Source organism: Pyrus communis, chromosome 12 (assembly GCF_963583255.1).
Source record: "Pyrus communis chromosome 12, drPyrComm1.1, whole genome shotgun sequence".
Classification (NCBI taxonomy): Eukaryota; Viridiplantae; Streptophyta; class Magnoliopsida; order Rosales; family Rosaceae; genus Pyrus; species Pyrus communis.
The window spans coordinates 15769423-15838446 of NC_084814.1; the positions used below are offsets into that span (position 1 = coordinate 15769423).

A 69024-nucleotide genomic window follows, 5' to 3' on the forward strand; every position below is an offset into this window, starting at 1 on the left:
CGTGTTGTTACACCTCCTACAAGGACACCAAATTCTAGTTGCACCCGGGTTGTGTGTCCTGTTCATAATTCCTGGAACCACAATAACAGTACAACAATCACAACAATATCATACAAATGATAGTGTCACCTTATGCCTCCGGTAAGGGCCCTATCTCATTCGAGAATGCATAGTTATGTCACGTAATTTACGACTACATCAGATTAGATTTCGACTTGGAAGAATTTCAGCAGCATATCGGTACAATCTTCAGATGTACGACGTAGACATCAAATACCTATGTGCCACCCAAAGAACATAAATAGATGACACCGAAATCTCCACAACTGAAACCTAATCCTAATCCTTCAACCATAAACTACGCGCCATAACTGTGCATTCCCAAAGTATCCAAATAATGGGACAATTCAAGAATTAATTGGACCGCAATCATGCTTTCGCATCCATGCATGAAATCCAACTAATCCTCGAATGAGAAACTAAGTTTTACTAAAAATAAAAAACAAGTACAAAGTTAATTACAATTAACTCCGTACATCATAACACATATTTGTACATCACATACAAATTTTACAACATAATATAAATATAATTTCACGACACAATATAAACATAACAACATAAGTTCAACATAATTTAATTAATTTGATATTTTAAAAAAATAAAACGAAGAAAATACCTTCTTAATTGTTCTCCACCAATCACTAATCACACACAATACACCTATAGATAACGAAATTCATAGCGTTAGTATGAATTTACATTAATACTTTTACCCTAACAAAAAAAAAAAAAAAAAAAAAAAAAAAAAAAAACGCCTACCAGACACACCGAGATAGCTCGATCAACCTAGAGAAGAAGATGGAGAGAGTATTAGATGATGCAATTGAGAGAAAATGGAAATGACGGATGCCGGATTGAGCAAAACCGAAGGAGATGAGTGCAGAGGCTAAATTTGCAATTTTACTAAAGTTTGCCATCGCACAAGATGAGACCAGATTATAAAGTTCACTTTTGGACGAATGCTTTTGCGCGATGAACACGGTATTCGTCGCACAAATGTACTTTGCACGACTAACAGCGAACATTCATCGCGCCAATTTACAATTTTTTTATATTATTTCCTTTATTTTATAATTTATTCTTTTCAACAAATTGCGCGACGAAAACATATTTCGTCGAGCAATGCATATTTTTTTACTTTTTTTCAAGTTTTTCCGTTTTCTTTTTATGTAATGTAAATTTTTATTTTGATCTAAATAAAAAATTCAAACCTAATTAAACATTAAATTAATTACCAAAACTAATTGACTATCCCAAATACAAATTATAATTAATGTAAATATTAATACTCATCTACGTAACATAAATTTATTAATAAAAATAAATATAAAGTCCACAAAATTATTACAATTCAACTTTAAGCCTCCTCCACCTTCGCATGCCACAACACATCAAACTTCCACTGGTGGAAACGCTTCCTGAAAAGCTTATCCAGATGCTTCCGCTGCTTCTCATTTGTTTCGTCAACATCCCAATGAACCTATAATAATGCCAATAACAATAAATTAGTAATTTTAAAAAAAACTACATTTTAACAAAAATAATTCAACATTATTTAATACAAACTTATCGATAACTCCCCCAATATGGACTTCTTCAACTCCTCAGGCACCTTTTTCCAAGACTCAAACTCTGTAGAACATTCCCTCCGCACCAAATCACCAATATCATAAATAAGTTTGGCGTACGCCTCAAACATACTTTTGTCTCCAAAGTATGGCACTTGCTTCCATCGATACCTCTCTGATCACACTACAAGTTTCTTTTTGCCAGAACTTTCGCCAGAATCGGCCACTGCTTTTGAAACAATTTTTTTTGAAATTTAGGGTTCTAAAACTATGTTTCTATAGCAATATGAACCCTTTGCGCAACGAACCCATTAGTTGCACAAAGGCCTCCATTTGTTGTGCAAGCGCTTCATAACTGCGCAATAAATGGGAGCGTTTGACCTCAATCTGATAGTTTCTTGCACGACGAAAGAAGGACTTTGTCATGCGAAGTAGTCTTGCGTGACGACATTTCATCGCGCAACCTCTTTAGCGATGAACGTGATTGATTATAATTATAAAGTTTACGTAAACATAGACATCTATGTTTACTTAAACTTTATAATTACAAACAAAATTTCAGTTAAATATTTATTGTAACAATAATTAATACCTTAAATATTTATTCTAAACATAATTGATACCTTAATCCATTCAATTATTTTAAAAACCAAACAAGAATTAATGCCTAATTAAGTCTAAATACATAACTTATACAAAATCTTCAATTTAAATATTGTCCCAAAAAACATAAATTAAAAACTACTATTTCAATGGTCCTCCATTCAGCTCGACATCATAACGCCACTTATTGTAACCTCCCTCCAGCGCATCCTCCATCAACTTCATCAACTGTTCGTTCGTATCATCATCAAGAGTATACTTACACTGTTACACATATATGCAAATAATTAATTTCAATATATACCAAAAATTTTCACAAAATTAATTATTGATCTATCAACAGTATCAACAGTATACTTACCAATAATTCATCCATCACCGCCTTCTTCGCATTCTCGACCACAAATTTCCAAGAACGCCACTCAGCAGTAGGACAATTATTCCGCATGGCTACAGAAATCGCATGTGCGAACTCAAAATGTTGCCTCAAATTATTCGGGTTAGCGGCTAGCACGCTTTGATCCTTGTTTTTATCCTCCATCCCAACACGAACATAACTGTGAAGAATAAGGAGAACATAATTATGAAGAATAAAGACAGCAGAAACGCATATTTATAGGAACGTTAGGGGCTTTGTGTGACGAAGGCTTTGTCGCGCAAACATCTATACTAAATGCCGTATTGATTCCTCTGATTCACCTACAGTACATGGTCGGAGTGAAATCAGACAAGAACTTGCACGACGAAACCTTTGTCGTGCAATGGTCCCCTTTTCGTCGCGCAAGGTTTTCACGCTAATAAAAACTACCCCCAGTTTTTCTTGTTGACTATGCGCAACGACAACTAATATTCGTAGCGCAATTTTTTTTTTTTTTTCCCTTTCCTATCTTTTTTGCACGACGACACTGTTTTTTTCGTCGCGCAAGGACCTCTTGTGCGACGAAATTTTATTTGTCGTGCAAAATCTCGTTTACAAGCTTTTTTTTTCTACTAGTGATTTGCCCTTCCGTAAACACTTCTTGTAAATCCATAGAAGAATTCGAACAAATCACTATTATAAAGGTTCTATCTAAGCTTTTCAAAAAATAATCTTACCTACAACCTATGATATATTGCGTCTAAAACCACCTCAAGAGTCAAAAGCTTTGATGACTAGTATTTCTGAAATACGTATGTGTCCCGTACATTTATCAATAACACATAAACATACACTTAATTTCACACATTTAATTTTTTATAATACATTCAAAATTCAGGTATTATTCAAATATTTTTAACATATTATTTTCTCCGAAATATAAAAGTATTAAAATTATATAGTGGTTAGATTTTCATTGTATTAAAAAATCTGAATTTCATGTAAGTAAAAGGCCGAACCTAGCTAATCGGTGTGCAACATCGTTACATATTTGAGCGGAAATATTTGTCTAATGCAACTGGGGGTTATGCATGCGAACATCATCCACGATCAATTATGAAGGATTTGGAATGCGCCTCTTCTAGCATACGGGTTATGAAAATGGTGATGTTTTACCCTGTAGTTCGAAGAAAGTGATATTGCATAAGATATTGTACATATTAATTTGTGGGGTTCTCCCAAAGGGGTAAAAAAATAAAAAACAAAAGAAAGCAAAAGGCAAAAGGGCCTTTCAAAAAATAAATTAAAAAAATTATTTATCTAGAAGCATTAGGTGTTCTCATTAGAAAGGAAAACGTATCATAAATTTTATAAACCCTAGAGTGGGCTTTGCACGTTTGAATACTACGCACATACGGTGACTTTTTCTTCCTGCCTTCTTCTGGCTTATGGGTCAATAAAAGTCATTGCCTCTTCAATTAACTTCATAACCACTACCATAAAATCAACTCCTTGTTCTCCCAAACAAAAAAAATATAAAAATATAAAAAGCAACTCTTTTTCCATCATTTCACCAATACGCCAAATCAAATTTGTGTCGTTTTCTGCCAAAGAACAATCAAGGCAATTGAATAATTTATAAAATGATAACATATATTTTTAAACAAATGATAGAAAAAAGAAAAGAGAGAGAACGATTCATGACTTCTCATCTGTTGAACGCACGTAAGGAATTAAAATCCGTAATGAATACTTAAAGCTTGTAACAGAAAATCCCAAATTCAGGAATTGAATTAACTAAAGAAGGATTAGTTGATCCAAATCCTATTGTTTTTCTCCCATCTTGTCTTCTAGAATTATCCTTACTGGTGTACAATAATCCAAAACTACACTAGTCACCCTAGAAAAAACAAAACATCTCCCCAAATGTTGGTTCAATTATTATTTCTTGTTCTTATACTCTGTTTCTCTATTTATCGCGTGTTATGAATATTCATATTTACCTCTTTAATTAGTAGACTTGCCTTAAGAATCATTTTAAAAGATGGTTGATTCGACCGTAGTCAATTTTAATGTGATTTCGCTCTTCCTGCAATCATCAACAATTACAAAATAAAAAAAAGAGACAACATATTTGCAATTGTCTTTGCGCAAGAATACTACCAGATGATCGTAGGTTGTTTAATCATCTTGTTAATGTGATGAAAATATTTAACTTATTTATGCAAGGGTATATTGGTAATCGAGTTGTTTTAGTTTTGATTTATTAGCATTAGTAAACAATAACAAAGGATGTCAATTTCATTCTTGTTATGATAATGTGTGGTTAATAAACAACAATATGAAAATACATATGTTATTCCCATGCCTATAATTTATGTGATTCCTTACTTTATGTTGATAGTTTTTTTTTAATTCTTTGTTTTTTGTCATTCCTAAATTATTTGATTCCTTACTTTTCTATTAGTGATAAGTGAACATAATGAGATAGAGATTTCAAACTTGGATACCAAAGGTGAAACATATTACTCTATATAACTTTTGATGTCACGTCCCGGAATTTATTTTACAGTTCTGAGAAAAAAAATTTAAGAGCATTTTGGTTATTTTAAATTTTACTTTCGTGTTTGGAGGTGGGTTTAGAATATATGAATAGAGTTCAATCCCACGAGCACATAGGCACAAAACAACACCTAATGCAGAGTTAGAGCGAAGAAATTACGAGCCTTGAAAGTGAATGGCATTTTGCTCATATTGCACTTACTACAAATAGAAGGTTTCTTTTTTGGGAAACCTAGAGATTTCCAAAATATAAAGTTTTCATTTCTAGAAACCCAACCCAGATAGCACCGACCTAGAAAACTACGCTCACTAACCCACTCGAGCACCACTTACCTAGAATTGAAGCCTCACTTCCCTCATGAAACCCACCCAACAATTACCTCAATAAATCACGACACATGGTGGTGCAAGGCGGCAAAGTTCTAGGGTTCCACCGACCCTATTCCTTTTTTCGGTGGATTGGCTAAGTGGAGACCGACGCGGCCACCCGAGTTTTGTATCTCATTATCCCATGAGTAAAATACGACCAAACTTGACCTTGTTGGACCATTATAAGTGATGAATCATTGTTGTCATGTTTATAGCACCCGTGGTCTTTACAAGCAAAGTCAGCCATCTTCTATCCACTTTTAGACTTCTTGGTAGTTATAAAAGTTGTTCCTCGTGTTGAAATCTATTAGCATATAAATTTTGGTGAAATTTGGAGTTAGTCAAAAAATTAAGTTTCCGTTCTCTAGAAACCATCGCGTGTTGTGGTGCGTGTGGCAACGTGTGGGAAAATCTAGTGGCATGGATTTCGGGCAAAAAGATATTCTTGATGTCATGAGCCCATATTAGAGGCCCGTTCGTTGAAACTCGATACGATTGTTTGACTATTCAAGTTTTGAGATAATTGTACCACCATCTAATCTTCGGATCTTCTAGATTAGAAAATCTTGGATTGTTGACCTTAATGAAGCCACATTAACCAAAGATTACCTTTTTAGTCAACGTGCTCCAAATTATTTTGGTGTCTCTTGACAGTAAACATTTGAATATGCTAATTCATGGCAGAAACATGCTTATATGCACTTAAAAACAAAACTTAACCAAGAAACTCAAAGCCTAATAGTTATGAACCAAAGACCCAGCTTAAATTCACAAAGAGAGTTTATATTTGTTATACCTTTGAAGATCTTCTTTGCCTTGCAAAGGATCATTACCCAAAGTGAGGGTCTTCATTCCTTCCCTTGAGTTAGACTCTATAGCTTTATCTTCATCACTTTGATCCTTGGGTTCTTGGATTGGGATGCTTGAGTGGATTCTCCAAAAACCCCCAAAGTAGAAGACCTTTAACTTTTGACACCAATGATGATTGAGGAAGAAGATGAGTGACATGAGAAAAGAATATTACTAGTTGTCTTCTCCAATGTAGTTGTCTTCTCATATTTCCTCATAAAAAAATCCTTCCTTATCTTTCTATAGCCGTCATCCCAAAACCCTTTTTAGGCTTGTAGTTGTCTTCTCCAATGTAGTTGTCTTCTCATATTTCCTCATAAAAAAATCCTTCCTTATCTTTCTATAGTCTTCATCCCAAAACCCTTTTTAGGCATCTTGAGTTTTAGTTGTTAAGTTTGTCATACAACTTAAGTTAATAGGCTTGACTCTTCGAAGCCTATTGGGCCTTGAATCTTAGTGTGTTTTAAGTTGTCACACAACATAAGTTAATGGGCTTGACTATTCAAATCCCATTGCGCTTAACACTAACGTAAGGTCTAAACGAACTTATTTGTTTGATGAATTAATATAGGGGCGTGATATCCACACACCATTTTTTACTTCTCACACACCCTTTGTTAATTTCTGCCCTCTAATCTTCTTCAATTCACTCGATCCAACGGTCGAAAATTAGAAGCGTGTGGTAAAAAATGGTGTGTGGATATCACACCCCTTAACATATTAATTAATGCTAGTCACAAAACAATTAAACTATGCAATTGTTCTTACTCAACTTCGTTGTATTCAACCATTACCTTACATGGTGTACGATCCATTAGGTTCTAGTTAGCGAGGCAATAGGCGGTTAGAACTTCTACTAATTGATTGGTGAATAGAATACTTCTAATTGTCTCTTAGTGATTGTTAATTATTAGGGCTTCCATAAGTCATTAGTGACACCTAGCAGTATGTCATGACTACTCAAGTTAAGTAGAAAAGGTTGGAGAACCTAATCAGTTAGGGATTACAATGCATTACGGTCTTTCTCTAGATCAATACTCTTGATCACATTGCTTAGGTGATAGTTTATTCATGTATACTATCCAATGTGATTCTCTTGTCTATATAGTTACCTTGGATGTGATTTGGAACGTACCTCCTAAATCTCATTCATACTTTTGGCCAGAGATTCTTAATCATATAATAGAGTATTCTCCATCAATGGTTTGAAGGTTAGAAATCCATTGTTGTGCATTCACATGCCCACATGGTTAAGTAGCTTAACAACAACTATTACGTGGACACTCTTTAATAGAATGCCTTTCACATAGTTAAAGATTAAGGCCGTAACCATAAGACAACTATGATGCCTCAGGTCAAATGACTACTTTGCATTATCTAACTAGTGAGTTCGTGTCTGACATGAGCATGAGAACACCTGGTTGGTCGCATTCAATGGACTCACTCTGATTGAGCACTTACATACTTATCTTGGTGTCCTTCACACCAATAACTCAAGACCAATCACTCTCCAGGGAGAAAGTCATAGTATGTACTGATCTACTAATTGTCAATACCTAATTGGCAATCTTACAGTCAGGAACATTTAAAATATGCGCATGAAAGAGAATAGTCTTATGAATCTAACTTCTTTAGATTACATTTTCTTAATTACATATTCCTTAGACTTATTGTTTAAGCATCTAACATTTAATGAGATAGCTTTAAATAATAATTTTTCCCCTTACATTAAACTAGATTAGTTTAATATGTCAAATGTTCTTAAAGTATCATCCCATGACTAGCTTTATGACACATTTCCAACATCTCATTTATCTATAGAATTCTGAGTTAAGACTTGTGTTTTTCCTTAGGTGTTGGTCATGTCTGAGTGCTTTGATATTCGTGCTAGAGTTGGTAATAGCTTTGACTTCAGGTGAGTGATTTTAATATTATATAATAAACTATTATCTTTGTATGCTTTCTTTCTAGTTCCATTAGTGTGTTTGGAACCATAGATTTTATGTTCTTTCTGGTTTCATAAGTTGATCTGAAACCCCTGCGAATATCTTCATTCTTGGTATGCCATGAGAAAGTCTAGGCCTAGAATTCTTTATGTAGCCATGAGAAAGTCTGCCATGAGAAAATGTGAAATCTAATATCTACTTATTTCTTTCTAGATCCATGATTAAGGATGGCACCCTGTGCTTGTTCCCGTTATTTGATTCAATGAGCAGTTCTGGAATGCAGAACTTATGGACTCTGTCACTATAGCCATGTTATTTCATTCTATATGTGAAAGAGGTGATTGAGTTCCTGTAGGGATCAATCATGAAAAGCCGGTTGAATTTATATGTGGTATTCAGTCGAGATTTGTGAGTGAGGTTATCTTATATATGAAAAGGATTGTGAAATATTTTATAACTGAGATCAACTAACTTTTAAATCACATATGTTGTATGGGTAATGCTAAGGAGACTAAATGTGTAGAATAAATTTTGTAAACTAAATGACATGCAAGTTAATGATTGAATTATTACTTAAGTGTTGATTAATGTGTTTATTTCTTATTGGTGACACATCATTTAGTTTGCAAATTTACTCTACAAATTTAGTCTACCTACCATTGCCCATATCATATTATTATCACACATAGGAGCTTTGTAGCATATCCAGGTTTTTGCTTTGCCCGGTGTAGGGCTGTTTCTTACAGAGTACAAGTAGCGGTTAGAGAAGAAGGATTCCAATGGGTGTAGCTGGTGTATGCAGTGCACTCGAAAGTAGGATTTGTGCCCTTTATTGTAGTTTCATGTTCACAAAATATTTGATATATATTACGTATGAATATAGTCCCAGTTGACTCTATGTAATTATTGTACCGTTACTTTTAGTTGATACAAGTCGAATTTTGGTGTATCACGAAATCAGAGCATGACATAATTTGACTAAATTCAAAAATGTTACATTTACCACCTACTTATACTATCATTCGTACCATATCTCTAGCAGAGATAGGACCCAATTGCGTTGGCGGGTCTTACCTCTGTTGGAAATATGATACAAATGATGGTACAAATAAGCGGAAAGTGTAGCATTACTCGATTAAATTTAAACCACATTTGTTGGTGCCGGCAAAAGTTTGTTGCAAAGTGCCATAAGCTATTTCATTTTATAACCGTGGATGTGATTGGTATTAGGGCATAAACTATTTCATTGCATGTATATATTTTGAACGAAGCATGCATTTCATAAATTAATTTGAGGCTGGCCATTGATGCTTCATGCTTGATGTTATTGGAAAGAAAAGCGGAGAAAAGAGAAGATTCCTGGGAAACAAAAAGAAAAAAAGATTCCCGGAAACCTGGATATTTCTTTTTAGTAGAGAAGCCCTTGAAGTCCAAAACTGATGATGTTATCATCTTTTAAAATTCTTCATTTTTCTCGTGTATACTGACAAGTGTAGTTCACATCCACCCATGCATAATAAAAAGAGAAAAAAACAAAGAGAAAAAGCGACAACCCTGTAATATAAAGGAGACCTGTTACTTAGGTGAATATAATTTCGTAAGTGAGAACTGTTGTACCGGAATTTTTTAAATACAAAACTACATTATCTTAACCTTTTTTTTTTCCTGCTCTTTTTCTTTTTCAAGTTAATAGATCCAATCGAGTGTGCGATATATGTAAAGAACCTCTTATTTACGTGTATGATATTCCGTATTTTTTTTTAGTTATCTTACCGAAATTTCTCTCCATGTAAAACTGCACCCTCTCCACTTTGTTTTTTTCTTTATTGCACTCTTTTCTTTTTTCAAGCTGATAGATCCCATTTGATTTAATCCCATTTGAAATGCTTGGAGGACTGAAAAGACATTCATGTCTTCCATGACCAGAAATTTGTCCAATGTGAACCCACCAACTGACAATGTCACGCTCCATTTCATAATCAAATAATGACCCGTTGATCACCAACCTTTCAAGTTACACTACATGCCAAAAGCCAAACCAACGCTACACCAATTTTATCACATTTAACTTACCTAATAAGCCTAATATTCTTACATGTAGATTAAATCAATTAATTTTGATTTAGCAAACGATAATATTTGCATAATAGTCGTAGATGTTGATTAAGCCAGTTAGTTAATTTAGCTACTATTCATAATTGTAGGTTTACATCCGTTAATTAGAACAGTGTGTTGGCAGTTAGGCATAACTCTGTCCATTATTTAGATTTAAATACAGAAGTCTTGTAAAACAAAACTACAGGTAATAATACTTCACAACAGTTACCATCACTCAAAAAATTGGGTACCAAAACCGAAATGTTAACATTTCATAAAGATCTGAATCTCTTCCAACATTAGGTAGATGAATATCATGAGATCAAGAACTAATTGGTTTTTTTTTTTTTTTTTTTTTTTTTTTTTGGGAATCTAAGTTACGACATAGAACACGAATTTGCCATCCCCAAATTCTCATTTTCCACAACCAAAGAAAACAAAAACTATACAAAATCATCTCATTTGCACTCAATTCTCTTGTTTTTTTTTTTTTTTTTTTTTTTTTTTCTTTTTCATCCAACAATTTCCTATATTCACATATCAACATCAACTTCGGAGTTTCCTATAGCTCCGGTAACTAACCCCGTGGTAGAATGTACATTCACAACAAGAGTTTGACTCTTCTGTTTCACCGACCATGAGTTGGATTCTCGTAATCCTCTCGTAAATTTCTCTGTCTTCAAAGTAAAAAGAAAAGTAAAAGACTTTGAATTTGGCAGTGCTACAATTCAAAACCAAGATTAGTGTGAGAATAATCGTCGTAAAAATCGGGGATCCCAGAAGCGGCCCAAAGTCTCTCATTGAAATCGCCCTGCATATCTTCCGATATGAACGGCGTACGACACAGCGGGCACGTCTTCTGGTCGTACCCGACCCACCGGTCCACGCACCCTTTGTGGAAGACGTGACAACAGTTCGTGAGCCGTCGTATCTCGTCCTCTCTCTCGAACTCGTACAGGCACACAGCGCACGACTCGGGCGGGTCGACCAGGTCCGAGAACTTCGCCAGGGGAAGGATTTCCCGGATCAGAACGGCGGAGACAGAGTGGAACTCCGGGAATCGGATTGGCGGGTCGGACCAGGCATTGTCGGGCTCGATGAAATCTTGGAGACCCAGCAGGGAGAAGAAGGTGGAGATGAGCTTTCGGATTAGACCCAGCAGAGTGAGCGTGTGGATGAAGAGCTTTGGGAGCAGAAGCTCTGTGTACCCAACTGGAAACCCCATTGGAAAGCTTCAAGCTTTGATGTTTTGGGTTGTGATTTGGCTGTGGAGTTTGGAGATACGAACTGGGTTTTTGTTTAAATCTGTGTATTTTGTAGAGAGAGAAAAGGAGAGAAAAAGAAGGGGAGAGATGGAGGGAGGGGAAGAGTAAGAGCCAGGATGTGGGGAGCAGGAGAGGGTGGTTTTGGTTTTATATAGCCGTGGATGAGATGGAGAGGGTCTGACCATGTGTAAAATGGCATTAATCCCCTTCAACTTTGTGCAAAATAACACACTACCAAAATTGTATTCAATTTTCACGTTTGTATTTCGTACATATAGTAGGCGTTAAAATAGCTTTTTGCCTTCTGTTTACACGCACCTTTTTTTTTTTTTTTTTTTTTTTTTTTTTACAATCAATATTATTTATATTAAGAAAATTAGAGAGTTAGCTAAGCCTCGTAATGGGCGAGCCATATAATATGATTCAAATTTACTTTTAGCGAGAATTGAACCTAAAACCTCTCACTTATAGGTGAAGAGGAATACAGCTAGACCGTAGTACTATCTTAATAATTTCTGATTAATTCATGTAGGACTAATTAAGTTAACAGTCTAGTGGTATTCCTCTTCACTTGTAAGTAAGAAGTTTTAGGTTCGATTTTCGTCAAAGGCGAATTTGAACCACATTATTTCTAAATCATTGTGAGACTAAGTCTATCTCCTCCCTTTAATGTAGATAATATGGTTAGGATAGTATTTTTGCCCTCTATACTTAGAATAGTTTAGAATATTACTTTTTAAGTCTTTGTATACAACATGGGATGCACTTAAAATGATGATCTTACTAATAAAAGAAAATTGATTCCATATGGTGAAAATTAAATTCAGTTTCTGACTGCAAAAGCTAACTAATTTTATATTGCAATGTTTTCTATCAAAATTTTCTATGTATTCTTGTAACTTTTTTATATGAAAGAAGCGATAGATTTCATTTAAGGAAGCGACATATACAATCTTCTAGTAGTTAATAAAAAAACGACGTATGGTCATTCTTCGGATCAACAACAAATATTTTCACATGGCAAAACAAAACGGATAAAGGGATGAGCAACACCATTGGTTTCACGACGAAGATGGGTGTAAGTAGTTTCAACAACTGTTGACTGCAAAACTTTGAAATCATTTACAATGTGATCAACACATGACATAGTGACAGAAGAATCTTGCAGCAGTAAAACAATTTGAAGATAATAATCGCTCATGATACTAGGATTGAATTTTGAACCTTTTTTTTTTTTTTTCCTTTTTTTCTTTGAACTTAATATGGGGGCAAAGTGTATTATCGAACAAAAGAAAAACAAGATTGCAATGGAGAGAATTCTTCGCAAGTTTAAAGCTACAATTATATTCGTTCTATATTTGGTCCTGTTTTGTCAAATTCTACTCTCACAAAATAGTTGGAGCCAACAACTTACTTGTGTTTTGACAATCAAAGAAATAAAAAACTTAAGTGCTAGAAATAATTTGCTAGTGAAGTGAATTAGTTGAGGATCCTATACATAGAGGTACTCGAGAGATATAAACAATCAACAATGTACAATTATGATTTATATTAGAAGATTAAAACAATGTGCAATTATAACTTATAAAGCCTTTAAGTACAAGGAACAAGGCACTACCACTACTTGCCTTTTCTGATTAAACATGAGTCGCAAATCCTACGTTTTGAAAGAGGCATTTCCATGAAACCTAGTGTCGGCTCCCCTGACTCATAAAAGTGGTCATACAATATTATCACAAACAAACAATGTTTTGGAATCCATATTATGCAAGGAGACATTGCTTTGCTAATTCGAATTGAAGGGTGATATAAAATCTGGTCTATGAACAACCAAGTATCAATGTTTTCGATAGGGTTCATAGTTTAGTAATGGATAAACCATTTTTCGAAATAAGTTAGTGATAATTAAACCTTTTATTTCTGGTTTAATTAAGTAATAGTAAAGCCATATGTAGTAATAATTAAAAGTTAAAGCCATTAAAATCACTTAGTACTATATAGTTTAGTGATATTCATTTTTAGTTGTAAATGAGATGTTTTTAGTTCAAAATTTATGGATGGTAGGTTCGATACTAATTTATTCTCTTATCTCGTAATGTAAATATATTGTTGTATAATATAAAATAAAAAAATCATTATTAAAATGGTTTGATGGTTGATGATTAGGGGGATCATATCAAAGAATTATTAGTAATGGGCCAAAAAGGGGAAGGGAATCATGGTGCTCAAATGCCATAGACATGAAGTGGGGCTAATGTAGACATTAAGGATAAATAGATCAAGTGAATCAGGATAAGAAGTGTTTATTCATGAGTCTCATGACTAGTAGTGGTGAATAATTTCACAAATCATGGTGTCATTGTCACATCTTAAATGGGATGTTAAATGGGGGCACCACTAACATATCATATGGCCTTGTGATTTTGATTTGAGACAACCTTAAGGTAACCATCACTTTCTTTTTATCTCCTCACGTCCACACACATGAATGCACACCCATCCACCATATAGATAATAGACTAACTCTTGATGGACTAATTCTATATAAATGTAGTTATATACAACTAGGAGAATATTAATAAGAATTCTTAGAGGATGAATTTTCTTTAATGTCAAATAAAATGCATTATATAAACTCAAATAAATCGGACAAAAAGTATATATACATTCGATACACGTATATTTGATAGATGATTGTAGGATATATTTGGTAATTAGTCAAGGACATGGATGGACTCTTTATAAGTCATTTCTTCTTACATGACGGCGTGAAATTATTGTATGATGTAAATGCATAATTTAAACCGTTCATTATTTTAATCATGTATTAGACACATATAAAGGGTCAAATATTATCTTTTAGTCAATACTTTTAAAACAGAAGAAACATGATGTGCTAAAGGAATCAAAAGGGTAGTCACCTTGACAAATCTAAGTTTCTCTCCCTTAGGGTTTGGTTAACAAAATCTTTAATGAGGTTAAACTTGAGACAAAAAAAAGGTTTTTGGTAGAAATATTACCCTGTCAAATTCCATATTGGTTCCTTGATCACTGTCAGACCCATAATACCAAGTTAGTAAATAATTGGTTGGGGGGACCAATCATTTATAAAATGATATGGAAAACTCTTTCATGTGAGAGAGAGAGAGAGAGAGAGAGAGAGAGAGAGAGAGAGAGAGAGAGAGAGGAAAGAGGATCTGACAGAGAGTTGGGGGAGGGTGGTGGCGAGGCTGATGCATTTGCCCTGCCCAACCAGCCAAGCAGGATGGGCTGGAATCTGGATTAGATGCAGCTGAGAGAAGAAAGTGGGGTGGCAACATTTGAGCTCAAGTGGGTGGGGGTGTGCACCGAGGTGTTCTTTGCAAAATTGCCTCTGACATGTGTCTGATGCATCCAAGACACGTCTGGCCCAACAGACACACTGAGAGACACACAGCCAAAAGCTCCATATGCCACCCATCATCTTCTTCAATTCGTATATATTCATTTGCACAGAGAGAGAGAGAGAGAGAGAGAGAGAGAGAGAGAGAGAGAGAGAGAGAGAGAGGGTAGGGGCCAAACCCTCCTCATTAACCCGACACCAAGTCACCACTCCCTTCATTTGTCTCACTCTCTGTCTTTGCATCCAAACAGGCCTTTCAGTCCTAGGCCATATCACAATCACATTGACCTTGCTCACCATCTGTCTATTATCAGATACACAGACCGGGCTTATAATTTGCTTGTGATTATGATCTTACATCTCAGTGATGAATGATTCGTGTTATGTACGAGCTGGATGAGGGTGTCCTCGCTCCTCACTGAAAAGTATCGTGCGCATTTATTTTAAAATCAATTACCAAATTTGTAGACTAAATTTTAAAAACTAAATTTGTAGATTAAATTTTAAGAGGGTAATACTAGGAAAACTAAATTTTAGAAACTAAGGGACATGAAAAATGATGATTGGTTATTACTTAAGTGGTGATAAACGTACTCATTCTTATTAGTGACACATCATTTAGTTTGTAAATTTTATTTCCAAATTTAATCTCCTTAGCATTACCCTTATAAAACTCGAAATCTTTATCTATTGGAAGGAATAGCTTTATTCTATACATTCATGGAGAGACTCAAAATTTTGTATATTGGGGAGCAAAGTTTGACTCTCAACACTTGCATGAGTGTTCAAACCTAGAACGTCTGAAATTAGCTTGTTTCCTGCTCACTTTTATTGCGAAATCATCCATGCAGATATCCTTTTCAGATATATTTATCTTCGTGCCACAACTATGTCATTGTTCTTTTAAATAATAAGCTGTGACTACCCTCATGGACTATATCATGGTGCTTGGCATGCCTTTGCAACTTCAGTCTTCATGAAAGATATAAAAATCTACACCCAATTATTGAAGTTAATTTGTCGATATTTTGCAACCTCATTTTATATTGCTTTACTTTTCTGCACGTTTCAACTTTTAACCTTAAGGCCTAGTTCTTAAAGTTGAAGGTGCAACTTGATTAGGGAAAACTTTACGAATTGAAGCACTAACTAATAGTAGTAGGCAATTTGGTGAGCTCGCTCACTGGCATTAATTTGGCCCTAATAGGATTAGACTAACATACAGGTAGGCCAGCTAATCCAACCATGATTAAATTATTTAATTCTCTAAGCATCTTGTACATTCAAGCAAAGACTGTACCATCTTGCATATTATTTTAATTTAATCAGTCAGGGAGCATGTTTAAAAAGAATGATTTGTACGGGCTTAGTGCCAAATCTTGCTTCATAATATATATGAAAACTACGACAATCTATGCAGGAATTGCCTGCCGTTAGGTCTAACCAAGCATCACAACTTGTCTGCTGGCAAGCTAAAAGATCAAATTCCATATCCAACCTTGCTTGTCAGATATTGTCTTAAGATTCATATCAATCTCTTGAGACTAACTCAGAATTAACACATATTTAATGGGAAAATTAGCAACCACTTGCATTAATTGTAAGGCAAATTGCAAAATGGTCTCCAAGGTCAAGCTACTTTCGACATGTGAGGGCATGATGATGATTATTTTTGGTGATAAACGACTAATCTTAATTCTTATATTTAAATCTTTTTTTACCTCCAGCTAGTTAGCTTAACAACCTTTTACTGGCCTGCACTAGTCTGGTTAATTATAAAAGACAGAGGTGTGCTAGCACAGCTTGTACCATGTTTGCTTTAGCTTTTAGCAGAGATTTCTCACTGCTCTAAACTGTATACCCACGTTTTGCTTGTGGAACAAAACAAGTCCTCTAAATTTAATAGATAAATTTCTTGCAGAAGGAACCCTGGCTATAAGTCTGGGTGTTACTAAATTTTATGGCCTGCAGTTCAGTATTGTCTTTAGTTACCATAATGAGTGAGTTTCCATCTTCTAATCTTTACCTTTAAGTTTCGTCAATATCGGACTTTACTATAATTATTTTTTTTTTCTTGTACTTTCATATCTAAAATTTAGTTTTTCTAACACTTTCATACCTTCGTTAATTTTCCTGTCAAGTAGTCTATTAAGTGATGATGTGACCTTGATTAGACCCACCAAATTTGCCACATGGAAATAAACATTAAATAATAATTTTTTTAAGGATAATACTTGTGTCACCCTCATGAGGACTTATTTGTATCTCTATTTACGATTAATGAATTTTTACCATCCCAAGATCATAATCGCTAATTCTCTTTATCGATATCTAAAGATCATATGTGCATAAAATTATTCAATTTGGGGATTTTTTAGATATTCATATGCATAAACAAATGAACGGTTCATCATGAGAATGCTACTTGTTATCAAAACTGTTGATTGGTTCAACATTTATGGATGGCTAAACAATCTCAAAGTTGAATGATCTTTTGCATTTATGATCTTTAGATGGGAAAAAGAGAATAAACAATTTCGATTATGATGTTTGAACTGTAAAAACTCCAATCATATGAAATGGGTTCAATGTCTAATTATGAAAACCCTAAAAAAAGAGGATGAATCGAAATATAGCTATTACACCAAAATCCAGTTAGCCAGCCCCTTCAATTGGGCCCAGCTGAATTTTTATTTTTTTTAAAGATGAAACTAAAAAAAAAAAATTAAAAATTCCAATTTTTTTCCTATAAATACCTAAGACATTTCTATGCCATGTCTCACATCTTTTTCACCCTTACGTACTATCTTACCTCATTTAATTTCAACTCTTTACACTATCTACCTCAGACACTCTTTTCAAACACACCCCTTTCTTACCTCTTCCAATAATTTTTCTTTTAAATTTTTCAATAATTTTCAAATAGCCACATCTTCAAGTGGCACTCAAAATATGTCTGGAGGCTTATTCATTTAGTGAGAAGTGACACTCAAACTATGTCCGGAAACCTTATTTTAGTATGGTAATTAATTTAATTCAACTAACCAATAAAATTAAAGAACAAACTTAAAATAATAAATCATTAAGGGGGATAAAAAAAATAGCTCCTTTTAGTTGGAGATTGTACATAAATATGACAGGTCACTGTTCTTTAAAAAATAATTTCTTACAAGGCTATAATCTAGACGAGGGCTAAACATAGCCTATTCGGTTGGAGATGGCTTTAGTTGTGCCCCCTTGGCTAAAAGTTTGCTATGGCATGCAGCTTGCTTCTACTTTAACTACTCATAAAGTGTTTAGTATATGATGGGTGGCAATAGTGCTTCCTTTTAGAGCTGCTTTATTGAAGGAAGCTATAACTCTCAATTTCAAATTTATTATGTTGCTCCGGAGTATTAAATATTTTGAACTCTGAACTGTTAAATTTTTTATTACAAATACAAAATTTAAATTTAATCATTAAAAATCAAACTATATATTCTATACTCAACATCATAGATTTATAATGTTACTCCGGAGTATTAAATATTTTGAACTTTTAATTGTTAAATTTTTATTACAAATACAAAATTAAAATTTAATCATTAAAAACCAAACTATATATTATAGTGGTTATTCATTATTCGATTTTAATATACCTAAATATAAAAAACGATTTTAGATAAACAAAAGGCTTCTAATCAATTGGTTAACTCGAGTACTAACCAAACAAAACTTGTTGAGTAGTGAAGCGAAGAATAAGTGGTCATCTACCTTTTTATTCCATCGTCATTAGAAAATAATTTCTTGCAGGGATATAAGAAAATTATATCGCGATTGAGACTGTATCTCAATGAAACAATACATCAATGAAAAGTTAGTTAGATAATTTAGTAAATTTTCTCTTGTAATTAAACAAAACAGGCCAAATTGCACATCTAAAGCAAGTGGCCTTGCTAAACCCTTAGGCCATATCCAATCGGGCCAGCCATAAGGCCATAGGCCAAATAATAGCCCTTTTTGACACAAAACTCATCTCCAATGGAGGTCTTGGCCAAAAATTCTTGGATTCACTTGCCAAAATCTAGCATATGGCCAACGGGTTGGTCATCTTTAGCCAGCCCTTTCAATTAGGCCCATCTAAATTTTTTTAATTTTTTAAGATGAAATTAAAAAAAAAATTAATTCTAATTTTTTTTCCTATAAATACCTTAGACATTTTTATGCCATGTCTCACATCCTTTTCAACCTTCCATACTATCTTACCTTTTTTTATTTCAATTTTTCACATTCTATCTACCTCAAACACTCTTTTCATACACATCCCTCTCTTACCTCTTCCAATAATTTTTTTAATAATTTTCAAATGGCCACATCTTCAAGTGGCACTCAAAATATGTCCAGATGCTTATTCATTTAGCGAAAAGTGGCACTCAAAATATGTTCGGAAACCTTATTTTAGTATGATAGTTTAATTCAATTAACCAATAAAATTAAAGAACAAACTTAAAGAAATAAATTATTGGGGGGATTAAAAAAATAGCTCCTTTCAGTTGGAAATGGTATATAAATATTGTGACAGCCCGTTCCGGATTTTCGAACCGTAGGGGTGAAATGACGGTTTTACCCCTTGTGTGGTTGTTTCGTTGTGTGGTTGTTTTTGGATGTTGCTTGGCTGATTTTGGACCACACACATACCACACTCACTCACCCTCTCTCCCTGCCCTGTCCCGAGCCCTCTCTCTCTCTCCCTTTCCTATTCTCTTTGTACGGACGACAACCAAAACCCTTGAAACCTTCACAGATCGAGGAAACAAATTACATATTTGTGCTCGTGAGGTCCTTAAGAGTTCAACCATACCCATTTCAGGTAAGGATACCTTCGTTTTCACGTCGAACTCGGGATACCCCGATTTGGTCACTGTTCATGCACACGTTAATTCTTGTGTTTTTGGGAATTTCAAGCTTATAGGAAACTTGGTGAGGTCCTTAGGAGGCTCGGGGTGGTTCGTTTGAAGGTTTTGACGTCGGGATCGTGAGTTACAAGCTTGGCCGAAGTTGGTGGTGTTTTCCCGACGAGATTCCGTGGGTTTTAGTGCTTGAAAGTGGTATGGATTTGTTCCTCTTGTTGTAAGCTTCATTTTGGTACCAATTTTATGAAATTTGGTTGAAAAATGAAGAAGATACAAGGTTTTAAAGTTTTCCCGGTTTTCCGGCGCCGGAGTTTGGCCGAAGAAGATGACGGAATATTCCGTCAGTTTGGACGGAATATTCCTAACGGCGTTAACGGAATCCGTCAGAGTTAACGAAATATTCCTGACGGCGTTAACTGACGCCGTCAGTGTGCCAGGCACGTGCCTGCGCGTGGGCGGCGTGTGTGGCTATGCCTTGGCCGACGCATGCGGTGTCAGAAAATTTTTCTAAAAATATGGGGATGTTCCTAAGGTTGAGTAGATCGCGTTGGTGTATTCATACACCCCATTTGAGAATTATATGAGAAGTTATTTCGTGATGTTGGTTATGTGCTTTAAAATTAACGTTTTTATTGTTGTTTCGCATATAGGTGAGACCTATCCCGAGGACGAGCGCGGTTACTCGAGGCAAGGGGGTTACAACCCTTCTACGTACCAGTGAGTGGGCTTTTGGTTTTCCGTATATACCTATATACTTACGTTTTTCCCAGAAAGTGAATGGAAACGTTTATACATTTACATGCCATGCATTATGTTTGCCGTTGTTTATGTATTATTAGTAGCATATATATGTTTGTATGTTGGTGCTGCGGCGCACAGGTAAGTGTCAGGTGAGTATGATTTATACTTATGTTCAGTAGTGATTTGAGATGCATAGAGAGCTCATAACCTGCACCCCCGGTGTTAGTGTTCCCACCCAGAGTTGGGCACAGTCCTTCACGTGATGTTCACCTCCCACACCACACGCTCATCTTGGATCCAAGTTAGGTGCACAATCCTGTCGTACAGACCACTTTAGGTGGTTCCGACTCGTAGGTGACCCGCGATTATTCGCCCAGCCTTCACGTGATTGTAGCACTTGAGTGTACTTATTATACACCCAGTCATGTTGTACAGACCACTCTAGGTGGTTCCGACTCGTGTGCAGGTATAGTTAGTGAGATGGAGATTTGAGCTCTAGATTCAGCCGTACAGGTCACGTTAGGTGACTCCGGCTGACAGATTACATGGCATTGAAATGACATTTCCTGAGCACTTGCATTCTATTTTGAGGCATTTGACATGGCATAGTTCTGAGCATGACTTATATATATGTATATGCTATTTTCTGGGAAGTATACATGTTTTACGGCGAGGGGTTAGAACTTTGTTTATGAAATGGTTTTTGAAAAACTTTGTTTTTGCCCACTCACACTTTCTGTTTTGCGCCCCTCCAGGTTCTAGTTGGCTAGCACTTTTGGTGGCTCCCCAGAGGATTTCTCCGGCATATCTGACAGATTGTCACCAATGTAGGACCACCTTTGGGTGTGTTTTTGTAGTGTTGTTTCTCCCGGACCGCATTAGGTCTTCGTACTCTGAACTTTGTTTTTACACTTACGCTTGCACATGTATGTTCTTACACTGTGTATAGCTGGTTTTTTATTTATTCCTACTTTTATTATTATTTATTAGCTTCCGCACTGTGCACATGGTTACGTCACTTTCACGTGATGGCCAGCATGCCCTGATCTCGGTCGGGGTGTGTCAAATATGACATGTCACTATTCATTAAAAAATAATTTCTTGTAGAGCTATAATCTAGACGGGGGCTAACATAACCTCTTCGATTGGAGATGGCCTTAGTTACACCCCCTTGGCTAAAAGTTTGCTACTGCATGCAGCTTGCTTCTACTTTAACTACTCGTAAAGTGTCTAGTGTATGATGGGTGGCAATAGTGCTTTGTTTTAGTGCTGCTTTAGTCAAGGAAGCTTAGTTCAATCAGTTGAAGTTTTGCAGCAGAGGGATAAATTTTCAATCGATTTGCAGGGAAATGAGCTCGATTTTCGAAATTATACGAGAAAATTGTGCTCTATTCCATTCAAATTTCGTCAGAAACTCTTTGAATTTATCGGCAAAACTAAAACTTTCACCAGAAAAACTAAACCCTAGTAGGATGGAACAAAATTGATTTCACTTATTTCTAATGTGACGAGATGAGGGATAAGAAGATGGAAAATAATCAGAGGAAGTGGTGAAGGATAAGGAAGGTTTAAGGTCTGATGTTTCTCAGCCCTAGGCCGACGCTGGCGATGAGACTCAGAGGTGGAGATGGATTTCTTGGTTGCTGGGGTGGGGTTTGTTCTTTCTTTCTCGGTTTTTTTATTTTATTTTATTTTATTTTGTTTTTTTGTTTTGATTTTCTTTTTTCAATTAAGATTTCTATTTTTTTATTCCAAGTGCCACAAATTTTGATGGGTTAACAAAACTAACCAAAGTACGAAAGTGTCAGAAAAAAATAATTAGTATAAAAATTTTAAGTACAATTTTTACGAAACTTTAGAGTAATGATATTTTATATATACACGAATGCTATAGCTCTCGCTTTCGGTTTGTTTTTCTCACTCAATGTCACCTTGCTCAACATGAATTCTATGTTAATTAGATATCTGCAATCATCACATTATTCACTGTTCTCCAATGTTAATTCTATCATATTGCTCTCACTTTCAGATTTATTATGTTGCTTCGGACTATTAAATATTTTGAACTTTTAACAGTAAAATTTTTTATTACAATTAAAAAATTAAAATTTAATAATTAAAAACCAAACTATATATTCTATACTCAACATCATAGAGTTTTTTGTTCTTTTTCTTTGTAGTTGAGAAGCATCCATGCCCTTTTTCATGTAGTTGGGTTAAAAATATGGAAACTTTAACGAAAATCTCATGATACTACTTTAACGAAAAATCATATTTTTACACTAAAAAGTTAATCAAGTTACTATTCATTTTACCCTTTATTTTATCCTTATCATTAAAACTCAAAGTTTTCAAATCATTTTTTTAGTTTTCCTTAAAAATATAGCAAGAGAGATGCTATTCACACTCTTAATTTGTCATTCACATGTTCTTCCGCAAGTATTTTAAAATAGCTAAAATGTTGAATCTAGAGTACAAGATCATCTACCAAAACATATGATGGGTTCATTTTAACACGATGCCTCTTCGTGCTGGCTGCAAGAAATTCAAATCACAGTGCTTCTCAGAGTTTACACATCAAATATATTTACTAGTGGAATATATCGACTTTATCGTCGCCGAGGCTTTTCTTTCTAGCGATACGTGGCCTGAACTTAAGCTGAACCGCTAATCTTTTTTGGCCTAGCAAAGCTAGCTACTATCTTGATAACTAAGTAGATTTCTAGGGTTAGGTTGTTTGGTGGAAGCAACACTTTGAGAAAGGATAAAACGAGAGGGAGATTTGCAGACGCACATTCTAAAGATAATGATATTATTATTAGTAGACACAGTAGTCAGAAATGGTGGGCCATCCTTTGCATGTGGGCTTGTCTGGTGTTCTTGGACCTAACCCTAGCCAGCTACCAGATTCTCCAGGAATATTTTTGTGCATCTACATGCGAATCTCAAGTCTTTTAAACTCAGATGTTCCGGTACTTTTTACCTTTGGATTCGCAAGAGTAAAAGCAAATAGGTTTATTATTTGTGGGTGTTGTTTATTCACTTTTCCGTTAAAAAAATAGTAGTCACTCATTGTTTGATTTTAATCTATTTAAATAATGAAAAAACGATTTTATATAAACAAAAGGCTTCTGATCAATTGAATAACTTGAGTACCAAACCAAACAAAACTTGTTCGGTAGTGAAGCGAAGAATAAGTGGTCATCTGCCTTTTTATTCCATCGCCATTAGGTTCTTTAACTTGGTCCTTATTTTTATGCAGTCTTAGTATCTATGTTACTACGTAATTCATTTGGATGAAGAAAACAAATCTCTTAAACCAACCGGTACGAGCTTTACTGCAGATGAGTTAAGCAAAAAAACATGCAATTGATTTTTTTCGTTCCTATCTGATGCTTGTATTTTCATGATCAAGTTGTTTTGATCCTGATTCGTTAGATTTTGTAAACAATAATGATAAGAATTCACTTCATTCCTATTTTTGTTGTAGATGGTTTTTTTTTTTAAATGACCAACTAGTGGTTTCTACACGGCAGTCCACTTTTCTGAGAGCCAGGAAGGCTCACAAAGGCATTTTAGTCTCTCTCTGGCCACCATCATGTAATTCACCAGTGTCAGAAATCGAAGCCAAAATGGTCCGTATGGATGGTTAGTAAACATAGCATGGTTTAATCTGAATGACTTCTTCCCGTACCAATTCCTTCATTTTGTTCATTCTCAAGTTAGCCCATACTTTACTTCATCACTTTCACTTCTTAGTAAGTAAACTGTACAAGTTTTGCCAACCCAAAACAATGAGTTCCAAAATCGGGGGTGCTTCTCTAGTGCACATGCGTAAATGCACGCACATTTTTTGTTAGCCGTTGGATCAACCTAAACAGTTGATGCTAATGAGCCCAATGATTCTTGGGCCTCAATGATTGTGGCCATTGTCCAAAAGAGTTTTAATGGGTCTCAATGATTCTTGTCCAAAAAACTTGTCTTTCAGTCTCATTTCTTCCTTTTGCTAGGCTTCTGGGCCTTGCTTATTCTTGGGTTAGAAGACTAATGAGCCCAACCTGGATGTGCGGCCCAATTCATTGACCGTCCCCGATATCCATGGTGTGCGGAGAAATTCTTTGGTTTTCTGAATGTTAGTTGAAACATTAGTTTCTGCATGCAGGAAATGTAACTGCTTATTAGAGCCCATGCGGTTTGGAATTGTCTGTCAGTTTTGAGTTTCAGAGTCCTACCTGCGTAGTTCTAAAGCATGCAAATCCTTGTTGACATATTAACTTTATTAAAGGATTTTTATCACAAATGATCCATGAAATTGACACAACTCGTCAAAATAATTCTTTATATTGAAAATAAATGTAACCCTTGAATTTAAATGCTGCAAATCAATATAGTCTTCCATCACAATTCTGTCAAAAATTCTGTTATGTGATAGTGTGTCATATATTTAAGTCCCACAAATCTATTTAAATATCGCCACGTGAATTAATCATAAAAAACTTTAAAGAAAAAAATAAGCAGTTTTGTCATTCATCTCCCACTCAAATGCGAAATGAAAAGAACAAGTCTGTTTATAATTTTATTTCCATTGAGTTAGCTTCCTGCAGCTTCTCTTTTTCCTAGCTTGCATATTGTTATTTTCCTTCCTATTACGTGAACTGCATAAGGGAAGATTTTTATTTCATGATTCTATTTACGCTTGAATTAATCTAACTGTCTTCATTAAAATGTTCCTCACCGGACCCCATTTTTAGGTCCTTACGAGAGCATTGCTGCTTTTATCATATCTAGATCAGAAATTTATACGATATTATAAATGTGCGAAGATAAGTGTTTTACCAATAAAGCTATAACCTTCAGCTCAAATGTCGCATAGACTCACACTTCATAAACAGTACAAGTATACAAACAATGATGGATAAATCTCTATTTACTATCCTCATGTTTCGTGGTTTTCAACATTTACTACATCAATTTTTTTTCGTCCCAGAGTCATACCTAAAGTGTAAATTTTGGGACAGTCTCATACATCCGTTAGTCAAACTGTTAACCCTATCGTTAACTGATGACGTGACGACTATATGGATCACGTGTCATTCAAGAATCCACGTGGAAATTAAAAATTAAAAAAATATATTTAAAGAAAAGTTAAAAAAAAAAAAAAAAAAAAAGCCAAAACCCATCGTCTCCCTCAAATCCACCCGCAACCACTTCCCTCCCCATTGCGCCTCCATCCCCTCCACCCCTCACCCACCGACGCCCTTCCCTGATACCCACACAGCATAACCCATTTCATCCTCCAATTTTATCAAGACACCCACCACCCCAGCCACACCCACCACAGTTTCCAACCATGGCAGCTCAAATTCGACAGAACCCAATATACAAAACAATCAAAAACAAAATTTGGTTTTAAGTTTTAGAGTTCACAATCCAAAATTCACAGATTACACTAACAATATTGCAACAAGAACAAGAAAAAGATTCAATTCTACACAACACAAGAGAAATTACAAAATACAAATAAAAAATTAAATCTTGGGTTTTAGATTATAAGCTCAAAAAAAACTCAAAAGTGATAAACCATACCGTTTCCTCTCAATGATCTTTTGGCGTCCAGGAAACTTGAACTTGGCACGGCGGAGGGCCTCGGCAGCATGGCTCTTTTTGCTTTCCTTGCAGTGAACAGAGAGCAGCACCTGCCCAATAGCAACCCTAGCGCAAGTCCCGAGCGGCTTCCCGAAAGCTCCGCACATACCAGTCTGAAATCTATCGGCTCCGGCGCACGAAAACATCTTGTTGATTCGGAGGACGTGGAAGGGGTGAACCCTAACCATCAGGTGGAACGTATCCTTTCCGGCGAACTTGGTCATGTACTTGTTGCAGGGATTCGCGCCGCCTTGAGAGCCTCACTGGAAAATTTTCCTTCTCCCAGGAGACGAGCTAGAGTCAGATCGAGCGAGAAATCACAAAGAGAGAGGGGCAAAGCAATGGAGAAGAAGCAGAGCAAACCAATAGAGCTGTTAAACACGATGGTATCTGGAGATTAGTGGACCACAGGTGGTGGTGGAGTTGGAGGAGGAGGGCGACGGCGACGGCGACGGCGGGATTTTTGGGAGGGATGATATGGGGGATGAGAGAAGGTGGGATGGAGGCGCAATGGGGAGGGAAGTGGTTGCGGGTGATGGGGGTGGCAGGCTGGGCACGGGGGGATTTGGGGAAGACGATATGGGATTTGCCTTTTTTTTTTTTTTTTTCAACTTTTCTTTAAATATTTTTTAATTTTTAATTTCCACGTGAATCCCTTAATGACACGTGGCGTCCAGTCATTATCCACATAGACGCTACGTCATCAGTTAATGGCAGAGTTAACAGTTTGACTAATGTATGACACTGTTCCAAAATTTACACTTTAGGTATGACTCTAAGGCGAAAAAAACTTGATTTACTAAATGTTGAAAACCACGAAATATGAGGGTAATAAATAAAAATTTACCCAATAATAATTACAAACAAAAGCATATAAATAATTAGAAAAATGGAAACATAAAACAAGAGAGACTATTGTTATTTATAGTTAGAAACATAAAACTAATTACGCTATTAACATTTCAAAAAAAGTGAGTCTCCTATATAACGATAGAGTTTACCATTATGAATCTATGAGATATGTGGTAAGTAATGTACGTAGTTGAGTCTTTGCGTTTAAGTAGCATTATCTTGACAAATAAAACATAGCATTATTGAGAAGAAAAATCACATAATTTAGTTAATTTCTACATGCGATGAAGGAGGATGAAAATTCGTTGTTAACCATGTGTTCAATGTTTGAACAAAATTACATGCAAGATAGCCCAATCCATTATTCCCATTCCATGCATCCACAATTAGCCAACTATAGTATAGTGTCACATAGCCCAACTCTTTATGCGAATGTTCAAATTTATTAAAATTTCACTCACTATAATCATGCATAGATCATTAGAAATTCGAAGATTGTAATGAGTTATCACGACATATATAGAAGGAAAAATTAGATTTACAAAATGAACAGAGGTCAGAGTTTGTGACACCAGCGGCATAGTGCGAGTCAAAGGAAAAAAAAATGGATTCATGGTAAAAAAAAAAAAAAAAAAAAAAAAAGCATCTTCAACACAGAATTTTGTAAATAAAAGCTTAGGAAGACGATCTAGACAAAATGGATGTGGGAGCTTAGGTTAAGTTTCATGTACTGTGGATTGTGAATGTGTAGCTAGTATACTGTTTCTAGTTATTCCTGTAAGAAATGGAAGCAAATTTATCGTTGAGTGGCACCTTGCTAACGGTACGCCACAATCGGTCATTCATCAATTATGTGCGCCCAATGACTTCAAGTGCGCCCGTTGGCCGCATGGGAATAAATCATTTACTCATGAATAGATTACTCACATTCATTGATGAAGCTACAGAGAAGCGAGGAGAAGCGACCGCCTCTTCGCTCGTCGGAAATGTCCATTGAAAGTGAGAATTTTGCCCTTCTAATTGGATTGTAGCCTTGTAAGGACAACCTGATGAAATTCCACGCGGAAAACCTATATTGATTGTAATGTGCTTGATATAATCAATTTTTTCTTCTAGTCTCATCTAAAAAGAAAACTATAAGAAAATAAATATAAAAAAATTATTGTAAAGTTAAATGGAATTTTATAAGATATTTTTACTTAAACTAGGAGAAATAGAAAATTTTTTATTTCATTTTTTATTTTTCTGTGCTAATTGGTAAAGGTTTGCAATGAATATAAGCCTTTGGAATATATTTTTTGTGCTAAGTGGTAAAATTTTATAAATATAAGTCTTTGTGCTATTAATAAAATCTTTCAGAATATATTTTCTACATTAGGTTAGAGTGTCAAGTTAAGGAGAAATTCTAAGTGGAATTGTTTTGTTGAAGAAATTCAGTAGAAGTTAACAATGCATTACAAGATGGTTGCGGTGTCATGCCTTAAAATATATAATTAAGGACTAATCATTGTGATCGTTTAAATGGGTACTATACCATGTTTGATCTTCATGACCTTAGACTTATGATGAACTCGAATTTTTTACATAGGTACTATACCATGTTTTCAGGATATGAAACCACGTTGGTAACAATTGTAACTTGTTTATATTGATAAATTATGAACGACATTAATATTGTTTACTATCTAAAAAGATTTCGTTGCCTACAATTTTTTTCTAACCTTTTACACTTTTTTTCTCCTTCCCTTGAAAATTCTTGGCTTCGCCACTGCCCACATTTATTGGTTTATTTGATAGTGAGTTTGAAGAATGCTAGCATAAATTTAGAATCGAATCCTCCCAACCCTAGATTGGGCGAAACATGAAAGCACACTTTTGGCTATCAGATGATGCTTCTCCGAAAGATTTCTTGAGTAACAATGCATGCTTATAGTTAATGCTTATTTAGAAGCGTGTAGTGTTTCCTGCTTGGCATCTTGGGGATATTTGTATCCTTCAAGAGTCTTTGTCGTATATGTTTCATTACATAATTCGCCGTAAAAATTGTGTTCCTACACTACACGTTACAATCAAAGTCGAGTAAAATACATAATGGGTGCAATGTCTAAAAGATTTGTATTGGTTACGCTAGAATATGCAAACGACAATATATAGATGCTCTCCAAGTCTCAATAGGTTCACCATACTTGCATAAAAAAAAAAACAGCCGAAAGCGAAATCTCCTCTCTTGTATGGGGCCTTTGAGCCCCAACCAAAATCCAACATATCCAACAACCAAATGTTCAATGGTTTCATAGTTGCCGTCCTCATTTCTCAATGTTTTTCTCTTTCTTGCAATTTACCTTTTTTTTATCTTAAACAAACGATATTATCTACATTAAAGAAAGATGATGTATTTAGCCTCACAATAGACTAACAATAATGTGGTTCAAATTCATCTTTGGCGAGAATCGAATCTAAGACATCTCACATACAAGTGAAGAGGAATATCACTAAAACGTAGTACTAAGTAGGTGCAATTTACTTTATTTAAACACACAAGTTTACCCAAACAATTCTCACCATAATTTTTTTTTTAAATGTTTATGTAATTGACCAAAATGAAGGGCACCATTTTTTCTATCAAGTTAACTTTCTTTTCCTTTGTAGTCAAACTTGAGGACGGTTAGATCAATGGGTAACCAAAATTATTAGCTGTGGACCAATATTTGTCCCCGTGTGGACAATGTTGGTTCCCCCAATGCCATAAAGTGGGAAGAGTTTTCTATCCTCTCGCTTTCTTTCTTTCCTACTTGCTTGCCTGTGTTTTTGGTGTGAAAAGTATAGGGAAGATATGTAGAATGGTGATTCTATACAGCTAGCAATGAGCATGACATAGCATTTCATTGTGGCACCCATGAGATGAGATCTTTCGAAGGAACTTTTGCAGAAATTCAATTCTACGATGCTTTAAAGTATCTTATAGTCTGAAATTTTAGATCTTGATTATTATATTTTTTACTAAAGATTTAACGATTAAAAATTTCATTATACAAATCTACGGTGCGTCAGAACGCTATAGAAAATTCGAAAATTTTGTGTGCATTTTAAGAGAGAGAGAGAGAGAGAGAGAGAGAGAGAGAGAGAGAGAGGAACATCACATGAAACCCAAAATGACAAGGTATCAAGCAAAGTGAAAGGAGAGAAAGAACAAAATAAGTTGGGATGATATAAAGTATGGTATATATCTGTTATAGTAATCGAATCACCTTTTTGTCTTCCATTACTGTAAAACTTTGAAGACAAAGCAAAATGTACAGCAAAAGTTTCATGTCACGTAGCTTGGAAACAGATCACAGGCATCTTCATCCCCTGCTAATGGATATATACTTTACTTTCTTCTACACTAATTATCTTTATCGTCTTACAAAATTGTAGGTTCTTTTAACACAATACAGTAATGGCATATGTGTATTCTCGTTATTTTTTTTTTCTTTTGTACTCATTTCTTTATATTATTTAATTTATTCAATCTAACAACTTTAAAAAAAAAAAAATAGGGAATTGCGGCAGAAAAAGAAAAAAAATGGAAGAAATAAGAGATAATACTTATGATATAGACTCCTTTTGCATTTTTAGTGCGAATTTTAGATGCCTGCCTGGTCTCTCTCAATCATTTTCGGTTCCAAGTGTAGCATGCATTTTGTGGAAAGAGACATAATTTATCCTACCAATAAAAAAATCTAAACAATAAGTGGTTGAATAATGCAATCTAAAACATGACTTCTACATAATTCAGTTTTTCTTTCTGCATTTTCATGTTTTTTTTTTTGTCTTTAGGCTCGATTTGTTTAATTTACAAATAAAAACTAAATTGGATTGTGCAAGAAGAGAAAATTGGTATAGAAATGACGTCTCATCAATTTAAGAAGAATATTCACATAGAATGGGGTTCATCGTCACTGTGTTTTCCCAATTCGATAATACAATACTACGTGTAAGTTTTCTTCCACACGACATTGTCTTATTAAACTAGAACGTCACATAATGATAACCTGGTATCATACAAATTGCTCTCCATATATGAGACTCATGTTTGAATATGTAATTTGTCTTCAACAGTATGATATTACTTAGTAGTATAAAAAATAAACAGTAAAGATTGACTGTAGCATTTTTTATGGTAAAAAGATTTGTCTGTAACATTTCTTTTCGTAAAAAGATTGACTGTAACTTTGATTTTAAGAAACCCAACGGTAAAAATTGTCTAAAAAGCGGAAGTAGTTAGTTAGCTAAACTACCGAACAAAAATTCTATGACATGGTGAACCCATTGCTAATCATCACAAATCTATGCCCTTTTACAAATGGAAGCACCCAATTTGACCTAAAAAACTGAGGGCAGTCAAGCAGATGCCAAAACCAAGCAAATAAGAAATAAACAGGGACTAAAACACACACAAGTGCCACACCAATTCAAGCAACGAATCACATGATTCACAAGATTTCTGATAAATTCTGCATCCCAATTAGGCCTGGTAAAAAGAGTCATATTTTTCGTATTCATATCATTTTCATGTAAGATTTATTATTTTAATTTTTCATATCACATCACATCTATTATCTTAACGAATTCTTAGAAAGTCTGGTTATTTTTACCCAATATTTTCGTGTCACACCATCTCTCTCCCCCCTTTTTTTATTCTGACAATTCCAAAGCTTCCTCAGCGGAGTCATTAACAAAAGGAGGAATTTTTTATTATGATGCGAGCATAGATGATACATTATATGTTTTTATATAATTATGAGAAATTTTATTTTTTAAGTTATTAATATTTTAACACACAAATCTCATCAATGTATAATAACAAATGATGTAATATTTCGTGTGCGGATTACATTGAAAAATCTGTCGAAGAGAGGAAGAGTCTGAAAAACCCAAAAACGCCATCCATCTCAAAAACCTCATAAACCCCCAGCGTTTGGTTTCATCACCCCAAAAAAAGCCAAGATCTTTAGGTCTCTCTCTCTCATGTCTCATCTGCTGTTGAACGATCTTTTTCTCAGTCTCCTCTAATTGCTCCTCTTTTTTCCATCTTTTTTTAACTTCTGATGCATTTCGTTTACACCGCCATTTTTAACTTTCTCTGTCATTACCCAAAAGAAAAATGAAAAACCCAAAAACTTCATAATTTTGATTAATTTTCGTACCAATCTCTGAAACAAAAGGACAACAATGCAAACATAAGCCTTGACAATTTATATATTTTTTTTCTTTCCAATTTTTCAATATTTGATGGCAGCTGCGGCAACCCCAACAACAACAACTACTAGTAGCGCTAACATTACTGACCTCCATTCCCACACGAACCCAAGCAAAACCAGAGCTAAACACCGCAGGTGCCGCGACTCCACCACCCTATCTTCCCCACCTGCCTCCGCCGCCGCCGCACCACCCAACCCTGCTCGAAAGCTCGGCCCGCCCACCATTGTCTCATCCGAGAACACCTGGTGCTGTTTCGCCTCAAAAGACTCGAAACCCATCTCCGCCAAGCCACGCCTGGCGCAACCCATTAACCCTGATCATAATCCCGACCCGGTTCAGACATACCCATCTGGGAAACCGCCTTCTTCTTCGCCGTCCTCGTTCCGGATCCGATTCGCGCCGGGTAGTCGCTCTCCGGTCATGGATTTTACTCCGGCGTTGACAAATGGCCATTCTGGTCAAAGAGATTCGTTTAATTCCAGCTTCAGCAGGTTCAATTCAATGCTCACGGCCGGGTTATTGAACCCCATGTCGCCGCCGCCGCAATCCGATAAGACGACCCTGTCCGAAATAATGGCTAACGAGCCGGAAATGGCCCAACCGAGATTCCCGATCCACCAGAACGGCGTCGGTTCGTCAAGCGGGCGCAAAACCCTTGTGGGTTTGGTTCAGGACAAGCAGGCGTTGATGATGCAGCGGGTTTCCGATCTGCTGACGGAGAATCGGAGCCCCGGGAACCAGTTCAACGACCCGTCGAGCAGTGACATTAAGCTCACTCTTAGCTCCAAAGATGGGTTCAGCGTATCGATGAATGTGCACCGGCAGATACTCGTCGCGCACAGTCGATTCTTCGCGGTGAAGCTCTCGGAGAGGTGGGTCAAGCAACAGAGGATGACGCTGTCGTCGTCGCCGCCGTACAATGTGGAGATTGCAGACTGTGATGACGTGGAGGTTTATATCGAGGCCTTGAGGTTGATGTACTGTAAGGATCTGAGGAGGTGGCTGATGAAGGAGGATGTTCCTAAAGTGCTTGGAATTTTGAAGGTAAAGTTTGAATTTTTATGGTTTTTGTTTTTGAAGTTTCTATTTTTCTGTGGTGTTACAGCTAACGATTGATTGCTTCAAAAGTGTAGCTAGGTAGATAATTAGAATGGAAATAGATTAAAATCCATTTTTTCGATTCGAAAAAAAACCCAGTTGTTCGAATTCAATGTTTGTTCGTTCTTTCTTAATTTTGACTTTCGATTAGTTATAGAAAGCAAAAAAGGAAATGCAGGTTATGGGAATGATGGCATTGTGGGTGTTCTGTGTACTTTAGGTTTCGGCAGCAATTGGATTCGATGCCGGTGTTTTATCTTGTTTAGAATACTTAGAAGCTGCCCCATGGGCTGAGGATGAAGAGGAGAAGGTGGCATCACTCATGTTTGAGCTCCGCCTCGAAGGCAGTGGAGCAGGGGAAGTACTCAAGAGGATCTCTGTCGAAGTTGCCAATGGGGCTGAAGAGGGTAACAACAATGAAGAAGTTCTTGTAAAGCTTCTGCATGTGGTTCTTGAGGGCAAAGATGAGAAGGCCAGACGTGAGATGAAAGGATTGGTATCAAAGATGCTTCGTGAGAATTCATCTCATAATGATCTCCGGAAAGAGTCCTTGTACTCGGCTTGTGACGGGTGTTTGCAATTGCTTCGCCACCATTTTTCTCGGGCAGCAGAGTCAGACTTGCAAGACGTGGGTCAGATTGCAAGGCAAGCGGATAATTTGCATTGGATTTTGGATATTTTGATTGACAGACAAATGGCTGAAGAGTTCTTGGCAACATGGGCATCGCAAACTGAATTGTCTGAGGCGCATTCTAAAGTGGCTGCAGTTCATAGATACGAGATTAGCAGGGTTACTGCTCGTCTCTTTGTCGGGCTGGGAAAGGGGCAGCTATTGGTTTCCAAGGATGTGAGGTTCTTGCTTTTACGTACGTGGTTGGTCCCTTTTTACGATGATTTTGCTTGGATGAGGAGGGCGTCGAAGGGCCTGGACAGGCACTCAATTGAGGATGGTCTAAGTAACACAATCCTCACCCTGCCCTTAGCATGGCAGAAGGAAATTTTGCTGGCTTGGTTTAATCGGTTCTTGAACTCCGGTGAAGATTGCCCTAATATACAAAGAGGATTTGAAGTTTGGTGGAGGAGGGCCTTTTGGAGGCGGAATGACGAGCAGGAAAGACCACGGCCATTACGGACTACAACTGCAACCATGGAAGACTCATAGAACTTAACAATTACACAATGCCGGAAAAATGGTGCTCTTACGTCTGTCTCGTGCTCTCGCTTTACCTTGTGCCGATGGCTATACTCTCATTTGTTCTTAATTTTGGTTATCTTTTGATCTTCTTAATTTCGAAACCAAGGCGGGAAGCCCCTTATGGCGTATTTGGCTTTCAGGTTGGTGCATGATGTATTAGTTTGACTGGATGTGTACCTAAGGTTTAGTTTGGGAAGATGATCGTGTTCATATTTTTTGGGATAAAATTTGGAAATTGCTTTGTTTTGTTCGGTTTCGTACTTAATTTGGACCTGTGCTCTCTCCCTCCAATTTGTTTATTTATTTACTTTTTTTTTAACAAACGATTTTATTCATTGCTTATCTTCTTAGCTCAGCTACATTGAGTATTTATAAAACTAAGAATACAAATTTATCTTAGTATGAAATTTGAAGGTATTTTGTTTTTTTTGTTTGATAAACTCGTCTTATTAAGGTTCAGGTCTCGAGTTCGGGGCAAAAGTGGTAACGGGATACAAAATATAATCATATTAAAATTTGGATAGTGTTATTCACACATAAACCGCAGAGTCTGAAGTCTCGATAAAAGTTTGAGAAAAGGGCCGCCAGCCATGCATGTAAATTGTGGGGAAAGTTGATTGACCTCTTTTTAATTAAACAAAGTTTGATTGACATAATCCTAGCATCATAAGATTATAAAATGAGCATGTAAAAGAGTCAATAGCCACACACGAGAACGTGTAACAATTCATGCATGCGGCAAGAAGCTAGTTGTATATTGAAAGAGAAGACAAAAAGGATGAAATTTTTGTAATTTCAGCAATGCCCGTCCTTTTGTCTAACTATTGAAGAAGATAATTAAGAAACATAATGGCTTATGCTATGTTAATTTTATTTTTATGTTTGGGTAAAAAATGTTAATTTTGTTTTCATTATCCGATGACATGCTCTTTTTCGACATTTCAAGTCTGCTACATGAAAACAGGGTTCCTGCTTCCATATGTGTGTGTTTGATGTAATTGCTAATAATTCACCACCCTATAAATTTTCTTAGGGGTGAAAAAAATAGTCTTAAGATAAGTGAGAGATCTTTAGATTCGATTCTCGTCATTTAGTACTAAGGTCTAGTGGTATTCCTCTTCACTTGTAAGTGAGAGATCTTAGGTTCGATTATCGCTAAAAGTGAATTTGAACGATATTATTGATAGGCCATTGTGAGGCTTAGTCAACTCTCCCATCCTTTATCCCATCTCCAAACCATGGGATAAAGCTTAAAGTATAAGCTTTAAAACCACCCCCCCCCCCCAAAAAAAAAACCATCTCCAACCATTGGGCTAAAATAAGCCCTAAGGACCCACCAAACTGTCATATTTCAAACATTTTTTTATTTGTTACTTATAATTTAACAGCTATAATCACATGAGATCAAATCTAATGGTAAAAAAAAGATTTGACGGCCCAAAATTAAATCTAATGTCTAAAATAATTTAAATCAAATTTAACTTAAAACTTTATAAATATCTATGTATTTGTATAATTTTTAATTACTTATCGGAATTTAAATAGTTTTAGATTAAAATGTTCATAAAAATAAATTAGGATAATCTACATACATTTTATTTTCAAAAAAGTTACCGAAATGAAAAAAATTAGGTTAAAATCATTATTTAATAATTTTGGGCTAAAATTTTAAGCCATAAAGGTTAAAGAAAAAACAAACAGTTTCTGGCTTATAGCTTAAAATTTTAAACTTTATCTCCGAGGGTTGGAGATGGTCTTGGTGTAGATGGTATCTTTTGTTCAAAAGATAGTATGTAATGTATAAGAATGATCATTATGTTAAACAAGGGGATGTAGCTCAGATGGTAGAGCGCTCGCTTAGCATGCGAGAGGTATGGGGATCGATACCCCACTTCTCCATTTTTTCTATCATTTTTTTTTCCATTTTTCCCAATCAAATCAGCAAAACTCCGGCCCACTGACAGATAATATTAAAAACAAATTCCATTCAACTCTACTTCTGTAACCGGTTTGCTTCCTTTGTCATGTTCGATTCCCACAATTTCATAATATCAATGCTAATCGTGTTTCATATTTACAAATTTTTTACATTTCGGGTCACAATATTATACTTATTTGAGTCAGTGTCCTTGCTTGAACTTCTTTGTAAAGATTGAAGCTCTACAGAATTTGTTCTTTACTCCCATGTCAAAGTGAAAGGAGAAAAAATGATGTTGGTACGGAAAAACAATGTGAAAGTTTACTTGCAATTCCATATACCAAAGAATATCTACAGCAGTTAGCATATCATCTAGGGTGTTGTTGATTTTTTCATGTATCAGCTCCAAGGCTAACGGCTGCGCGATTACCATCATCGTCACCATTAGCGAAGTGGGTGAAGAAGGAATTTAGCATCGGGCAATCGTAGTTCAGCTCCCCAGGTTTTGCATATTTTTGCCTTAAATCAGAAACCAACAAGGTAACCAGAATTCAGGGTTAGAGTGCTAAATAGAAGTAATGAGAACTCACTGTAAAGAACTTCCGAAAAAAATGAAAAGATTTGGTTTTCTAGATTTTACCATTCTTGATCAACGAGCATTTCATCTGTCATTCCAAACTGTCTTAGCTCCTCTTCAGTGTGGTGCATTAACAAACTGTACCTGCAGATATTAGAGAGTGCGAGATGGAAAATGCAACGGATTCAGTTTACTTTCCTCTGCCACGGAAAATAGATTTCTCCGTGTATGTTAGGTTAGTTGGCCAGGGCAGTGTCCCCGCCTCGTTGCAGTTAATTTGAATTCGCCTCTTTGTAGGTAATATTGGTTAGAATATCGTCTTGTCACAAACATAGATTTCTATTTTCTACAATGCAGTAGAGGAGTAATACCTTCCACCATAGCCTCTTTCCATGACAACCATGCCTCCATTACCAAGGTTATTCAGCCTCTCAAATTGCTCCACTGTCCATTTGTACCATCTCATGAGGAACACTCTAAGCGTTAGACCATGTGAAACTAGCACCAAGTTGATGTTTGGATTTCTCTCGCCCGGTGGCTGAAATCGTCCTATATCGATATCTGATCTTAGTGTTTCTCTAAATCCTGCTCAAGTCAAGTACACTTCATTGTCTCAAAACTTCTTGGTCGAATTCAAAGTGATCAGTAAGTGAAAAACTACATGGAAACTATACCTGTAATCCTATCATAAACATCAGCTGCAGATTCCCCATTAGGAAACCGATAAAAGAAACGCCCATAAAGCATGCGAATCGCTTTCTCTACTCTCATCTTCTCCCTATCCTGAAAATTCCCTTTTCATGGGAGAATGTCACAAAATCCAAATCACTTCAAATTTCATGGAAAAAGAGATAAACATAGATACTAGGGGCACATACCGAAATCCTGCTCTCTAAGCCGAGGCTCTACTCTCATGCCGGCGATTCTTGAGCGCTCAAATGCTCTACCCAAACCCTTCAATGTTTCGACTGTCCTTCTATAAGGAGATACATAAAAGTAGACCTTCCAATTATGCGCTTTGTCCCCCTCAATCATCTCCCTTATCCTCCTCCCACAATCCTCAGCATCAGCCAACCCTTTCCCTGTCAGTCCAATCTTTGGATCAGAAATTCTTGTATAAGCACTCTCATCTACATTTCCTTCACTCTGCCCATGTCGAACCAAGATTATCCGGCGAGGCCTAGGGGGTGGAGATTTCGAACCACTAGCTGACCTTCCATGCAAATGCTTTTCGGGAAAGCTAGACAACCCATTATAAGAATGCTCAACTGTCCCATTATGGTTCACACGGCATTGGATTGTGTTGAAACTAAGCACCCCATTTTCTAGTGGCTTACGTTTAGGTGAACCCGACAGAAGTGTGAGAGAAAGATTTGAATTTCTTGGAAAGCAAGAATTGTAACACAGGCAAGCAGAGAAGCAAAATTGAGCCATTGCCATGACAACTAATTTCTTGCTTGCAAATTCCAGGCAAGTAGACCTCTGAGCCTCAAAATGTCAAATAAAACAGTTTTAGATTTTTATTCTGAGAAATGATAACTGCACACCAATTTTTTTTTATTTAAAAAAAAAAAACCATCTGTTATCAATTTTTTTTTTTTTTTTTTTACGGAGGAGGTTTCATGCTTTCCCATCTAGCAATGTCAATCAAATGCCAATTTTCAAAGTGCTTCATGTACTTGTGTTTTATGTGGTGCAGATGGGGAGGGGACCCTTTGCATGTTTTGTTATGTTGTGAGAGGTTGATTGGTAGACACAAAAGGACATGATGAACCGACTAAATTCTGGAAATAATGTTAGGTGCTTCCTTCCTAGCAAGGATTTTTTGTCTTTGTACTGGAGGGGACCAATGTGCATGGTGCCTTTGGGTCCCAGTTTATATGTCTTCTGGGATGAGTTTTTGATGACTAGTGTTAGTCATGCTTAAGGTTACATCCAAAACAGTATATCCTTTTTTATTCTTGAAAATTTCGCGGTGAAGGAAAGATTTTTTTTTTTTTTTTTTTTTTTTTTGTGAAATGTCATATGAACTTTATGTATTTTTCAATTTAATATATGAACTAATATTTTAAGTGATTTTTCATATTAATTTTTTGAAATCATTAATATATCATTTTATTCTAACTCCATTACTCATTCTATCCAAAATAAGTTTGTGCTCACGGTTATTTCGAACTTTTAGACCCTTTTCACATTTTCTTTTATTTCTTTACTTTTATACAAAAATACATGTACATTAGGAGTTGGGAAATAAACTGGTTTGAACTTTTAATCTCCTTTTTACAAGTTATCTACTTCTCTTAGCACAAACCTAAAAAATTTAGCTAGTAAAAAAACATATCAAATTTGTTTCAAAAACTTATGGTGAACTACTAAAAAAATACATTAGGCTCACTAACATGGAGTTTAACAAACTTTGAGAATTCAATGTGATCAATCGTGTCCATTTAAGAAAAGGGAATTGAAATGTTCAAAATACCCTTTGAAAATAAATTATGTGCCAGGTATGTGACATCTCACATCGTCCAGGGGAGTGATCCTTATATGTATATTCTCATCTCTACCTAGCACGAGACCTTTTGGGAGCTCACTGGCTTCGGGTTTCATCGGAACTCCGAAGTTAAGCGAGTAGCGTGCGAGAGCACTCCCATGATGGGTGATCCACTAGGAAGTTCTCGTGTGAATTCCCAGAAACAAAACTGTGAGGGTGTGCTGGGGGCCCAAAGCGGACAATATCGTGCTATGGTGGAGTCGAGCCCAAGAAGTGGTCCCGCCTGGGTCGGGATGTGACAATTTGGTATCAGAGCCTAACCCTGGTCGTAGTGTGCCGACGAGGACGTCGGGCCCTTAGGGGGGTGGACTGTGACATCCCACATCGCCCAAGGGAGTGATCCTTATATGTATATTCCCATCTCTACCTAGCACGAGGCTTTTTGGGAGCTCACTGGCTTCGGGTTCCATCAAAACTCCGAAGTTAAGCGAGTAGCGCGCGAGAGCACTCCCAAAATGGGTGACCCATTGGGAAGTTCTCGTGGGTGACCCACTGGGAAGTTCTTAGAAACAAAACTGTGAGGGTGTGCTAGGGGCCCAAAGCGGACAATATAGTGCTACGGTGGAGTCGAACCCGGGAAGTGGTCCTGCTCGGGTCGGGATGTGACAATTTGCTATCAGAGCCTAAACCTGGTTGTAGTGTGCCGACGAGGATGTCTAGCCCCTAAGGGGGGTGGATTGTGACATCCCACATTGCCCAGTGGAGTGATCCTTATATGTATATTCTCATCTCTACCTAGCGCGAGGCTTTTTGGGAGCTCACTGGCTTCGGGTTCCATCGAAACTCCGAATTTAAGCGAGTAGCGCGCGAGAGCACTCCCAGAATGGGTAACCCATTGGGAAGTTCTCGTATGAGTTCCTAGAAACAAAACCGTGAGGGCGTGGTCGAGGCCCAAAGCGGACAATATTGTGCTATGGTGGAGTTGGGCCCGAGAAGTGGTCCCGCCTGGGCCAAGATGTGACAAGGTACATGACTTATTTCGGATGGAAAATTTAACGAAATTAGAGTGATATGACAAATTAATTATTTCATAAAATTGATATGACAATTTCTTAAATTTTGGTTTATTTAAAAAAAAAAGTGTATAAGATCATATAACATTTCCAAAATTTTACCATGATGAAAAAACGAAATCAGTGTAATGTACTCTTTTGCTAGTAAGAGGCGATTGGGCCGATGGCACGCAAGAACATTAGTCCAGCTTAGGAACAATTAAACGAGCCACAAATTGGCATGTCCATACAAGGTTTTGGACTCGAGTTTTGAGTACTTTTTTCACGTCAAGCCCATGCTCAATGAAAAAAAAAAAAATGTAAACATGGTAGACTAGCCCAATTTTTAACTTATTTTTAGGCTGCATTATCATATCAATAACATTATGATTTTGTTTGGTAGACTGAATAAGATAGGTTGTGATCAATTAAAATAGACTTGAGTCCAGTCCATTATTTGTGTATTAAAATGTGAGATGGACAGGACCAAACATGATGGGTTTTAAATCCACAAAAGAGTGGATTATCTAACATATCCTTTTACATATCCTGTTTTACAAGTATCTTTCAATCCAACATCAGCTCAATCTCATCTAACCCACCAAACGAGCCCTACATGTATCAAGGATAAATTTTAAGTTATGGATAGCAACTAAGTGGTAGATTCAATATCTTATTTGTTACAGTAAGATTCACAACGAAAATGAGACTCAACATGAATAATTAATCAAAAAATTTGTGACATAAATTAGTATGATCTCTTTCGATGCTCTTTGTGTTTCCTGACGTTAGAGATTTTGCAATGGAAGGGTCAACAGTAGTTAGAGAGATGCGGTGCACAGTTCTGTGTATGACAACAATTCTTAAGAGGTAATTAGTTTAAATTCATCTTGTCATAAGAGAAAGTTGGTGATATTTAAGTCGGTGCTGCCTGTTGTGTGTGTGTAAGTATATTATATATTATTCCCAGTCAAATGCAGAAATTGTTGGGCAAGAAGTTTGATTAGCACCAACCATTTACACGCATGTTTCTAGTGATTCTGGAAACCTAAGTCGATGTTTGTTGGCGATTTTTAAAACCCTAAATCCAATTCTTTAGTCAACACAAAGACATATTATAACTTTATGAGATTAGGTAGGAGGTCCTAATCTATAGCTAGTTGTTAAGCAAGCATAGTATCCTATTAACCATATATTAATTACTATTTATTTATTTTTGTGCGGATATTGATCACTAATTCAATATATGGTAGACTACGAATTTCTTGTTATATATCACCAGCTGACCGGGACTATATATATAATTATAAACTATACTAAACTTGGTCAGTCCATGGAAATAATTAAAGTATGAATCGACTACAATAATTCATCGACATTGGACATAATCCTATAAAACCCTTGAAAGTTTGGCCTAGGTTGTCCTCCACACTATATCCCTTGACCTTTTTCAGAGCTATGGGGATAACGTACTATTACAACTACGAGACGAATCCACAATTGGTTTCTTGTCCTTGTCAAGACAAAAAAATAGTTCCCTATATATTTTTCTTGGTAATAAATATCAAAGGGTTGGGACTTGGGAGGTTAATTAGAAGAAACAACAACAGGAAAGTCTTATCCCATTAAGTGGGGTCGATTGCATGAATTTTAGAACGTTACTACGCTTGATTTTACGCTAAGTCTTCTGTTAGCTCTAAGTACTCTATGTTTTTTTTTAAGTCTTTTTCCAAGTCTTCCTAAGTCTTCTTTTACCCTTTTTCCCCTGAGCATCTATCTCATAAGCGCATTTTCTAACCATAATATATGTAGATCTTCAATTCATATGTCCTAACCACCTTAACCGATTTTTCTCTCATTTTATCTTCAATTGAGACCACTCCTACTTTCTCTACAATGACAAAAAAAATAAAAAATAAACCACCTATCTTCTTATTGTTTTCTATAAATTCTTGCACTTTATCAATTTTGATTTTTGGGTTAATTTTGTTTTCTAATACGCAAGCTGTGTTTTATAGGTCTTCCATGCGTAAAAGTTTGCATTGGAAACCTCTAATATATTATGGTAAAACACCAAAGCAATCAACCTTTCCAAATTTTAATAATCTCATAGGATCATTCATGACCGTGTACGTATATGATAAACCCCTTCTGGAAAAAGCTATGGCTTTTCTTATTTGCTAAGAGTCTAAGACCGATGCTCGTTGACAAATATGTTTTCGATTATTTAGAGGAACTTAGCATGTACAAGTAGGAACAAACAAGAACTTTCCATTTGAATCCCATCTTAGTAAGCAATGAATAGATAATATATATATAAGATCGACCCCTTGGGTAATGCATATTTTACATTTACGTACGAAAGAGGGTATATGAATCAACAGAACGGGAAAAAAGTCACTAGAACAAGAGGCAGCTAATTAGTAAACGTATAATATATATCAAATAGATAGAAAAATACTTCAAAATGCTATAGCTGTTATTAAAAATGGGATGAATTAAAATTTTATTACCAAAATATAGTGATTAAGGGAATTGATAGACTTTATTTTTTTACTTAGTAACCAACAAGAATGAATGCCCGCGCTTTGCTGCGGGTTTTAAGAACACTGTTCAAGACAATACTATTAATATATAAATAAGTTTTATAAATCAATATTTACATGTCTGGTGTTTGAGAAGGTAAATGAGCAACACATTACAGTGATCAAAAGATTAAATGCTCATTATTCGAAATATTTAAATAGACTATGAACATGTTACAGAATCTAGATTTTCCATCTTCATCTTCATTATGTTGAGGTTTACGGTTTCAGCTAGTTCCTACAAACTTTGAAAAAAAAGGAGTCGTTAGTGCGGACATATAAGAAAACAAAAAGGGGACATAAAAGTAAAATTGAGATAGAGTTCATTTGTGATCCTGAAGGTGCAAATGAAATTTTTGATTCTCTCTATTTTCATCTGTTCTATCAGATGCAATAAGACTAAAATGAGTGCATTCAAACCAACCCATTTTTCGAACTTCAATCATATATCAAATGTATCTCAACGATACTAATTAGACAGAGTCGAGAAGTTCAAATACATCACTTATAGCAACAAAGACATTAAAAAGCAAAGGGTTATTTTATTAACACCCCACATCTTTATGAATACACCACATCTATAATGTGCCTCTAAAATTCCAACTTTGTCCTCCATTTTTCTGAAGCCACCCCATCCCCATGTTTAGGCTTATTTTGCTAGCAAACAACCTAACTGTTGACTGACTGAATCCTAATTTCGAAAATATATGACGACCTCGAATCAAAATCTCGATATCGTCTTATTTAGCAGCCATAGCAGAAGCGCCATTTGGATTGCAAAAATGGACTGAAGCCATATTCAATCCCTTGTGAACTCGAAAACTGTCATCCCTGCGCTATTGTTCTCCAAATACGCCACTGCAAAAAAAAAAAAAAAGGGTTGTTTTTGCCTAGACACTGGTGGTTAGGATAGCATGGCGAGTGGCTGGGATTTTTTTCCTAGACACTGTGGTGGTTGGCAGCTGGCATAAAGGGGTAGATGGGGTTTATTTTGGACTTTAGAACTTAATTCGTCAAGGTAAAAACGGAAATTTAATTGAAAAAAATAAAATTATGGGGTGTATTCATAAGATTGTGGGGTGTTAATAGAATTACCCAAAGCAAATGTGTATGTAGAAATTAAAATAGTAAAGAAGTATATAATCGTTACGACGATGATGTAATAATCTGCTGTGATTAATTTGACGAAGAAATAGTAAAACATATAAGTAAACAAATGGGGGACACACAACCAAAGGTAAGATGAAGTTTATATATATATAATGAAGGAGCATATATAATCCCTTTTTCTTCTACTTTATTAGATACGATGTGCGACAAAAGGAGTGCATTTAAATTAGAAAGAGTAAGGTTAGGCATCATTGGACAAAGTAAAGGTCTTTATAGCAACAAAAACGAAGAACGGCTTTATAATTGGACAAAGAAAGAGGAAGATAAGAAGAAACAAAGAAAAGGCCTGAAAATTTTGGCAAAGACATTTTTAGCAAGTGAAAGAAAAACATAGGCATTTCCAAACAGAAAGTTAATATCAATATGCAGGGAAAAGAAAATAATGCTTGAGCAAGGGGCAAAAAAATCATAGACCTGAGCAGCGATGTAGAATTCATATGAATGCAATATTTTCTATTCAAATGAAAACCTGTAAGAAAATAAAAAACCAAATGAAAGGGCATGGCAGAAAAATTGAGGGGGAAAATAGATTAAAAAAAAAAGTAATTAAAAAAAAAATAGGGCGAATGATGTTGTCCAATGTATTTAATTTCTCTTAAGTACAAAGATAGCTGTATATACTTCTTGACCAAACGAAAGAACATCAAATTCGAATGAACTAATAGAGGCATTAATCATAACTTGGGCATTCATAGTTATCATTCTAAACTTGATGACATACAGTAAAGTAACAGTTTATTTCCATTGGATAATTTGATTTCCCAAATTCAAAAAAAATTAAAGAATACTAAACATTATTACACATCGTCACAACATCTCGTTAGTCTAGAATCAAATCCAAAAGTAGAATTGCATAAACAAATGAGAGATTAGAAATCATTTCAATCATTTTCCACCGCATTTTCCCTGTATTCCATCACCAAAATGTTTATTTTTATTGATTTCAACTAACATTTTAAAAATAAAAATAAAAAATTTCAAAAATAAAAGTAAACTTCAACTGAAATGTATAGATTATCTTCAATCATTTGTAACCATATAGAGGTATTGAAGGAATGATACACATGAAAGCTCATATGCATTCTATAAACAACATAAATTCACTTGGAATTTCCTGTTAAGCCAAGCTACTAAGAAATTGGAACTTATTTTATAAAATAATTAATCTTTTTCAAGTTGAAGCATCTCCAATCCTGGGGTTGGTGACCTCGAGCATTGTGGCAATTCTTCTGTTCTCATCATAAAAAATGGCTCCTTTTTATAAAGAGATTATCATCAATGCATTGCTATTCAACTCCCAAATCATCAAATGTGAGACAAAACAAATTCTAATGTTTAAAAAGAATTCCACGAAATAAATAATGTCTTTATCAAATCTTTAATTAATTACTGCAAAACCCAAAAATTTAAAAAGTTTTAATAACCTTACTTGACCACTCATCAGCAAGGTTAGTGCAGCAAAACCCAACAAACCCAAAATATTCGAATAAATCCCACAGAAAAAAAAAATCCATTTGAAAAACCAACAAACAACAAATAATTCACTACTTTTTTACACGAATTTGAACAGAGCTATAGAACATACCAATTTGAAGCGAGAAACCTCAATGAAAATAGTCGAGGAAGCCACATCGATCTCAAGAAGCAGAGAAAATTAGGGATTTTTTCTTGGCTCCAAATCATCCTTAGTGTCACATCTTGGTCCGGGGCAGATCACTTCCTGGCTCGCTCCACCACCGTAGCACGATATTGTCTGCTTTGGGCTTACCATTCCCTCACGGTTTTGTTTTTGGGAACTCATGAGCAACTTCCTAGTGGGTCATCCATCATGGGATTGCCCTAGCCCTTTCTCGCTTAACTTCGGAGTTCCTACGGAACCCGAAGCCAGTGAGCTCCCAAAAGGCCTCGTGCTAGGTAGGGATGAGAATATACATTTAAGGATCACTCCCCTGGGCGATGTGGGATGTCACACTTAGACACCGTTACTCTTTAAAAAAAAATCAACCAAATTAGGGATTTTTTCAGTGAAGAAAAAGAGAATTAAAAGAATGATCCTTCAATGTACACACACATTAAAGATGTAATGCTTTAATAAAAGATTATGTATGAAAGAAGAATGACCCTTTCACGTTATGCTTACTACTCGTGGAAGATCTCCTCAAGAATTTTGCCACCAACTTTGAAATTGTAAAGGAGCTATCTTGAATTACCGGAGTTGGAGAATCATACTCTACAACAAAAACAAATTAAAGAATCTGGAGATGGATGAAAAACCTCATACTTGACCCACTACCACTACTTTTTCCATAAGAAAGATTTCGACCAAGGGAACAACCCAGAAAAGATTGCAGCTTACCCAGGAAAAGAAAAACAGAAAGAAGCCCCAAATAGGCCGGAGAACTCACCAGGAAACCCAACCTTCTGGGTATAAATTTTTTACTTGAATCAAGACCAAATTCATGTAATGGTTCATAGTTTTTGAGAAAGATTGTGTTGTGGTTCATGCATTTTGAAAGGGGATGTTCTGGTTCTAGGGTTATGAGACAAAGAGAAATGAAGAGATTCCAGAAGCAAATGGAACACGCTCGTAAAAATTGCCACGATTATATCTCTTATGACGTGGCAGCACCAAAACCCAACAGGCAGCTAAGGGCATATTTGTAAATTCACCAATTCAATACCAAAGCAAGGTAGGAAAATGGAAGGGATATTTTGTCAATGGCAAAAACGAAATAAACAAAACCAAGAAGGGACAAAATTGAAAGAACACTGTAGAATGAACAGTGATCTGAGTCTAAGAGGACACGGTGAGAATTAAATCAAATGTTACTCTTTTAGTATATGTATAATTTGTGATTGAACTCCAGCCAAAATAAAAAATGCCAAGACCTTAAGTCAAGCAGCCCACTTGCGTTAAATACTAACATATATTTGATTATGTTAATAAAAAATGGAATATTAAAGAACCATAAAAGAGTGCCTTTCACTATATTTGTACAAAAAAAGCTAATTAATTAAGATTAATTTCAATATAATCATGCATCCAATGACAATGATACCTAGCATTGCAAGGTCTTTTAAGAAACTTCTTGTGATTGCCAACCTATTAATTAAATGGATTTGAATATCCGAGATGCGTACATGCATGCAAGCTAAATTAACTTATTAGTGAGATTCAGCTCGACGATCAACAACATAAGGCTGGAAAGATAAAACGAAACTAGTCTCTAGTCTCTCTACACGTTCGGAGACGGATGCACAACAGACAACAAGCTAAATGCTATTTACTTCTTTAGGGTTTTGTCATTTATACTGACTTTAGTCTTGTTGCTGACTCATCTTTCTTGCAATAATTAAAGGAATGTGATATCTACACATCCCATTTTACTTCTCACACATCTTTTTAATTTTCGACCGTCAGATCGGATGAATTGAAGAAGATCAACGGACAGAAATTATCAAGAGGTGTGTGAGAAGTAAAATGGGGTGTGTGGATAGCACACCCCTAATTAAATTAGAAAAGTATATATATAATGGGGTTAATTAATTAATATATCCTCTTCTTCCTCTTTAATTTTTGTCAAGGTTTTGATATCTTAGAGGTGTGTGGATTTTAGAGATAATTCTCCGTTTGTGTTGGCTTGTTAATGGCGTGTCTTGATGTGTACTTAAAATTGTTCATATGCTACAGTTCATGTAACACTGTATTTGAAAGCAACTACATTTTTTTTAAAGAAGGCGTAGAGATTTTCATTGATCATAACAGATGCGGACATCAAATGGATATTTTCTCTATGATTAACTTTTTAGTCTTGAGATAACTTTGTAGTAATCTCTTACATAGCTACCACATGAGTAATCTGCTATATAGACTATAAATGCAACATACTTAGTATTAGTGAACACGCATAAACCAATGCAAGAATAGTAGAGTCACAAACAAGTCGCCCAAGCGATACAACACCAACCCACTAAGCGGAACAAGCCAAAGCAAATGAAAAATTCAATGACATAACATTGGGTAGATTTTTATCTGAGAGCAACTACAGTTCATATGACATTATAGTAGGACAAAAAAGTGATACAATTCAAGCATTTGAGGGCATGATTGCTTATTCTTCCACAGATTTGAAAAAGTCAATGAAAAACTTAGCAAGTTCACAGGGTTTGGTACCTTTCGTAAGGCTTGGACTTGAAAATTTTCCCTTGATGTTCGATCTGCATGCAGTCAAACCATGCAGATTGAAAAGCTGATTGATCATTAATTGCCCTTTGACGATTTTTTTGTTTTTCTAGAGAAAAATGTTATAGAGATTATATTTTTAAATTGTATATAATATATCATGTGATATAACAGTAAATGTTTGAATGATTTAAACAAAAAATTTAATAATCAACTACCACATTATATAGCCTATAAAACATAGCTCGAATAAATAATCTCTCTATCATCACTGTTTTTCTTGTGCAAGATTTAGGAATGTGAACAAATTCTAGCTTGGGAAAGCAAGAAGTTTTTTTTGGCCTTGTACGGCTGGATGCTTAATGTTTTGTTCAAACCATATTTTCTTGGTGTCCGAAAGGTTTTAAAATACAGAAGAATATGTATGACCATTTTTTTACAACTGCAATACAACATGACATGCGGACGTGGCGTGATGAGCTCTATATTTACAGTGCCATATCGACATAATACCAAATGATGACATGCCAAGGTGTGCGTCGAGTTTATTGCAACACACGAATGATCTAATTTTTCTTTGGTGAACTGGAAATCACATTATTAGGACAAAGATGCCATAAACTTACAAATGAAGCCTACAAAGAGGCAAGCCAAATCTAGCTAAAATACTAAAGTCGGGCAGTGCAAGGGGCCGGGTACAATTTGAAAGAACGCTGCAACCAATGCAAAGCGTCACTCCTTATACTAACTTAACATGAATGATCTATTGGACTTGCCCTACAATGTAAAAAACACAACAATTTTGAAGCCAAAGAAAATAAAAATACAGAATAATCCATGATTATTAAGGTGGTGGTAGTACAAACTGTGCAATGTAAATTGGAGTCAGCAGCACGTTGGAAAAGAAAATCGTTTCAGAAATATTTGGATGCCAACTGTACTACAAAATTAAGATGGACTACAGATCTCAATCCTTGAGAATTACAAGTGCCTTTCTCACTTGAAAGCTTGCCAAAATCATACCAGGTAGAGAGAGAGAGAGAGAGAAACCCTTGAAACTCTCTGTCAAGGAAAACAAAAATTAATGAAGAAAAACTTGGATTTGGGTTGACATTCCCAAGTTCTATTTGCAATGGAATGAATAATTCGATATTGTCATATATGTACATGTACTACTATATTATTGTTGTAAATGTCAAACATATTAATATCGTATATACAGAACAATTTTATTGTGTATTGATAATATTGTGTTCGTCTTATTTATTATGTCATAGTTAAATAACTAAACAGTTCTCTATTTCCCTGAACTTTTGCGTGGTTGATCTTCCAATTGAAGGAAGGATAACTAAAAAACTATTGGTTTCTCTTATCAGACAGTCTATTAGGTTATGTTGAAAATTAAGATCATCAGTTATGTACGTGTATATCAATGTCTAAATATGCATGTTCTAATTTATAGTACGAGAACACGTTAGATATCATCATATCATGCAAAAGATCGATCTCCTCTACATATTTGATCTAATAGATGAGAAGAAATTCTAAAACTAAATCATCTGCTAGGGTTCTTATTAGAATTGCTACGTTGTGTACATACGCACATTCACATATATATCCTTCCTCTTCTTTGACCAATATTATTGCATAGCTGTCTCAGATCAATCTGCCTTTGCCTTTATGTTATTCTTATTTGGCTGTCCTTGTCCTTATAGTTGTTGAATATTGGTCCTAGCTAGGTCCACCTTTCCCCCAATTCTTTTTTTTTTATCTACTTCATATTGTTCGATCTTAAAGCAAATTTATTTTAGGCAATTAAAACATATTAAATCATGGAAAAACACACTCGTTTTCTTTTTGGGTCTTTTCGTTAGTTTAGAGATAATAACGTTTAGTCACAAAAGTAGTACTGGCACTTAAATGCACAAACGAAAAGTTCAACTTCAGTGCATACATTAACAATCTTCTTTTTTTTTTTCAATGTGCAAAATTTTTTTAGGCGAAACGGTAGAATTTATTGAGGAGATAAAGAATTACAATCTTTTGACAAAGCATCATGGATTTAATCCGTAGGTTCCTCAAACTAAAAGAAATCAAAATGAAAATCAATGCCCAATTTGGTTAATCTATGCAACACAACATTAGCATTTCATCGACCGTGAGTGATATGAGAATTAGAGATATTACTACACTAATGCAAAATTAAAAAATCATTAATGCACGAGACTACAAAAAAATAACAATAAATTAATCAAAGATTTATATTTTTTATTTCAAACAATATTATTACACTAGATTACAAACTATTAGGAGGGAAGGGATTGAACCCGAGACTCAATTGGTTGAAAATAAAAGCTCTAATCATTAAATCAATTCACCACTTATTAATTAATAAGATATCTCAAGTCATATATCTTAGTGTTTGTTCATTACCGCAACATGCATATCATGAATATTAAGGACATGTTTACTAAATAGAAATGAGAGAATGAATGAAAAAAGCTAAAAATATGACAGTAAGGAGAGGGAATAATAAGATCAACTATCCCAAAGTTGATCTGATTTCAATGAAAAACACTTTTTTTGTTTTGTTTAATTTCATGTATGTAAGTAAACACGAGAAAATTAAAAGTGCAATTATTTACATACTTATACTTTTGTAAATGTAGAAACTCAAGAATGAAATGATTTTACTTCTATTCAATGTAAGTAAACATGTTCGTAGAATGCTGAAAAAGTAATATCATAGACCATTAGGTTATCAAACTCCCATTCTCTTACTTTCATTTATATGTTAGAAGAAGGGATTATAGAATTAGCTTCTTTCTGTCTGTAAACTACTACCTCTGATCAAGTTACGTGGACTTGACACACACTCAACAAAATTGATCGGTCCAGGACCCTTAACTGTTTGAATGGGCGACTTATTTGATTGGTTTTTCTGCCTATTTGCCCCAGAGATCATGCAACCAGAACATGACACTCCATTCAAGAACAAAAATGGGTGAAGATTTTGATGTCTAATTTTAACGGTTATGAAAACAAAAAAGGTCCTTTTTTAACTTATATTTCGGACTTTATAATCGATATTATGGCACCTTGTCCCACCCGAACAAAATTTTCCATGTGGGTCGACTTTAGGCACTACACACTAGTGCCAAATTTTTATTTTTTTCCTCCCCCTTTCCACTAAAGTAGGAATAAGTGGAAAATTTGTGAGGAAATATGTGGTTACCAATAGAAGGATGGCTACTATGTGTTTTCATCCAAGTGATTAAGTTCTAGTGTATAAGTGGGGATGGCTTGATTCAAATTGATTGACTTCTAATACGACTAATCGATCATCATGCATCTTCAGATTTTTTTATTTTTTTATATAATTATAGTTGTCTTTTTTTTTTGTTGATACATGCGACATCGAATGCATGAATGAATGCTTTTAACTACATGAACACAAACCTCTTACATTAGCTTTTATGCTTATAGTAACTAGCTATGTTTTTTTATTATATAAAAAGTGATATTTGTTAGATAAAATTTAACAGTATGTCAAAGATGTCTACAACCACCACGGGGTGGCTCAATGGTTGGGGACGAATTCTAGGCCCGCTTTCCACACGGCACGTCTTAATTTCGATTCTTTGTGCTGGTGAATCACACGATAGTGGCTAGGGAGAGGCTAAAATGCCTCTATGAATCTTCCTGACCTCTGAAGGGTAGTCTACAAGATATCAAAAAAGGTACCAGCAGGTAAAGAATAATCCCAAAAGGGAAAGCATAATCAAAACCCTAAATTAACTCGTAAGTGTAAATATTGACATCCACAACGAGTGGAGCTCCATAGAACTCATTGCATCCAGCCATGAAGAACCTGCGGAATAATTGACATACCCGTGGACATGAACTAATTAGTATCCAACGATGCAACTACACGCATATAAAAACTTAAAAGAATCCTGGATTTGATTTAGAAGACCAAAAGCATAGATTATCGCAGCGAATCCTTCAAATTAGTGATGGATCAAAGTTAAAAAAAAAAAAAAAAAAAAAAAAAAAAAAAAAAGGAAATCTTGGAAAAAAGATTGGGAGTGGAATTGACAAAGAGAGAAGCAAAAAAGTAGTAATGAGAAACTCAGGTATGAGCATGAGTGGATCAAATCACCACAAGGGAATACTATTCACCCCGAAGAAAGACACTCAACGAAAAGAAAGCATAAAAAGAAATGAAGAGAAGGGAAGGGGAGGAAATATAGGCACTTCATCTACCACAAACACCAGACTAAATAACGGCGATTGAAACAAAACCGTATCAAAATATAAAAAGAATTATTTTCCTATTGATTAGAATAATCTAGCCAATTTAGAGTATAATTATACTTGTAATGATAGTTGTAATGATGATTGTGATCATTGGCGGCCTTCTCTATCACATTTTGGCTTTGCTAACGAAGGGGAAGGCATGCAACCGTCATTGTTGTGCAAAAGATGAATAGTTGATTAGGAAAATTAGTCATTACTATGAGATGATAGGGACAATGGGGAAAGGCAATAACCATGGTCATAATTCCAAGGTAATGACTAATGAAGGTCAAATAATCATGAACACCTTCACTATTATAATATTAATCAAACCTTTTTATTCCATGAAAATAACACATGATAATTTTATTTAGTTTCTTGCACAAGAAATCCTTTTCAAAAAAAAAAAAAAAAAGGTGAAAAAAAATCAACAATGACACAATCACACTGTTAATTCTGGTAACTGTAGCAGTTCTGAATAAAGTCTTCTGCTTTATAACGGCCTAGCTAGTCTGGCTATTATTTACTAATTTATTACTTTTAACTTTTAATGGTACTAAGGTCTAAAAAGCATTAGACTCGAGTCAAATGGTGAACAGAGACCTAGCATCTAGATAGATGCATAGACGGATGCATAGGTGGGCTAGGCCTGTCTAGGCCTCATTTTTTAATTTTCAAATGATTAGGGTCTCCAGCAGCCTAACGTCTAAGCGGCTCTAGACAGAAATTTTTAGAACAGTGGTTTTTATATATAAAATATGAATTTCTAGAATTTGGTGATGTCAAATGGGAATCAATTTTTCTAAAACCCTAGTCAAAACCAATTTTTAACATTTTAATTATTGTGGAATTGTGGTACCTTGAACAATTAATTAACAATCATTAACCTAAGATTCATTCGGATTGTCGACAAAACTAAAAATTAAATTTGAGTTAACGTTGGTTGAGTCGAACTTGCTGCTTCGATCTCATTTTCTACCCTATTTTTCTTTAATTTGCAGGTAGCTGCAGTTTTGTAACGTACACACAATATTGTCCCTACAACAATAATTCCACGCACCATACTCACCAATCTATTGCCCCTTAAGGTCCCAAACAATAACTAAAAGGTTCTTCTCTTTTTATATTTTACGAAAATTCTACTATGTTCGGTGTACATAATACATCAAAATTCTTAACCATTAAATCTTTATTATTAAATTTTTTTACCAAAAATCGAACCATGAAAATTGTGAATATGTAAAATACTCCTTAACATAATAGAAAAACTCGTTATTTCAATTATTTTTGTTGAGTGCTTGGATCCCGCATGGTTTGATCACATCACATCACAAACTCTAAACTCTGTTTAAAAAGCTGCATAACAGTGGCATCTAGTATCCTTTAACTGTAGGGGAGCTAGGAGGGTTCATGATAGAAAAACATTGTATTATATTTACCAAGTACCTTCCCTTGCAGTACATTGCATTGCACGGACCACACTATGCTTAACTCACACCCCAGAACCCCAGGTAGTCACAAGTTTCAAAAATCCAGCTTTAACAGACTGTTCACGAAAAACTTTGCATGTGTTTATTATAAGTAGTTGAGTTATTTTATATGTAACTAATTAGTTTTAGGGAAATATTATTGGCACTTCAAAATTTCATTCTACACTTCTCACAAGCATATTTTTCTTTCTTAATATAGAAAGTTTAGAGTGTAAAATGAGATTTTTGGAGTGTTAATAACAATTCCCTTAGTTTTATGGTGGAATTTTAATTTTTTTTATGGTATCAGAGTAAATTGTCTCATGTGTGAAGCCAAACGGCGACACGTGCTTCATGTCATCACATTGTATTGTTCATGTACTAGGTTTAAAAATTTATTACACGTGAGAGCATGTTAAGAATCTATCCCATATTAATGAAAAATAAATATTATATATGCTTATAAGTAATTAAATTACTTTCATTATTATCAATTAATTTTATAATAAAACTCTAACTTTCTTCATAAGACTAGCTCTCCCGACACCAGAGAGTTATTTACAAACAGCAGCAACCGTCTTTTGTAGGTGTCCACACCAAAAATAGGACATGAATTTTCTGTCCTCCTCATTTCATACATTTCTCATTCCTTTCTATTTTTGTGATCACGATTAAGTTACGCCAACATTTTATATTTCCATTACTTTTTGTATTATTATTTTTATAAAAAATTAATATAAAATATTGACATGATTTAATCGTAATCATAAAATATAGGAGATGGTGAAAAGAATATGAAATGGGAAGAGCTAAAAATAATTGACCCAGAAAAATAATTATACGACCCTCAAAAAGTAGGGCTTGTACACGTTGGTTTTTTGGGAAGGGAGACCAGGAGAGGACAGATTGACAAGATGTTATGCAAGCAGAACCTTTAGGATCCCATTTTTCAAAATGGAAAAGATCATTATAGATCAAGCTTCAAACAATCTGAATGGTTTATTTTTTAAATTTTCATAAATTATATTTGTATGTTTGTAAAAAAAAATCAATGCAATTCAAAATTATTTACTTATTTGATTATTATGATAAAATTTAAATTTTTTTTAAAATATATTGTTTGTTAAATTTTTTGAACTTAATTAGATGCTTTAAACATTTTTTATTTGATTAATATTTATAAAAATGATTTATAAAGTGTAATTTGAAAAATAAACTATTCAAATTGTTTATGTAAAACGATCCCACAACTAATCTCCGATTTTACAAAAAAAAATTGGAACTTATTGAATAAATGGCCTGGTTATGCAAGCATTTGAAACCATTAACATATAATATCTGGGTGAAAGTTACGTAAGCCTGACTGTTCAGCACTTAAAACTGACACTACTTCCAGTGTAGCAGAGGAGATACCAGAAAAGGCCAGAGATTAATCAGGGAAAGCTACAATTTTTTGGGGACCGCAGGTTGCTAGGGCCCGCTGGGTGCGCAATATGCACCAGTGGGGGAATGAATAAAAGCCAAGAAGACGGGTGAGGTCAGCGTGTTGTGGGCGGTGGCGTGAGTGTGGAAGGAGGAGGGAGAAGGAGGAGGAGAGAGATGGATAATATGGCAAGCGGCGGAGGCTCCCTTTAGAGGACCACCTGCTTTAAACAGACCACCCTGCAAAAGTTGTTTCTCACTCTCATTTCTCTCTGCGTGTGCCTCACGTTATATGTAATACTAAATTGCATAACAAAAGCATATATATAATCCAACCATTAATTAATTTTCTTTTCTAAACCTCAGTTGAAAGGAATTAAATGTGGTTTTGAATGACTAATTGGCAAGCTCGTTATTCTGTTCGATTTCATAATTTTGTTTATCAAGCTAGCTCTACAGGTGGAAAGGGTAATACTAACTTGCTAAGGAAATTAAAATTTTAGATAAAATTTGCAAACTAAATGATATGTCACCAATAAGAATGAACATGTTTATCAACGTTTAAATAATAATCAAATTATGAATTTCCATATCATTTAGTTTACAAAATTTAGTCTTGCTAGCATTACTCTTACTGGTGAATTGATTAAGTCTTATCTTTGTTAGCTTGATTCTTTAAGTTGTGGCACTATGAAAAACTCTGCTGCAAATCTTTGTATCTTGCGTGCTATTGGTGTTCATGGGCGTCCTCCTCAAGCTCCTCACATTGCTGAGATTTTGTGGCATCATCCTCTAATCAATTGGGTGAAAGTTAATATTGATGGTGCTGCTCGTGGTTGTCTTGGTTTAGCGATTTTTTGGGGTATTTTTTGAAATTTTGCTGGCTTTAATTACTTTGGGTTGTTTTGCTGGGTCTTTACATTAGCTTCTACTTTAGAAGCTGAACTCTCTAGTGTGGTTACAGCGGTAACTCATGCTTGGTCTTGAGGTTGGTCTTATTTATGGATTGAATGTGACTCGTCATTGGCTGTTCATTTTCTTTCTTCTTCAAGTTCTTTGGTGCCATGACGTCTTAGGGTTCATTAGTCAGATTGTTTAACTCTCTTAGCTAAAATGCGTTCTCGTTTTTCTCTTATTTTTCGAGAGATCAATCAAGTTGTTGATTCCTTAGCTAATTATGGGGTTGATCATGTTGGCTCTCATTGGTGGGATCTTGTCCATATTTTTGTGCCTGTAGCTTATTCTAGGGATTTTTTAGGATATCCTAGCTATCGTTTTTTATGACTTTGTTGGAATAGTTTCTCTTGCGGGATTGGTTTTTTGTCCGCCGTCTTTGTGCTACCTTTTTTTTCTTTAATAGTTTAATAAACTTAGGGGGCTGATCCCCTTTTTATTAAAAAAAAAAAAAAAGTTGGAAGTCTACTTCTCGTGCAAGAAACTTGATTTTCCTTTTTGTGGGATAGGTAGGGTTAAGGCTTAAGAAGCAAGGAATGACATATATAATATACTTTCATTTTTTGAGTTAAAAAAAAAAATCATACAATGTTGAAGCCCACTTAAATTGTTCCCAAGGTTCACAAATACATATACAAATACATATAGAAATTCTCTTATCCGAACGTTTGTGTCCAGATTTAATTCAAATGTGCCTTCCGTCACCCTACTTTCTTTTGGCTGGTTGACAACCGATAAACATAAAATCTCCCTAATAAGGTTCCCCATGCATGATATAACCTTGCAATTGCAATTTCAAGTCATTAACTTGGTTGAAAACACTTGTGGCTGAGAAAATGGGGTGATAGGGTTGTGGAAGAGCAATGACATCCCATTGGTTGCGCGTGGAGAAAAAGAAAAGATGCAGTGCGGTCCCATGCAATGTGTCATTTATATGCGTCCTTCCTTGTAGAAAAGATGGATGGGTGGACTTATTCAGAACACCAGTCAATGACAATTAGGAGAGATTTTTAGTATAATCGTCACACGTGGTGGTATATCACGTGTTATTACATGAATAGTGAGATATGTATGTCAAAAAGTTAATAACTTTAAAAATATAATTTATCACTACTTACATAAAAACACGAGATGTATCATCCGTGTTCCCATTACAATTAAAAATTTCTCGACAATTAGATGGTGAAAACATTGGGATTGGACCACCTCATCATCTCATCCCACGCACAGTCCCTAATTTTGGGAACATTTTGCACAACTCTAGGCGCATCTATTCTTCCCCCTTCCCTCTCTCTCTCTTTCTCTCTCCAAACTGTGAAAAAAACTCCCCGAATTTTTAGGTTCATGGAAGGGCCAAAAAGGGGTCCCGCCATTTTCACCGTTGTCCAAATTACAATAGCTCTTTTTTTGGTCTTGTGAGTTTTGATGGAAAAGAAGATTATACTATGCATCGGTGTATAGTATATATTAAAAAATTTTGTCATTGAATTCTTGATTTTTTACCGTATATGTAACAAGTCAGCCGTTTTGTTTTATATTATACAATGAACGGTGTGAAATTTTCGTATTATGATTATGTGGAAGGAAAGAAAGTTTGGTTTTGGAAAAGAAATATAATTAAAGAAGAAAAAGAGCAGATCATCTGCGGCTTCTAGTTTGTGTAATCATAGGCAAATTAAGGACGATCATTACCCTGTTGTTCTCGGGAGGAGTTGAGTAAATCCATAGAAACAGAAGAACTAGTACTTTGCAAGGTAGGTTCGTTTAATTTTAATTAATGTTTTGATTACTTTAATTGGCTTAACAATAATTTAATATTTGCTGGGTATGAAATAATTGAGAGAGAGAGAGAGAGAGAGAGAGAGAGAGAGAGGAGGGGGGGGGGGGGAGCGGGTGGGGTTATTAGATAATTCTCATTCTAGGAAGTCTATTTTGGAGGTATTTATATCATGCTGCATTGACCCCCACTTTATGTGAGAGAGAGAGAGAGATGATGATGGAGATGAAATGAAATGGTGAACATGTTTAGGAGGTCATCATCAAGCCCTATGTGATCATATCATCTTCTTCTTCTGTTTCTGATCGATCGAGGAGGTATATATTTGATCTCTCTTTCTTTCTTCTTAGGTTGTTCTTTCATGGCTTACTTTGTTGGCTTATTAGGAGAAGTCTTCTCATAAAACAGCAAAAGGACCTCCACACTTCTCCCTCCCACTCCTCCTCCCTCCTCCTCCCACCTCCTCCACCATCCACCAAAACCGTCCACTGCTTTTCTTCAACCACTTCACCTGTAAGCCCCTCTCTCTCTCACTATTCTCTCCAATGCTATAGCTTCCATATATTTCTTTTTTTCATCTGATCAAAATATTTTGGGTTGTTTTTTTCTTCGATGAATTTGGATGATTGATCTTGAAAGGAGACTAATATTCTTCATCAGCTTCTGTTCTAATGGGAATCTAATATTAATTTTTTCTTTTCTTTTTGTGGCAGGGGATCTTGATGGAATAGTAGTTGCAGAAAAAAAGAGAGTATCTTTCAACAAACAAAAAAACAGTCTAAGGAGACAAGGAGCAAGAAAGAAGAAGAAAAGTTTGAAGCTTTTGTTTTCATGGCAGGAGAACTGCTGAGTAGTGAAGCTAACAAGTCAAGGAACAACATGGCTTCTTCCTCAGTTGGTGGGTTCTGCTACTCTGATGATGTCTCATCCAGCAATCCTACAACCACCCACTTCACCACCAATCGGATCCAAGACTTCGGGTCAAACCCTGCTGAGATCTTCAACCTCACCACTGGCATGGAGATGATAGGTTTTCCCAAGCAGCAAAGTGACACTTCTAGCCCTGCAGCTTCATCCATCTGGAATAAAGCTGGCTTCTTTGGCAAACAACAACAGCAACCTGATTTCACAACTGGGATTTCAGAAACCAGCACTGGTCATCATCATCAGAACAATCTAATGGTTGGAGGATCTCCACATCATCATCACCACCATCAACAATCCAATGGTTGGCCAGAGAATAATAATAATAACAGGTTTATGGTGGATGATTCTTCTCTGAGGTGTGTGTTTCCATGCGAAGGAAATGAGAGGCCAAGTCAAGGCCTTTCACTCTCTCTCAGCTCAAACAATCCTTCCTCTATTGGGTTGCAGTCCTTTGAGCTCAGACAGACCAACCATCATCAGCCACATCAGCAAAACCATCAGGATGATGGTGAGGATGATCACATGAGGTTTATGCAAGATGGGTTCTTGGGAAAAGCTGCTTCTCATGCTTCTGCTTCTGGGGCAAGCAGTCTTCATCATGAAGGGCTTTTCCAGCTGAGGAACTCGAAGTACCTGGGCCCTGCCCAGCAGCTACTCAATGAGTTCTGCAGCCTTGGAACAAAGCTAACAACTGCTGATACACAAAAGCAAAAGCCCCACAAAAACAAACAGTGGGGAGAACAAGAGGACAATGGCAGTACTAGCTCTTCAAGAAACAAACAACAATCCAACATCTACTCCCTTGAATTTGTGGAGTTGCAGAAGCGAAAAAACAGACTGCTATCAATGCTTGAAGAAGTAAACAAAAAACCCATCTTTTCTTTTTCTTTTTTTCTTGTTTTTCTTTTATAATTCCTTGATAGTAGTAGAATGCAAAGTTAAAAACTTTTTTCTTGGGTGGTGCTTGATTAATCCTTTAATATCCACAATTCAAAATTTTACTTTTTTATTGTTTGTCACGATTAAAACTTTGAGGTTTGAAAATTCTCTATCAAACCCCCTTCTGATGTTTTGTTGTCGTGATCATATGTGTGTTTGTTTAGGTGGAAAGGAGGTATACGAACTACTGCGATCAAATGAAGGCGGTGGTGTCATCGTTCGAAGCCGTCGCCGGAGCCGGGGCTGCCACTGTGTACTCCGCCTTGGCGGCAAAGGCCATGTCAAGACATTTCAGGAGCTTGAAAGATGGGATTGTGAGTCAGATTCAGGTCACAAGGAAGGCCATGGGAGAGAAGGACCCGGTGGCTCCCGGAGCAACGAGAGGGGAGACTCCGGGGCTTCGGATTCTCGATCAAACACTTCGACAGCAGAGAGCGTTTCAGCAAATGAACATGATGGAAAGCCATCCCTGGAGACCCCAACGTGGCCTCCCTGAGAGATCAGTATCCGTTCTCCGAGCTTGGCTCTTTGAACACTTTCTTCATCCGTACGTCTCTCTCTCTCTCTCTCTCCCCCTCTCTCTTCGAAGTAAACAACAAATTAGATTTTTGGGGAGAATCAATGTAATAATAGAAGAAAGGAAAAGAGGAAAAAAACAAACAGTTTGCTGATGTTGTTACTGATGATTTTCTAGTAGCTAACTAATCATAAAAAAGGCAAGAGTTTTACGATCATCGAAGGATATCCTGTGTGGCCTCAATCATTTTTGCTAGACATTGCAAATACAATACAAACTCCTTGGTTGTTTCTATCCACCTCCATTCAGATTCCAAAACAAAAAATGAATGTTTTTTTTATTTCTCAGTCATTTAATCAGTTTTCTTTTGCTAGCTTGATATTTTTCCTTTTCCCACGGCCCCAAGCTCTGTATGTTATATATTTCTCTGTGGGTCACTGGGTCTCTCATTCGGAATTTTCTAATATGCTTAGGTTTTTTACCATTCGATCTTTAGTCAAAGAAACATTGACGAAAATTTAACGACCAATAACTCGGAGCATCTACGATAGAATTTTCACTCCTTTGTAGGGAAAAAAAAAAAAAAACCTTCTCTCTCTGAAGAAATAACAGTAACAAATTTATTTGTTTATTTAATTAGGAAACACTGGAAATAAAGAAAGTAACAGAAAGTTTGTGTGAAACTTGTTTGCAGGTACCCGAGCGATGTCGATAAGCATATCTTAGCCCGCCAAACGGGTCTCTCAAGAAGCCAGGCACGTCCAAATCCTTCTCTTTCTCTATCCCTTCCATAATATCAATCAAATTTCCCCACCCATTAATTAATATTATTATTGGTCATATCTTCTTTGGATTCATAGTTTAGTTGGATAATATATTTGTACATAATAATATATCACATATTCTAATGTAATAATGTAGATTGTAATCCAAAATATGTGTCACCATTAATCATATTATATATGTGACGCCTTTTGTTGCTACATGGACTTTTCAACAGGTCTCCAATTGGTTCATTAACGCTAGAGTTAGGCTTTGGAAGCCAATGGTTGAAGAAATGTACATGGAAGAAACAAAGGAGCGTGAAAACAACAACAGCATTACCTCCTCAGATGGTATCGCGACCGACCCCAGCCAGCATCAGTCCCGGCCCGAAGATGAAAAACCGACACACGATCAACTTGTTCGAATAGATTCCGAGTGCCTCTCCTCCATCATCACCAACCCGGAGAAGAATCAATACTCTAGAAGCAGCAAAAGTACCATCTTAAGTCAACACATGCACCCGCAACAAAGTTTTGGGAGGGTAAATGAGTCATTCGGGACCATGGAGCTGGACTATTCGTCGTATAATCATCACCAGCAACACTCTGGAGGGACGGTTTCTTATGGTAATGATCAGCATCACAACCCAAATCAGGGTTTCAATGGTGGTGGCGGTGTGTCGTTGACATTAGGGTTACAGCAGCACGATGGAAATGGGGTGAGCTTAGCATTCTCTCCTGCCTCACAGAGCTCTCTATTTTACCCTAGAGATAATGCTGAAGAATGTCAACCGGTTCAGTACTCGCTATTAGATGGGGAAGGTCAGAATAATTTGCCTTACAGAAATTTGATGGGGGCACAGTTGCTACATGACTTGGCAGGGTAGAAGACAACAACAACATTTACCAATCAGGCAATGCAAAAGTGAGGTTACCTAGTGGGGTTTAATTTGATTTTGTGCAACGAGATGGTGATGACTTGGTGATTATTGGTAATAGATGATTAAGTAGTTTAATTAGGTGATAATAGATGAATATATATAATAGCTAAATACTTCATACATACATAAAAGGCTATACTGGGTTAGACAACAATAATATGATGATCATCGTTTTCATGGCTGGTATAGTTTTACTAGGTTCTCTTTTTTTTTTCAAGAAAAATTGTAAGGACATGTTTATTATCGGTAGGCAAATTTGGAATCGCCAGTGATTTGGCCCAAAGGTTATACGATATTTTCTTCTTGTTGTTCTTTTTGTTTTGTTTATATTGCAAGTGATACTACAATTTTAAGTTAAAATAAAAAGAAAGGTTTAGATCTGAAATACAATAGGACAAAGAGAAAGACTATATTCATTTGGACAATTCATCATTTGCAAAATCATACGACATTTGTTTCATCTTATAGGTGGAACATGCTTTTCCAAAGATTTTACCCCAAGTAGTTAGAAATCTCTCTTTAATTGCATTTTTCCATTTGCGGTTGGGCTGATTAAGCTAGGTGATGATTGAACCATCTGTGGCTCTTGTTTAAGTGAATATTTTTGCTTTTATCAGTTTATGTGGTTCTCTATGGAGGCAATTAAGTTTCGCATGCGCAGCACAATTTGGTGTTGGGTCCTTGCATAGCCTTTCTGCGGGAGATTAAGACAATTCCCCAAGGAAATTACAAAGAATATCGTGATCGTTTTTTTGTGTGTGAAGTTGTGGTCCCTAATCCATGAGGCTCGTGAAAAGACGATTTTTATTTCATGCCAATAAGAATTGGTCACCTTTTTTTATTTGCCAACTTGAATTGGGGACTGGTTTATATATATGCTTCTGCTTTTGTAAATGAAAAAGGTGCTTTTATTAGCTGCCTTTTTAGATAGTGTGAAGGGCATTAGGGTTTTGGGATGCACCTACCCATTGCCATTGGTTGAGGACCTACGTACACACCATAGAAATTCATTAGTTATGAATTAAACCACTCTTCTCTATATTGCATGCGCACCCAATGGCTGATTCAGTTTATGTAAAAATGGATGCTCATGTGCATAAAATATTAAAGATTTCTCACCCAGTCATTAAGCTGTAACAAATTAATAAGATATTTCAAAAAGATGTAACTAATAAGATCATATGCATCAATTAATGTTGGGATTTCGGAGAGATAGGTGATCAATGCGTCAACTAACTATACACTAATATTGTTCTTCAACTTGCATCTTGTCACCTGTAGAACACGTACAATAAGTGTGAGAGTTTTTATTAAAAAGATATCGGTGTAATTAAAAATGAAACCACACAATTTATATTATACATATTTGACAATTTTTCCATGTAAAACTCTTATATTCTTCAACAATTAAATCATACAAAACAAAACATTTGGAGGAAAAAGGCTAATCATACAAAACAAAGCTTGTGAAGTTCCCTGGCTATTCGTTTGAGGCGATGGTCCCCAAATAGAGCAGAAAGATCATCGTATTTTATATGTAGTGCTGTCAAAGGATGCATATAAATGCATGCATGATAAGTACGTTCATGGGGTTTACGATGCTTACTTTACCCAGAAAATATATAAAATTACTTTGAACGTACGTCAACAAAGTAGAGATTGGATACCTAATAATTAAGAAATTAAGTAGTTTTCGTTTTGAGAACTTAACATGCTACAAAACTAGGTCACATATGAGCTTGCACCTTGAGCTGTGAGATCTAGATGCCTTTTACCTCCGACGGTTGCAAGGTTGATAAAATATTGGTTTTCTCTGTTCTAATTGCAAGATATGGCTACAAATTGAATAAACATTGAAGACAGTATATATCTTTTTGTTTTTTCTTTCAAAATATATATGTCGATTGATTGGCGACTAAATTGTTCACGAGGGCTTGTTTGTATATCTTTTGATTTTCCAAACACCTGTGTATATTTAATTGTAACAAGTGATTCAAATTGGTTATGACCTGGGAGAACATATCTCAAGGACAGAGATATCAATTATAATTAAGAGAAAGTAGAATGACATTTACGTATGTTGAAGAATGTTCAAAGTCTCATGTACGAAATTTGATGAATTAACATATAGCTTATATTGAATGATTTCACGATCAAATATATTGGGTTATTTTGTAATAAAACCGTACACCTGCTGAACTAACAGTTGTTAACTTGAGAACAAAACCAGTGCATGCTTGTCTCCATTAGACGTGGCCAGCTGAAAACAAACTTGGCCATGCATAGCTTGTTCTAAAGGTTCCACTTCGCTTTATTGGATAGGGGGGAGAGAAGCATACTAGAAAGCCCCTACTCCTATAACAAGTTGCGGAGTTCCGCAACTGCTTGAACGTATTCGACGAAGAATCCCTTGCTTGATAGGAGTTGAGTTTAGAAATTTCAGACCAAATCGGAGCTCTTTAATTTGGAGTGAAAAGAACGACTCTTTATCTGAAAAATAAAAAAATAAAAAATAAAAAAAAATTCAAAGCCGTTTTAGAGTCCAAGAAAGCTTAGGGTCAGTCATGTGCAAGCCCATACAATTTCATGCCGAGCTTTGAACTCAAGATAGCCCAATCATCTGATATATGAAAGGACATGGGTTAGGATTCACACAAATTCAAATCTCTTCTGCTCGAAATAGAACAAATTACATCAATTCCTTTGCAACTTGGTACATAAATTAACATGTTTTTTGTTCTGTTTACGATAGATTTATTTTGTTTTGTTTTGTTTATGATAGATGAGTGTATCTGACTTGAACAACCTCCTCACTTTATTTAAGGGACAAGGATTGTCTGCTCTCCCACTTCCGATGCCCTCCCGTGCTCTTTTATTTGTGTGGCTACGGTTAAGCCACATCAACACTTTATATTACTATTCATTTTTATCTTATTATCTCTATAAAAAAAACAATATAAAATGTTGACGTGGTTTAACCGTGACCACACAAAACAGAAAGGCACGGAAGGACATCGAAAGTGGAAGGACAAACAATCCTTATCTTTATTTAAGACCCAATATTTAAAGGCTCGTAGAAATTAGCTTTTTTTAATTACTCTGAGCAGAAAAAAATAGCCTACTTAATAGTTCTTTTTAAATTATTAACGGGTTAGTTGTGGAGTCGGAATCAGTTAGTACAAAAAGGGCCATAGGGCCTAAAAAGCTAGCTAGCATTCGAAATTGATAGATAGGTGAAGAATGATTACAAGTAAAGTCTGGTAATTTTTACCAAGTAAAAGTAAAACTCAGCTGCAAAGAATTGTCCAGAGCTTTCAACCAAAAACATAACAAAAGTCGGGGTAGAGTGATAATTGATGCGTGTGGACTGTGGAGCCATATGGGCCATGGATCTGGCCACCAACCGGGGACCCCACCTCATTGCACCTCGTGAAACCCTAAAAACCTTCTCCGACACCGACACCGACACCGACACCAGCTGCTGAGCGCTGCGACAATTAGGCGGTGGATTGGCCTCCATGAACGGGTGGGGCCACTTAGGTGTCAAGTCTAATTCTCACACCCATAAGAAATTTTCCTTTTTTTTTAAGTCTCCAATATTCAAGAAAGTACTTATACATCATAATATAATTATATGAAGTGATGTATTTTTTGCGTTCCTTCACTGATTACAGGAAGCGTGAACTATCCGTTTGAATTCCTAAAAGTTTGAAAATTTTTACCGTGTTCAACCACTCTCACACTGGTGTGACTCAAAAACACATTTTGTCTTACAAAATAATCAATTTTATGTTGGTAAATTATATAATGGTGATTAAAAAAATGCTGTCGTGACGAAGTTAACAACTTATCATTTTTTACTTAAATATGTACATATATATAATAATAATATTTTCTGAATAATTAGGGTTTAGTGATGTGAGATGCCATGATAAGAATGTACGCATTCAGTAAGCTACAAAACCAAATGAAAATTTCTGCGATTTATAAAAGCTTTGTACAAAAACTCAGAGTACTATTTTACTGGCGTCACTGCAATGGATTGTTTATACCCAGTACATTCATGCACTAAAACAATAATTAACTTTCATGCTTTCCAAGAACCGACACTTTGGTAACACCATTATCCTGACAATACATTTTTGTACGCTCATGTTTTTCTTTTGAACATTAGAGCAAGTCCACCTTTTAAAAAAATATACTAGTATCCAGTCCATTTAATTCATTTAATGAATAATGATAGAACTCAATAAATAGTAATAGATTAAATGGATTTTCACTTCTAAAAAAAAAATAGCCTAATCAATTTTATTAAATTTTTTTATTATAAAATAATATTTTTATTTTTATTTTCTAACTTTATAAAAAAATATTACTAATTTCTGACATTTTATTTATTTTTTTAAAAGTTTTTTTGGCAAAAAAATCTGGACCATTGATCTGAAAATCTAACGATCCTCATTGTGCCACGTTAGTAGCCATTAATTTTAAATTTCAATTTTTTTACCGTTGGAAATCCAACGGCCCATAAAACTAGCCATTGGAAATCCAATGGACAGAGAAGAGCCATGTGTCCCCACGCCGGAACCCCATATTGCACCTGCACAGTGGGCCCCGCCTCTGTGAGTTTGTCGGCCATTTGCAACCACGAGCACGTGTTTCCCACAAGCCTGGCGCAAAAAAAAAAATTTTTGAAACGACCTGTGATGTCATACTGCTGTCAGCATGACATCACATAGGTCGGGTCTTGGCTCATCACATTTTGGACTGGAATATAGGACTGCTTGGGCTAAGTGCCAGCCTATTAGGCTGGGTTGGAGCAAATTGACTAGTTGCCAGGCCATTTTGGTTGCTGTGAGCCAACCTATGTGGTCCTCGTGGACTTGCTCTTACTACACTCTTTTACTTTTATGATCGTTGCGTTATACGTTTGAATTTTGAAATTCTCTCATCATTAAATTATTGTAATAATTTCGAATAATTTAACTTCTAGCTTAGTAATAAAAAATAAAGAAAATTTCTATGATTATCGCGAACAAACATTTACGTTTAGGTTTTATTGTCAAATGACATTAATGAAAATCACGATACAAAAGTAAAGAGAAATGAAATTGCATGAGGAAATTCGTACTCTTATGAATTATGATATCTCAAGCCACACCTAATTTCCAGGGAAAAAAAAAAACTTTATGTATGTATGTGTTTGTGTAACAACCTGTCCCAAAAAAGTATAGTTTTTATAGTTTTAAAATATGAATTTACGAAAATGCCCTTCGAGGTAAAGATGTTGACTTTTGTTTACCGCCTTGTCATGTCATGTAAGATCCATTTTCTTGGCGTATTCTTGTAGTAATCGTCTCTACGCACGCGTGGGTGCAAACATAATGCAATTTGGAGTTATAACGAAGGAGATATTACGTTTAAAGTTGGGAACATTTTAGTAAATTGATTAATTTCAAGAAAGCTCCAAATTTTTTGGAGAAAAATTTGGAAAGCCACGTGTGTGGCCCAGATTAAAAGGAAGAAAAGATGGGCAGTGGAGATGATAGATAAAGGAGAGAAAGGAAGGGCATGACACCCAATCAGAAAGAAAAGAAAGAGGGAGTGACCAATAAGGAAGAAAGGAAAGGAGGGAAAGGAGGGAAGGGAGAAGGAGAGAACCGGCCAAACCCCGTTTCTCCACCCGACCTACAACTTGACCCGTTCATATCTCGTTCATACGAACTCCGTTTTGGGTGATCTTGGTGTCCATGGAAAGCCCTTGACAAGCCCTACATCTATGTAGTGTTATATTTCCCAGTTTCTTTCCCCTTTTTCCAGTTCGAAGCCACAAAGTCCACGACCTTTCCGGCGTCTTTAATCTTTTTCCGATGTCTTCGGTGAGCTTCACCGTCGATGACCACCACCAAAAGACTCCTATCAACCCCAGGAGCAAGGTTGGATGAGGCGTCGGAGTTCGTTTTGGTGACAAATTGACAACTACCCAAATCAAGGGTTTCCGGCCGGTTCAAGGCAATTTCTGTAAAATTTGAGAATTTTTGAAAATAGTTGAAATTTTCCGGCGAGTCTGGGCAGCTGACCGCCACCCACGGCGGCGCGTAGCCAAAGGGCCGTCAATGCTATTTTTAGGCTAAAATAGATGCCTTGATTTCAATTTTAATATTCATATGACATAGGTTGATCGTTTGAACCTAAATTCACTACGATACGTCACTTGGTCAATATAAGAATTGACGATTTAACCGCTGGATCGTCACCAAAATTTAATACGTTATAGTACGTAATATTTGAGGACAATAGGAACTTACG

General features: G+C 35.7%; 5 protein-coding genes and 1 non-coding gene across 8 annotated transcripts; 3 read left to right on the top strand and 3 right to left on the bottom strand.

Annotated features, from left to right (window-relative positions):
* Nucleotides 1-10637: 10637 nt before the first annotated feature.
* Nucleotides 10638-11784, bottom strand: LOC137710562 (brassinosteroid-responsive RING protein 1-like). The gene has a single exon (XM_068449627.1). The coding sequence runs from the start codon at nucleotides 11638-11640 to the stop codon at nucleotides 11137-11139; it is 504 nt and encodes a 167-aa protein (XP_068305728.1). The 5' UTR covers nucleotides 11641-11784; the 3' UTR covers nucleotides 10638-11136.
* Nucleotides 11785-25938: 14154 nt separating this feature from the next.
* LOC137710069 (large ribosomal subunit protein uL16z-like) lies at nucleotides 25939-26565 on the bottom strand. Its single transcript, XM_068449024.1, has 3 exons — nucleotides 26282-26565; nucleotides 26150-26183; nucleotides 25939-26052 (listed from the first exon to the last, which is right to left on the bottom strand). Exons 1-3 carry the CDS (start codon nucleotides 26563-26565, stop codon nucleotides 25939-25941), a joined length of 432 nt encoding a protein of 143 aa, XP_068305125.1.
* A 5611-nt stretch (nucleotides 26566-32176) lies between these two features.
* On the top strand, nucleotides 32177-34986 carry LOC137710947 (BTB/POZ domain-containing protein At1g63850-like). The gene is made up of 2 exons (XM_068450117.1): nucleotides 32177-33481; nucleotides 33756-34986. The coding sequence occupies exons 1-2, from the start codon at nucleotides 32468-32470 to the stop codon at nucleotides 34695-34697; spliced, it is 1956 nt and encodes a 651-aa protein (XP_068306218.1). The 5' UTR covers nucleotides 32177-32467; the 3' UTR covers nucleotides 34698-34986.
* Nucleotides 34987-36556: 1570 nt separating this feature from the next.
* On the top strand, nucleotides 36557-36629 carry TRNAA-AGC (transfer RNA alanine (anticodon AGC)). Its single transcript has one exon. It is a non-coding gene; the product is annotated as a tRNA-Ala (tRNA).
* Nucleotides 36630-36959: 330 nt separating this feature from the next.
* LOC137710850 (phosphoglycerate mutase-like protein AT74H) lies at nucleotides 36960-38799 on the bottom strand. The gene is made up of 5 exons (XM_068449992.1): nucleotides 38104-38799; nucleotides 37900-38019; nucleotides 37597-37810; nucleotides 37289-37369; nucleotides 36960-37167 (listed from the first exon to the last, which is right to left on the bottom strand). The coding sequence occupies exons 1-5, from the start codon at nucleotides 38663-38665 to the stop codon at nucleotides 37041-37043; spliced, it is 1104 nt and encodes a 367-aa protein (XP_068306093.1). The 5' UTR covers nucleotides 38666-38799; the 3' UTR covers nucleotides 36960-37040.
* A 19996-nt stretch (nucleotides 38800-58795) lies between these two features.
* LOC137710679 (homeobox protein BEL1 homolog) lies at nucleotides 58796-63023 on the top strand. Of its 3 annotated transcripts, none has more exons than XM_068449775.1 (6): nucleotides 58796-58944; nucleotides 59014-59140; nucleotides 59341-60412; nucleotides 60658-61040; nucleotides 61705-61765; nucleotides 62011-63023. In XM_068449775.1, exons 3-6 carry the CDS (start codon nucleotides 59459-59461, stop codon nucleotides 62659-62661), a joined length of 2049 nt encoding a protein of 682 aa, XP_068305876.1. In that variant the 5' UTR covers nucleotides 58796-58944; nucleotides 59014-59140; nucleotides 59341-59458; the 3' UTR covers nucleotides 62662-63023. The 3 variants fall into 3 exon arrangements, with proteins under 3 accessions (XP_068305876.1, XP_068305878.1, XP_068305877.1); XM_068449776.1 differs by having other exon boundaries at nucleotides 58802-58944; nucleotides 59036-59140; XM_068449777.1 differs by lacking the exon at nucleotides 59014-59140.
* The last annotated feature ends 6001 nt before the right edge of the window (nucleotides 63024-69024 follow it).

What these genes read in the sequence shown, in the direction of transcription:
- LOC137710947 (XM_068450117.1), top strand. Translation starts at nt 32,468, where the DNA reads ATGGCAGCTGCGGCAACCCCAACAACAACAACTACTAGTAGCGCTAAC. An exon ending in AAGTGCTTGGAATTTTGAAG is followed by an intron (nt 33,482 to 33,755) that starts GTAAAGTTTGAA and finishes TGTGTACTTTAG; the next exon opens with GTTTCGGCAGCAATTGGATT.
- LOC137710562 (XM_068449627.1), bottom strand. Translation starts at nt 11,640, where the DNA reads ATGGGGTTTCCAGTTGGGTACACAGAGCTTCTGCTCCCAAAGCTCTTC.
- LOC137710069 (XM_068449024.1), bottom strand. Translation starts at nt 26,565, where the DNA reads ATGACCAAGTTCGCCGGAAAGGATACGTTCCACCTGATGGTTAGGGTT. An exon ending in AAGATCATTGAGAGGAAACG is followed by an intron (nt 26,184 to 26,281) that starts GTATGGTTTATC and finishes TGTGTTGTGTAG; the next exon opens with AATTGAATCTTTTTCTTGTT. An exon ending in CTTGTTCTTGTTGCAATATT is followed by an intron (nt 26,053 to 26,149) that starts GTTAGTGTAATC and finishes GTCGAATTTGAG; the next exon opens with CTGCCATGGTTGGAAACTGT.
- LOC137710679 (XM_068449775.1), top strand. Translation starts at nt 59,459, where the DNA reads ATGGCAGGAGAACTGCTGAGTAGTGAAGCTAACAAGTCAAGGAACAAC. An exon ending in TGCTATCAATGCTTGAAGAA is followed by an intron (nt 60,413 to 60,657) that starts GTAAACAAAAAA and finishes GTGTTTGTTTAG; the next exon opens with GTGGAAAGGAGGTATACGAA. An exon ending in TTTGAACACTTTCTTCATCC is followed by an intron (nt 61,041 to 61,704) that starts GTACGTCTCTCT and finishes ACTTGTTTGCAG; the next exon opens with GTACCCGAGCGATGTCGATA.
- LOC137710850 (XM_068449992.1), bottom strand. Translation starts at nt 38,665, where the DNA reads ATGGCAATGGCTCAATTTTGCTTCTCTGCTTGCCTGTGTTACAATTCT. An exon ending in GCTTAGAGAGCAGGATTTCG is followed by an intron (nt 38,020 to 38,103) that starts GTATGTGCCCCT and finishes TCCCATGAAAAG; the next exon opens with GGAATTTTCAGGATAGGGAG. An exon ending in GAAAGAGGCTATGGTGGAAG is followed by an intron (nt 37,370 to 37,596) that starts GTATTACTCCTC and finishes TAATATCTGCAG; the next exon opens with GTACAGTTTGTTAATGCACC.